The sequence below is a fragment of the Vicia villosa genome, linkage group LG2 (genome assembly GCF_029867415.1).
Source record: "Vicia villosa cultivar HV-30 ecotype Madison, WI linkage group LG2, Vvil1.0, whole genome shotgun sequence".
Classification (NCBI taxonomy): Eukaryota; Viridiplantae; Streptophyta; class Magnoliopsida; order Fabales; family Fabaceae; genus Vicia; species Vicia villosa.
In genome coordinates, this window is record NC_081181.1 from 220673714 (window position 1) to 220745802 (window position 72089).

The following is a 72089-nucleotide window of genomic DNA, read 5'->3' on the forward strand; positions in this document are numbered from 1 at the left end:
ACATACCTCAGATTACTTGCACACGATCACCCTCATCATTGGTATAAGTTTCTACACCTCGCAGAGTACTGGTACAATACCTCCTTTCACACGGACATCCAAATGACTCCTTTCAAAGCGCTTTATGGTCGAGACCCACCGTCCATTCCAGACTATGTCAATGGTACCACCAGAGAAGCTGCCTTAGACCTTTCTCTACAACAAAGAGATCACATTATTTCATAGTTAAAAGCCAACTTAAAGAAAAGTAGAGTTCAGACGGAAAAGCAAGCTAACACTGCTCGAGTAGATTTTATCTTTAATGTTAGTGACATGGTTTTATTGAAGCTCCAACCGTATCGCCAGACAATCGTGTCCAAACGCAGAAGCTTTCCCAACGCTTCTTTGGCCCTTACAAAGTGATAAAGCGTGTTGGTCAAGTCGCTTATATGTTGGATCTACCCTCGTCATCGCGTATACACCCGGTGGTTCACATCTCTATGCTGAGACCTTACTATGGTGACGAAACTGTTACAAAGTTCAGGCCCCCATCTTTCCCATTTTCAATCCTTTATCACGAGGATCCAGATATGCCGCAGTTATTGCATGAAGAGGAGGCATCAGAGTCGTTAAGAGAGAAGAAGCAAAAAAGAAAAGTACAAGGTTGATAGTGGAACAGAGAAGATGAGCGTTATGAATAAAAATAAAAGAGAGGAAATTTTTTAGGGTACTTTGCAAGAGGCAAGTTTAACTCCAAGTGCAAATGAAAAATAAAACCTAATTACTTCTCCACTTGTACTTCAGGGTATCCAACATAACTTTTCGGTGTCCCAAGAAAAAGAGGACACGCGTCCTAGTTTGATCACATCTCAACCGCCCACGCGTCCCACCAGCTGTATCCCAATACCGATTGTTCAAATTTCCACTCCACCCCACGTGACTACCTTAAAACGCGGTATTCCCACTGCTCAAGACAAATTTTCTTCAACCTTATCCCCTAATCTCCAATCTCAACCACAGGTCCAGATTCCCTTATCTCTTCCCCATGTCCCACCTACTTACCCTCATCCGATCCAAATGCCAGCTGCCACACATCCCCTCCCTTCTCCAACGGCTACATCTCCTTTGGATCATCATTCTGGACCTTCTCACATTGGGCCCATCGTTATTTATTACAAACTGAACCTTGAGGACAAGGTTTATCATGGGCCCGGGATTATTATTAGGCCCAATTGAAAGAAAAAGAAATTTGTTTGGCTTAAGGACTTTATAATATAATAGAGGTGTAATTAGTAATGCTGTTTTATTATGCTGTCTTCCTTCAAGAGGCCCACAACCCATATCTAAGTAAATCCTAGCAGTATTTATACCTATTGTAATTGCTGATAGAGTTAATGAAGAAAAGTTGTTTTTATTATTTGTATCCTTTTATGCATTCTAGATTTAAGTTTAGTTAATGTAATCTATCATGTAATTTTATAAAAAGATACATAATTCTAAATAAGTTAAAATAATGAAATTTTGATATTCTATATATAACTTTCTTCGTAGACCTTAATAAAGTCTTTGCAGCATATTTTCATTCGATGAAGATTTTCAAATCTATCATGAAAACTAGGGAAATTAATTGCTCATACTATGCCAGGATGGTACCAAATGATTATCTCTTTTTGTCGTTAGGAGATTAGATTAGATCCCATAGATCATATTAGGGGTGTTCATGGTTCATGAATTGCACTGAACCAAATCATATTTATGGTTCGGTTCAGTTTATAATAACCACTTCAATAACAATTCAATTAACTACTAAAATGGTTCCAATTCAATTTAAAACTAGCTCAGAACCAATTTATATTTATAAACTAGTTTATAATCAATTTTACATTATAAACCAATTTTATATTTTAAACTCTTTTACAACCTATTTTTTAATTTCATAAAAGACTTAAAATTTGTAATATTAAAAAAAAAAATTTTTGAAATTTTTTTATATTCGAAAAAAAATATTGGCTTATTTTCAGTAATAAAAAATTTCAGATTATTTTTTTAATTTTCAGAAAAAAAATTATTTTCATAAAAGAAATCTATTTTTTTAATTTTTGGAAAAATATATTTGTATTCTCTCAATTAAACTCATGGGCTAATTAAAAGATGACACTTGGCATTAATGATAATGAACAAATAAAATGAATACAAAGAGAATGAGAAAAATGGAAATAAGATCAATTCTATTAATTAAAAAACCTATGGCCACTTAGAATTAGTAACGTGGTATTTAAATATTTAAATTAAATACTAATATAGTAACAAAAGGGATAGAAAACAAGGAAATGAAAGAAGAGTTATAGGAAACATGAAAATGTAATGCAGTAGAAAACGTGAAACAAGAAAATAAGCACTTTTTTGAAAAACGCTTTTCTTACTTCTCTCGTGCAATAATAACCAAAATTCATCGCTTATTCTCTCTGCGCAATCAACAACAATAATACTCGCTCTGCTCTTTTACTCTACTCGAAATTCAATTCGACTCGATTTTATGAATGACTCAGTTGCAATTTTGAAAATGATTCATGTTCCACGTCTCGAGACATTAATATTCGACATTAATATTCGTTAGGAATCCATTGGATGAATGAAAAATTGTGCAAGAATGTTTTTTTTGTTGTAAATAATAACTTTTCATAGACTTCAAGAAAGTCTCTGCAGCATATTTTCATTCAATGAAGATTGTCGAATGATTGACAACTTATGCTTGTAAACATGTCCAGTAACAAGCTTTTGTTTTTATTCTCAAAAGATATTTTTGATGACATGATTCTAGGATTGAAATGTTGGAAAGTACTAATTAGTAAATGGGGGTTTGATAGAGTTAATGGTTGTTGACTTAATATATAGAGAGGATGTATATTTTGTTTGGCATTGTGTTTCTTTATTGTTTTTTTTTTTTTGCAATATCATTTTATGTATGAGTATATACTAAAAGTATTTATGACTGAATTCCTTATACTAAATTTTAAAAATGTGAATATATAATTTAAATCTTAACTTCGATAGATTTTTTTTTTTTAATTATGGTTGATTCAGTACTGATATTATTCCATTGATTTTGATTTTAAAAATGACAAGTTATAATTAATTTTGATCTAGGTTTAATTTTGAAACTTTTTCATTGATTTAGATTTTAGATACTGAATTCTCTAATAAATTCTTATTTATGGTTTGTTTTTTCTACTAAAGTTGATTTAGGATTGATTTCATGTAATTTAAATTTTTAAAATGGTATAATATAATAAATTTTGATATTGGATTGATTTTTTCAAGTAAGATTTTGGATTGATCTTTTTTATTCTTAAAATAAAATTTTAAAATTTATATTACTTCTAAAATTAAAACTTAGGGTTAAATATATTTTTGGTCCCTACAAAATTATCAATTTTGAGTCATATTTTAGTTCCTACAAAATTAATTATATACAGTTTTAATTCTCGAAGAAGAACAAAAACGTCATGCAAAACCAAATTTATAAGGACTAAAACATGATTTTTTTTATAGCAATTAAAAGTCAAAACTTGAGATATTTATAAGGACACAAACATATTTAACCCTAAAATTTACTACTTTCTACACTATGTTTACTCTTTAAATTGTTTCAAAAAACTCTTTTTAACATTAAAAATTTTATATTGAATATTTTCTTGAATACAATTTTATAAAAAAGAAATATTCTAAACTTTCACTAAACCAACCAACTAAACAAAAGAAATACATATATAAGTAGAGATATGCAACACATACACCAAAATTATACACCAAATGTTTTACACCGTATTTATTCAATTTCAATTCTACTATGGCACAAATTCATATGCACCTAAAAACAATTAAAAAAGAAAAAATTAAACTGTATTGGTATAACTATACGGTGTAGATGTAAAATTGGGTGTAAGTATATCATTTCACATATAAGTACTAGAGCAAGGTCATAGCTGTTACTGTTGCAAGCCGCGTGCTTCATCTTGATGGAAGGAACTTGCCCATAGAATTACACAAACAAACTTGCAGAAACCAAAATATGATTCTGGTTTGATCCTTATAAATGTTTTTCATAAATCTAATACACTCTAACATTTCAATAAACTCCAACTAGAACTAGTAAATATTAAATAATTTATAAAAGAATTCTAATTCATAATCCCATCTACAATTTTCACACAAATTTGTATCATCGTCTTCATCATCCAATAATGACCATCGACCTTCTTTCACTCTCCAACCATTACACATGTTCTTAGAGTTACATATCGGAGTTTGATTGCGCACCAACATACCATTATTTTTCCATAAAGAATTTGTTAAATTTTGTACATTCCTCCTTGAACTCATTATACACTTCGACATTCTCAAACAACACATATACTCAAGTCCCAGTTTTCTTGATTCGCGATCCTCAGAACATAATAAAATCATTCCATACACATATATCGCCTCCTTATGACTTTTTTGAGCTGCAATCTTTACGCTCTTAAGACCATCAATATTTCCATTCGGATAATTAAAGTATTTAAGTAATCCCTCTCTATACAAGCTCTCAATATTTTCACTTTCCACACAATTAATGTTTAAAAAATAACAATATATTTTCGTTAGGAATCCATTGAATGAATGGTAAACTATCCAAAAATATATTTTGTAACACGTACCTTTCTTCTGCAACTTCGAGAAAGTCTTTGCAACACACTTTTATTTTGTGAAGATCAATGAAAGATTGAGAGCCTAGTTTTATAATTACGTCACGTAATAAATCTCTTGGAAGTGATTGTATGGTTGAAGAAGATGAGACATATTCACTCTTATTACTTTTCTTCTCTAATTTTATTTCTGATGATGACATGATTCAAGGATTGCAAAATTGAAAAGAAAAACTAGTTAAAAAATATAATTCAAATTCAAAATACTTTGATAGAGTTATGGGTTGATGGCTTAATATATAGCGACTAAATGTTTTGGTTGACAATGTATTTTTGAATTTTTAAAAAGTAAAGGAAAATATTTAATATTTATTTATAGTATTTAGAGCTGATTCATTAACTTTAATATAAAAACGATAAATATAATTGAAATTCTTATTTAGGAATGATTTTTCCATTTAAGGTTGATATATGACCGATATGATTCTCTAAATTTTCAATTAAATTATAATTTTTTTATTTTTTATATAAGGTTCAATTCTATTAATAACAAAATTTACAATGGTATTTTATAATTAATTGTTAGCTACTGTTGGTTTTCCTATCAAGGTTGATTTAATACCAATTCTTTTAATTGGGACGTTATAAGGTTGGTTTTTTAAAAAATAGAATGTAATCATTTATATACAAAATTTGTTGAATTTTTTAATTATTTTGTAAATAAATTATTTCTCCCACTAACTAGCTAAAAGAATCCACTAACTATATAAACTATATTTTTAAATAATTTTTATTAATTCATTTCACGTAAATTTGTATACTCATTTTAATTTATTTTACCCACATTTATTTGTTTATATTAATTTTCTTAAAAAGAAAATTCTAGTTTTTCTTTTCAAAAACCATAACTTTCTACTAACCTATCATGTATTCCCACTATGAATATTTTTAATCAAACTCGTATTTTTTTCTTTAAATCCATACTTTTATATTTTTTATGGATTCATTTTAGGTAAAAAAATTTATTTCATTTAATAATTTCTCATGTTTTTTTTTAATTTATTCTTATATATACAAGTTGTTAAATTTTAGAGTCAAAACTTGAAATAATTTAATAATTTTTATATTATTTAATTACTATTTTTTTAATTATTTGTTTGAAAGTGATAGCAACATCAATAATATAAAAAAAAATAATTTCAATTTTAGGTTTCATAAAATGGATTGGGTGGATTATGCTTTGTGTGGAAATTGTTGATTATTATGTGGGTGTGAATAGAAAGATGGTGGGTCCAATTATTCCTGGTCAGGGTTTGCGGAAAGGTGCTCCTTTGTCCCCATATTTGTTTATTTTGTGCTCTGAAGGACTTTCAGCTCTTATTAAACAAGAAGAAGCGCGAGGGGATATTCATAGTGTAAAAATTTGTAAGAACGCTCCCATTATCTCTCATTTACTCATTACGATGAAGAGTATTCTTTCCACCTATAAAGAACCCTCTGGTCAAGCTATCAATTTTCAGAAGTCCGAATTCTATTGTAGTAGAAATGTTGATTCTGTTCTTAAAAATCTTTTGGCTGGCACTTTAGGATTTCAACAGGTATTGGGTATCGGGAAATACCTTGGAGTCCCCTCTATGATAGGAAGAAACTGGAAAACTACTTTCAAGTTTATCAAAGACAAAATTTGGAAGAAGATAAATTCTTGATGTAGTCGAAGTCTCTCGCAAGCGGGTAGGGAAACACTCATAAAATTTGTTCTCCAATCTATTCCAACATATATTATGAGTATTTTCTTACTTCCTTCCTCCCTGAATGATGAAATTGAAAAAATGTTGAATTCGTTCTGGAGGGTCATAAAAGAGATAGTTCAAAAGGTATTCATTGGTTATCGTGGGACAAACTGTCTATGCCTAAGAATGTCGGTGGTATGGGGTTCAAAAATCTAAGTGCTTTCAATTATGTCATGTTAAGTAAACAAGCTTGGAGTCTTATGACTAAGCGTAACAATCTGGTTTTGCGCCTTTACAAGGCTAGATATTTTCCTAATTGCGATTTTCTAAAATCAGAGATTGGACATAATCCGAGTTATGTTTGGCGTAGTATTTGGAGTGCTAAATTTCTGGGGAGAGGAGGTTACAAGTAGAGTATTGGTACAGGCGAGTGTATCCTGGTTTGGGATCAAAACTAGTTACATGATAGCTCTATGGTTACTTATCTATGGCCGGATAATCCGATAGTGGCAAATCTCAAAGTTTCGGATCTTATTAGCCCGAACGGTAAATAATGGAATTTGAATTTGATTTATCCGTTAGTAGGTGGTGGAGTGACAGAGAAAATTGTCAACACTCCGTTATTCAAAGCGGTTCACGAGGATAAAATAGTTTGGAATCTTGAGAAGAACGATATTTTTTTTGTGCGTAGTGCCTATCATTACTGTAATAACTAAGCCATTGACACCTATCATCTTCGTATTAATGAAAATTGAGATTTAATTTGGAAGATGAAGATCCCTCCAAGAGTCAAGAACTTTCTTTGGCGTTTATGTAGGAATTGTGTGCCTACTAGAACGCGTCTCATTCACAAAGGTGTCGAGTATCCTGAGAGTTGTTTGATATGTGGGAACGATTATGAGAATAATAATCATTTATATTTTCAGTGTCCTAAGAGTATCGTCCGTTGGGAAAAAGTAGGGATCTAGCTCACTATTCAGCAGTTGGTCAATAACGGAGGAGACTGTGTTTCTATGTTTTCTTTTCTGCAGGTCTCTAATCATGAAAATTAGACGGTCTTTTCAACTATTATGTGGAGTATTTGGAAAAGTAGAAACGATGCTCTTTGAAATCAAATCGAGGATCCTCCAGATAATATCTGCTCGCGAGGTTTTCATCTATTATCAGGTTGGAGAGACGCTCAACAGATCAGAAACATAGCTTCTCCCATAGAGTAACCGACAACTGATACTAAGTGGTGTAAGCCACCCTATGGTCGGCTAAAATGCAACATTGATGCATCTTTTTCTAATAACACGGTTGGTATAGGTGCCTGTATCAGAAACGATGAAGGTATGTTTATTGCAGCACAGACAAAATGGTTTTCACCTATTATTGATGTTGATACCGACGAAGCTCTAGGTCTCTTTGCTTCTATTAGATGGGTATTGGATCCGGGGCTATGATAATGTAGATTTCGAGTCGGATTTTAAAACTGTAGTGGATAGTGTGACTATCCCTAAGCCAAACGACTCAGATTTCGGCGCCATTATTCAAGTATATTATGAGCTTCTGACTAACTCTGCTAGGAACTTTCATGTTAAGTTCATTAGAAGACAAGTTAATGAGGTTGCTCATGCTTTGGCTAAGGAGGCTCCATCTCTTTATAATTTTCATATTTTTAACGATGTACATACATGTATTCACAATTTTATTATTAATGATATGGTTTAGTTTCTTACTGTAGAAAAAGAGAGACCGTTATCTATGTAAAGAAATAAATACTAGGGGTGTGTTTGTTTCATGGTTTAAAATTAATGGAAATTAGTATAGCTTGGCAGATGGGTTTAAAGGATGTCGAAATTAATGTAGATTCCACAATGATGGTGAATGCTAACAAATCTGAGAAGCTTACCTTGCTGAGTGGGTGTTTGTTAGTTAAGAAGATTAGGCGCGTGTTGGACAAAATTGAAATATTGATATTGTCTGTTGTTTCCGAAAAGCAAACCGGTGTGCATATGCGTTAGTAAGTTGATGGTGCAGTCTTGATATGGAAATTATTGTCTTCAACGATTGTGTTAGAGAGATTCATGATAGTGATATAAGAGGTATTGCTACTCCTAGATTAATGGTTGTGTAATCTTTTCTTTTGTGGGTGTATGCACTTTCTGTTATATAAAAATTATATTAATGGAATCATGATAACTATATTCCTAAGAATATATTTTTAAACCTAGGATTTCTTCACAATTTTACAATTGATAATCAGGGTTTGTTCATGAGACTTTTTGAATCTCTTTATTTTAATTTCACATTCTTACAACTAATAAGTATAAATTAGCAGGTTTGTTCGTAAGGCTTCTTAAATCTCTCTCAATTTTAATTTCACATTTTTACAATTAATGGTTTGTTCATAAGTCTTCTTGAATCTCTAAAAAAAAATTATATCTCTTTCATTTTCATATAAATTTAATAGTAAACAACACAAAAACAAAACAAGCCCGAAATGGATTTTTACTATTTACTAATTATTGACTTTTTGTGCAGATAAGAGAACTTGAAGAATTACAAAATATATTTTATTTAGTAAGAAATATTATTCATCTTATATTGTATTACATTTCTATAAATAATATAGAAAATAAAATGAATACAAAATAAAAATATTTAAAATAAAAAAGAGTGTCAATTCATTATTATTGTCTCATATCTTTATCTTTTATATTTTTATATTCTTCTATTCTTAATTTTATTATTGCTTGTTAATTTGTAATTATATTTATTGTGTAGGTACAGATTTTGAAGCATTGCATGGTGGAAAATATATTTTTAAAATATTAGATACCAACAGAGAGTAGATTAAAATATTCATATTATTTATTATTTTTTCTTTTTTTATTATCTAATACTGTTCTATTTTAACTTCAATCATTAATAAATATTGGGTCATTACACAATATTTTATAAAAGGGTGATGTTCCAATTTGTGTGTTTGTTTGATTAAATATTCATATTATTTATTATTTCTTCTCTTTTTATTACTTAATACTGTTCTATTTTAGTTTCAGTCACTAATAAATATTGAGTCATTGCACAATATTTTTATAAAAGAGTGATATTCCAATTCGTGTGTTTGTTTGATTTAAATATTCATATTATTTATTATTTTTCCTTTTTTTATTACCTAATACTGTTCTATTTTAATTTCAATCATTAATAAATATTAGGTCATTACACAATATTTTTAAAAAAGAGTCATATTTCAATTTGTGTGTTTGGTTTGAGTCAGAGATAAGATCTAATTTATGCAATGATGTTAAAAAATAAATTATTTTTTCATAAGATTGTAACTATTGAAATTTTGTTAAAATTTTTAATGAAAGATCAATTCAATAAAAAATTAATATAGATATATTTTATACTTTACAAAATCAATATTCATCAGTAATAATTCAATAAAACATTAGATTTCATATATAGTAAAAATATTGATGATAAAAAATTTCCTAGTTCTGCTAGGGTTTGGTCTCTTCTTCTCCTACTGAGAAGTCTTGTTCTTTTTTCTTTTCCTGGTTTTTGGTCCGATTTTGTTGGGTTTTGCTTGAATGGAAGGTCCTAATGTCGAAAATTTATCGTTACAAGAGGAGGATGAGGAAGGAGGATTTTGTTTTGATGTGGAGGATGGTGACGAAGAAGTTTGTGATTTACGGCTATGCCTCGTAGGGAGATTTCTATGTGACAAACCGATCCATGTTATGTCAATGAAAAAAAGAGTGGCGGATTTGTGGCGTCCGGTTAAGGGGGTCACAATCAAGAAAGCTTCTGAAGGTTTGTTTTTGTTTCAATTCTCTCACAAGTTAGATATGGAAGCAGCGATCAAAGGCGGACCGTGGACTTTCGGTAGTCACTTACTTATCATAGAGAGAGTCCAAATTGGAGTGCAACTGGAGAATATTCCCTTGTTTCATGTAGATTTTTGGGTTCAGATTCACAATCTACCGGCAGGCCTGATGTTGGAGAAGGTGGGTAGAACTATTGCAAATTTCATAGGCGAATTTGTGGAATACGACAAGAATAATAATTCGAGTTTTTGGAGACAGTATATGCGATTAAGAGTAAAAGTTGATGTCCGTCAGCCTCTGAAGAAGAATACTAGAGTTGAAAATAAAGGCGGTGAGTGGTGCACAGTTGTTTTCAAGTATGAGAATTTGGGGCTCTTTTGCTTTGTCTGCGGTATTTTGGGCCACTCAGAACAAAAATGTGAAGTTCGTTTTGCTATGGATGAGGATACCGGATTTAGGGGATGGTCTAATGATCTCAGGGTGGAAAATAAGAGATTTGTTAATGGAGGTAGTTCAAAATGGTTAAAGGAAGAGGTTGAAGGCAGTAGAATGGCGAGTCAAAATTTGGGTGCTAAAGGGGCGCGTGCATCTCACGCTAGTGAAGGAGCAAGTGAACAATTTTCTCCCCATGAGGAGGGCCCACTCGATCAGTCCATCATTAATGTCCCAGCACCTGGTCATCATAACAGCACACACACTTTAATGAAAAATCAAACTACCCCATCATTGCTCATGACTACCCATAAATTACCTGCTGGAAGCAATAATCACCCCTTGATTGCTGAAGGATTTTTCGGTGACAGTATAACACCCCAATCATCAGCATTTAATATGCTGTCCCCCACTTTTTCCAACCCCCTTTTTGACCTTCCCACGTGGCCAACACAACCAACCCCTCTCCCCACTCACCAAACAGCCGGACCCCACCTTTTGAAACAACCAATGAAAAATGACCAGCCTACCCCCATGCACAATAACCTTCACGTAAACACAAGCTGTACTACCAACCCACCCCCCACTCACCAAACAGCCGGACCCCACCTTATGAAACAACCAATGAAAAATGACCAGCCTACCCCCATGCATAACAACCTTCACGTGAACACGAGCTTTACTACCAGTTCGCAAAAATCTATTTTTTCAAGCAGTATCCAAACTCATAAAACTCCCAGTTTAAATCCCAAACTGCACAAATTCAAGCCTAAACAAAATACCCCGAAGCCATCCAGCAGTGTCCCTAACAACCCTGTTAGAACACACGCTATTCTTCCCGCACTATCCCCTCACCCAGCTGTTAATGATGATCAAGTGAATGAAGGACAACTCGAACGTAAACGGCGTCGGGAACAAGGCTCAGGGTCTGAAAGTGTGACTGCAGAACCATCTCAACATTTTTTATCGGCAGGTCCTGGCAGCCAGGACTGCCGGGACCAATGAAAATTCTGAGTTGGAATTGTCGGGGATTGAGCAACCCGCGTGCAATTCCGAACTTGAAACAACTCGCTCAAAAACACCACCCAGATGTCGTATTTCTTTCTGAAACATTGTCGAAAAAACAGAAGCTCGATAGTGTCCGAGTCTCGCTAAAGTTTGATGCTTGTTTATCCGTTGACGTTGTCGGGAGAAGTGGCGGTTTGGCGGTGTTGTGGAAAGACTCTGTCAAGTGCAACATAGTTAATTTCTCAAAAAATTTTGTTAATTTGGTAATTCAAGATGAAGCTAAAGATGAATGGAGACTCACTTGTTATTACGGTTTTCCGGAACGGCACAGAAGGCGGGAGGCGTGGGATTTGCTTAGAGAGCTTCGTGACATGTCGACAGCTCCCTGGTGCATTATCGGTGACTTTAACGATCTTCTTTCGCAACAAGACAAGGCTGGCCTCCATCCTCATCCTAACTGGCTGTGTGCCGGCTTTCGGGAAGCGGTTTCTGATTGCAACCTATTAGATATTCCTATGGAAGGCCACCCATTTACTTGGATAAAAAGCCGAGGTACAGCGCATGTTATTGAAGAAAGATTAGACCGTGTTTTGGTTACGCAAGAATGGTTAGATATATTCCCTGCAACTAAGCTTAGCAACTTACTAGCTTCACACTCCGACCATAGTCCTATCCTGCTACAGTGTGAACCGTCTCAAATATACCATCATAAAACTTATTCCTTCAAGTTTGAAAATGCATGGTTAAAGGAAGAGGAGTTGCCTGAGACTGTTAAAAAAGGGTGGAACACCGAGGAAGATGTTAATGTCCTCCAACGCCTTAACAATTGTGCGGCGGAACTGTCTAGATGGAATAAAGTGAAGTATCGACAGCAACATAGTAACTTGTCTTTCTATATGGCAACTATGGAAGCTGCACGTTTGTCGCACGATGAAAATGCAGCAACAAGGTTTATCGAAGCTCAGCGGGAATATAATACAATCCTTAACAGGGAGGAAATCTTTTGGAAGCAACGCGCCAAGATGCATTGGTTGCGACATGGTGACTCGAACTCGAAATTTTTCCATAAATCGGCATCAGCTCGTAACAAATTTAAGAAGATTGATTCCCTGGTAGATGATACAGGGGTGGAGGTTAAGGGTCAGGTTCAGTTGTGTGGTGTTGCGCAATCTTACTTCGAACAATTATTTGCAACAAAACAAGGGGATTATAATCCGGTTCTAAATTGCATCAAACCGGTTATTTCACAAGAGGATAACAGGAAGCTGCTGGCCCATATTAGCAAGGAGGAACTCTATGTCGCTCTCCTTCAAATGTACCCAGATAAGTCTCCGGGCCCTGACGGCTTTAATCCGGCTTTTTATCAGCATTTTTGGGAACTTTGTGGTGATGACATTTTTATGGCAGCATCTGAGTGGTTGGAGAGGGGTTTCTTTCCCTCTGAGCTTAATGATACCAATATATGTCTGATTCCTAAGGTTGCTAAGCCGAGAGATATGAAGGATCTCCGACCCATCTCTCTTTGTAATGTTGTTTATAAGATAATAGCCAAAGTGTTAGCGAACCGGTTGAAGCTTGTTCTGAATAAATGTGTTTCGAAGGAACAGTCAGCGTTTATTGAAGGAAGGTCTATTCTTGATAATGCCATGGTGGCCACAGAAATTCTCCATGCGTTAAAGAGAAAGACCCGCGGTAACAATGCCCATCTAGCCTTGAAGATCGACATTAGTAAAGCCTACGATAGAGTTGATTGTTGTTTTCTACACGATATTCTTCTTTGTATGGGATTTGATGTGAACTGGGTTCACTGGATTATGATGTGTGTAACCTCGGTGCATTATTCTGTTCTTGTAAACTCCGATAGAGTTGGACCGATTATTCCAGGAAGAGGACTGAGACAAGGAGACCCTCTATCGCCTTATCTATTCATTCTTGTGTCTGAAGGACTCTCGGCTCTTATTAAAAGTGCTGTCTCTCGAGGGGACATCCATGGTACTCAAATCTGCAGGGGGGCACCCAGTGTGTCCCACTTGCTTTTTGCTGATGATTGTTTTCTATTTTGCAGGGCCAATATTGTGGAGGCAACAAATCTTATGGAGATTCTCAATACTTATGCTGCGGCAACAGGACAGGAAATTAATCTGTCAAAGTCTGAGGTGTTTTTTAGTCGTAATATTAGTGCTCCGGCTCAAGAAGATTTAGCCCAATTGATGGGGGTGAGACGGGTTTTGGGTACTGGGAAGTATTTGGGTTTACCTTCCATGATTGGTAGAAGCAAGAAGGCGGTGTTCTCTTTTGTGAAGGATAAAATTTGGAAACGAATTAATTCATGGAGCGGTAGATTCTTATCTAAAGCTGGTAAAGAGGTCATGATTAAATCGGTTCTCCAATCGATACCGGCCTACATCATGAGCATTTATTTGATTCCGGATGGAGTGGTGAATGATATTGAAAAGATGCTTAATTCGTTCTGGTGGGGTGGTAGTGGTAATAATAAAGGTATAAGGTGGTTGGCATGGGATCGCATGACGTCTCCGAAAAGTGAAGGTGGTTTAGGTTTTAGAGACTTTAAATCCTTTAATATGGCTATGGTAGCAAAGCAAGGTTGGAGTATTCTTTCAAAGCCAAACTCTCTAGTAGCAAGAATTTTCAAAGCAAGGTACTTTCCTCGTTCTTCCTACCTTGATTCTTCGGTTGGTAATAATCCGAGTTTTGTTTGGCGTAGTCTGTGGAAGGCCAAGAATGTTCTTAAGCAGGGCAGTAGATGGAGTATCGGAGATGGTAGTAATATTAAGGTTATGTATGACCCGTGGCTTCGAGAGAAAGGTAATTGCTTCATTCATGGTCCGCAAGTCCAAAGCGGTTACGATCTATTTGTTAAAGACCTCTTGCTTCCCAATATAAAGCAATGGGATGTGGGTAAAGTTAAGCAAATCTTTGATAATGACGTGGCTGCCAGCATTCTCCGAGTTCCCCTTATAGATGATGTGAGGGAGGATAGGTTGATTTGGCAAGAGGAACAAAGTGGTGAGTATAGTGTGAAATCGGGTTATAAGCTTTGGAAAGGGGTTCAAAAGAGTAACCAGTCTTATAGTGTAGAGGGTAATTGGAAAAGTATTTGGAGTATTTATGCCCCACCTAGAGCTAAACACCTTTTATGGAGGATTTGTAGGGGGTGCCTCCCGACGCGTTCTCAACTTCATCATCGTTATGTCCAATGCCCGGTGGTATGTCCCTGGTGTGACTTAGAGGTTGAGGACGAGTGGCATGTTTTTTTCGGATGCGTCTCCATCATTCGCAGTTGGCGGGCAGCAGGTTTGTCATCTATTATCGACCCTCGATTGCATTCTTTTCATGATGCTAAGTCCCTTATTTTTGATGTCTGTAGTCACGAGGATCGTAGAGATGCGGGTCGCTTTGCAGTCTTGCTTGACACCCTCTGGAGAAGTAGGAATAATGTGGTTTGGGAAGATATCCGGGATGATGCGTTGAAAATCGGGTTACAAGCTTATCATAATTGGTATGACTGGTTTATAGCTAGAGAGGATATTTTACCGGTTGGAGTCAATAATCATTACATCCGTTGGCTTCCTCCTTCGGGTAATCATCTGAAATGTAATGTTGATGCAGGTTTCAATAAGGTGTGTGGAACAACAAACAGAGGGTGGTGTTTTAGGGACCACTTGGGTGGTTTTATTTCAGCCGGTGTATCTTGGGATGTGGGCCTTCTTTCGGTCATTGAAGCTGAAGCTACCGCCTTAAAGGAAGCAATTCAGAACGCGGTTTCTCTTCAGTTATCCCACGTCATTTTTGAAAGCGATTGTCAATATGTTACTAGTGCTATCCATAAGTCTCATGTTGGTAATTCGGAATTTATTGTTATTATTAAAACTATTCAGAATTTGTTATCTATGTTTCCGAACTTTGAGGTAAAGTTCATTAAGCGCCAAGCGAATTCCGTTGCCCATACGTTAGCTAAGGCGGCGAATTCTTGGTCTAGGCGTAGTCTCTTCAGTAATGTACCTCCTTGTATTGAATTTTGCTTGAGTAATGATATCAGTTAAGTTTGTGTTTGTCAAAAAAAAAAATATATTGATGATAATATTTTTTATTAAATCTGAATAATATGATCAGTATTAAATCAACCCTATTTGGAAAAATCAAACTCATATAAGATTTAGTTATGGGCATACCATTTTTAAAACCAAAATTAATACAATGAATCTTAAATCAACCTTGATAAAAAACCAACAGTAGATAAAAATTAATTATAAAATACCAATTTTACACTCGTAAGTAATGGAATTGATCCTAAATTAACCATAGCTAATAATTTATTATAACTTACCAATTTTAAATTTCCATTAATTATAAAATACCATTTTTACTATAACTTACCAATTTTAAATTGGAAATTGATTGAATCACATCGGTCATAAATCAACCTTAGTTGGAAAAATTAATTCTAGATAAGAATACAAATTATAATTACTATTTAAATCGAAACTAATAATTTCAGCCTTAAATAGTATAAGTATTCATTAAAGATTTATGTTTTATTTCTTAAAAACTCTATCAAACAAAATATTTAATCCCTATATATTAAGCCATCAACCCAATAACTCAATCAATGTCTTTGTTTTCTAATTAGTTTTTCTTTTCAATATTGCAATCTCTAAATTATGTCATCAACAATAAGATTGGAGAACAGTGAACATGTGTCATCTTCTTCAACCATGCAATCACTTCCGAGAGAATTGTTACTTGACTTGATTGCAATTATAGGCTCTCAATCTTTCATTGATCTTCACAAAATGAAAGTGTGTTGCAAAGATTTTCTCGAAGTAGCACAAGAAAGTTATGTGTTACAAAAAATATCTTTGGAAAACTTTCCATTCATCGAATGGACTCGGACACCAAACGAAAATGCATTGTTATTTTTTAAACAATGTGTGGAAAGTGAAAATAGTGAGAGTTTGTATAGAGATGGATTGCTTAAGTATTTTAATTATCCGGATGGAAATATTGTTGGTCTTCTGAGTCTAAAGATTGCAGCTCAGACGGGTCATAAGGAAGCGATGTATGTGTATGGAATGATTTTGTTGTGTTCTGAGGATCAAGAATCAAGAAAACAAGGAGTTGAGTATATGCGTTCTTTGAGGAAGTCAAAGTGTATAATGAGTTTAAGGATGAAGGTACAATCTTTAACAAATTCTTTATGGAAAAATAATGGAATGTTGGTGCGCAATCAAACTCCCATATGCAATTCTAAGAGAACGTGCTATGGATGGAGAGTGAAGGAAGGTCGATGGTCCTTACTCGATGATGAAGACGATGATATTAAATTGTGTGAAAATTGTAGATGGGATTACGAGTTAATTAGAGTTCTTTTATAACTTATTTAATGTTCACTAGTTTTTAGTTTGTTGAAATTTAGAGAATATTATATTTTCAAAAACATTTTTTGGGTATACTTTTAAATAATAAAAAAGATAGTGTGCTCAAATAAAAAAAATTATAATTATTATTTATCGATTTTTTGTATTTTTAATAGTGTTGAAATATGTAATATTTTGAATTGTGTTCATGTAAAATATATTTTTTTTACTTTTTTTATTCAAAGCAATATTTAGTATTGAGTGTGAAAACTTTGGTGAAAATAATTTTTTTAAACATTATCATAAATCAAAATCACATTTCAAATATCATTAAAAATTAATGTACTCTTTCAATTGAAATTTTAAATAAATTTATGAATCAACTACCTACCTATCAATGAAACATGCCACGAAAAACTCTATATTATATCCTTTAACTCAAATTTTATTTACATTAGAAAATATCCTTTTTCGTAATTTACTAAATAAAATAGTACTAACCAATCAAATGTTTTCATTTATCCAAGTGGCACCTAATATTTTCCAAAAGTTTTTTTTTATTCTTTCTTCTCTCTTTTCCTCATCTTCCCTATTCCCAAACCAATACGATATGAAACCTTAATCTAATTTTTGCTCTGTCACCTTCTCTTTCTCTCCTTTTCCTTTCTTTCAATTCTGAGTCTCTCTAACTAAAATTTATTGTAGGAATCTTTACTTTTTCCAAAAATCTTTCTTCATAATCTCAAAACCTTGAATTGAAAACTCAAAATCCCAATAATATTCAAGATTTCTCTCTCTTTCACTTCTCTCTCTTTCTCGTCTACCCGTTCTCTCTTTGTTGTCTTACACCACGCCATCCCTCTTTCAGTGGTCAGCGATGGTCGAAAATATGCACGATGGTTGATTTTTGTTCATTTCTTCTTTTCCTTTCTATTTGTTTTATGAATTTGGTTTGATATATGTTGTTGTTTGTTAATGAGTTGTATTCTTAAATGTGTCTCATAGTTGCCCAATATTTTGGATCTGTGAGTTTTGAAAAGTGAAATTCGACATATATATTTGTCAAATTTGAGATTTAGTTGGGGTATTCATGTTAAAAGATGAAATTGTTGCCGCCTTTGATTTTTCTTTCACAAAATTCGTTTTGTTTTTCTTTTCATCACTGTAGTGATGATAACTTATTTGTTTGAAGAATTTGTTTGATAATATTAATCGCTTTGAATTGCAGGAAATTGGTGAAAAAGGAATTCTCCAACACCATTCATGGAGTGATGTGGTTTTACTTCTTGGGCTTTTAGGTGTAATATGTGGCAGCTTAGTTTAATGTATAATTTATTGGCGCTGTTATATTGCTGTTTAAGTTCTGCCTTCATTCTGTGACAGAATGTATAATTTTGCATCTTATTATCCTTAATATTTCTTGTGCTAACACACGCTCTCAGTATGAAAATTTTATTTTTATCGTTGATAAAACTAATATAAATTTTATATCTATTAAATTATAAATCATATAATTTTTTAAATTAATATTGATAGAGAAAATGTTAAGTATTTTTATTAAATTACTAGAAAGTTTTACAAAGTCTAACTCTAAATTACATTTGATTGGGTAGGTTACTTTTTGGTGTTTTTTTTTACAAAATTTAATGGAAGTGATTATTAATTTTATTTTGATTAAACACATTAGTAAAAGCCAAACATTTGAAAAACGAGACTTATACCAACGGACTATCGAAAATCCGTAAGTAAATGACAGCCAGTAAAACATAAATGAAAAAATTTCATATTTTACAATTAGTAAAACTATTAATAATAATAACATTCTATTTTAAAAATCTGAGTGAATGGAATTAGTACTAAATCAAACTTACATGGGAAAATCAACCTTATACCAGATTTAGTTTTAGCATGCCATTTATAACAACCAAATTAAAAGAATTGGTCTTAAATCAACATTGATGGAAAACCAAACATAGATAACAATTATTAATAAAATACCATTTGTAGTTAATGGAATCCATCCTAAATCAACCATATATACTAATTTATTACTTTCTCTATTTTTTTTATTATAAGTCATTTTAGACTTTTCACGTAGATTAAGAAAAATAACAATTGTTGTATAAAAATGAGAAATTATAATGATTTTTACAAAATTATCCTTCATTAATCACTACAAAAAATCACGTCTGTAGCGACGTGGAATCCATGTCACAACATGGAAAATAACGTCAGAATCCAAAATTAGCGACATGAACACATACGTCGCCTGGGAGTGCGTGGGAACTTTATTGTGTTGTGTTTATCACGTCACAATTTTGTGACATGGAAAGCACGTCGCTAACTCTGCACAATTACCAAACCTTCATCTGCAACTGGGTCAGACAAAGTCTGCAAAAAGCAGAATGGCACAGCATACGAAGAAAAGTTGTGGCGTGTTTTCCATGTCACTGATTTGTGACATGTAAAACACGTCGCTAATTTTGAAATTATTTTTGAAAGTTGCGACGTGTTATACATGTCACTAGGGGTGGCAAAACGGGCCGTGGCCCGCGGGGCCGGCCCGCCACCCGCCAAAAAATGGCGGGTTGGGTTGGGATTTTAAGCCCGCCGCTCGCCAAAACTCGCCCCGCAAAAACCCGCCGCCCGCCATACCCGCCCCGCCAAAGCTCGCCGCCCGCCAAAACCCGCCTCTCCTCCAAAACTCACTCTTTTTTAGTTAATTCTAGAAATTTTAATTCTTGATGGTTTATTTTATAGATTTATTTATAAATATATGTAATATTTTTTTTAAGTAAATTTGTTAAAAAGTTGCTTTTGTAAAAAATTGTTTTAAAAAATAAGTGAAAAGTTTAATTAAAAGGTAAAAAAGGCTATTAATCTATTAAAAAATATAAATAAAAATAGGCGGGTAAACCCGCCGCCTGCCAACCCGCCATCTTGGCGGGGCGGGCATGACTTTTATGCCCATTTTACTTGGCGGGCATGCCCGCCCCGCTCGTTTTTTGGCGGGCATAAGACAGGGCGGGCGGCGGGCGGGGCGGCCCGTTTTGCCACCCCTACATGTCACAAATCAGAGACATGGAAAACACGCCACAAATATTAAAATGTTTTTAAAAAAAAATCTGATTTTTATTATTATAAAAAAAGTTTTATTATTAATATTGTTTGTTGGAAATTATTAAATATTAATAAAAATATTTATTTAGTTAAATTAATAATAATAATAATAATAATAATAATAATAATAATAATAAACTAAATACAAAAATATATTAAACTACTAAAGTAAATTATATTTATAATATAATATCGAAAATACTACCATATAATAAATAAAATTTTGTTATCTCACACAATTTTAATTTAAAATAAAAATATAATTCATCCTAAAAAATCATCACCGGGATCGCGATAATTATCAAGGTTGAAATCATCATCACTCTCTTGCTCAGTGTCAGTTGCTCCCACGTTTCCTCTAGACGGTTGACTACCACTTTGTTGAGACTGCATAAATAACCGCATTTGTTGTTGCATCTCTGCTTGCATCTTCGCCATTGCCTCTATTTGTTGTTGTTGCATCTCTGCTTGCATCTTCGCCATTGCCTCTATTTGCCATTGTTGCCCCTCCACTTGTGCTTTTAGCGCCGCCTCACGTTCATCCATTTGGGCCTTTAGCTCCGCCTCACGTTGCGCTAACTCACGTCTCGCCTCAGTTAGAGCCAACTGTCTTATTGTTTCCATTACTTGCGGTGTCAATTGTGTTGGATGTGACGATCCTTCCCCATCTCTAACTCTTTGAAATAAATTTCGATCACCACTTCTCAAGCTTCCCGCCAAATTTCCCGCACCAAAAAAACATCCATTAGGCCCTTTTCCGTCAACGACTTCACTCCAAATATAAAAATCAACATCTGGATGAAGCGGCTCTCCTTCTTTAGGAGTATATTTGGGATTAGCGACCAAAAAATCCACAAGCTTTGTTTGATAATCCTCCTACACATAAAATAGAATAAAAATTATGTATATATAACTTAAATTAAATTATATTAAATAATAAATTGAAAATTAGTTGCCACGTGATTTACATGACACAACATCAGAGTTGCCACATGAAAATCACGCCGGAACTTTTTTGTTTGCCACGTGAAAAAAACATCACAAAATTGCCATTAAATATAAAAAAAAATAATATAAATTGAATAACTTACCAAAGCTTTTCGAGTACGCTCGTCAACCAAATCACCCGATTTTTTTGTCCTAGTTTCTTTAACCAACTCGATCATGAGTGGTTGTCTCCCCAACCTTTTAGCCTAAAAAATAAAATTAACTTTAATTAAAAAACAAATAATTAATCAAAACATAACTTTAAAAAGTGACAATAATTACCATGCGTCGTGAATGTTCGTAAGTGCTTATACTTCCAACTGCATTAAGGTGACCTCCTTTTTCAGATGCCCTCATTTTTTTAGCATTTTCAGATTTAGCTTTAAATTCCTTTGAATTCCAATATGCAATAAGTTTCTCAAGAACTTCTTGGCCCAACCACCCAGGACGACTACCATCACGTTCCCAACGCTTTCTAACATTTCGCAACGTGTCAGAAAGTCTTTTTGATGTTCTGCTGAAATAATTTTTTTTAACAAGTTTCTCGCTCATTGGATCCCACGTACACTTTTCCTGAATACATTAAAATAAACGGTTAGAAAACTATAGTAAAAAAAATTTAAAAAACAATGACTCGAAAAAATATATTAATTATACCTTAAAACAATTAAACCAAGCATTTTTATTTGGAACATCTCCAAAAGTCGTCCAAGCTTCTTTATACATTTGCTGAATCACATAGTACACACACCTGGCAGCAGTCCGACTCGGCCCAAACCTAAACAACAATTATGTTAATTAGCATGCATTAAATATAAATTTATATTAAAAAAAGGAAATGTAAACTTAATAAAAATTTAATATAGATACTTACGAATTTCCAGCGGGCCAAATATAATATCTATCGTCAATGATATGAATCTCACTCGGATCATCCTCCCCCTGAACACCATCACCATCAGACTGAACATCATCTTCATCCTGCACAGTATCATCCTCATCCGGCTCCACATGATCATCCTCCCGTGCAGGTATATGAGTGGGATGCGGGGTGTGGGATCCCCCAGTCTGTTGGAAGCGTGGGGGCCCCTGTGTCTGCTGGAAGGATAAGGGCACCTGTGTGGGATATGGAGTGTGGGATCCTCCAGTCTGCTGGAATCCTGGGGGCACCTGTGTATTAGGTTGAAAGCTAGCAGATCCTCCAGTCTGCTGGAATCCTGGGGGAACCTGTGTGTTAGGTGGAAAACTATATTCTCCAGTCTGGTGGTATGATGAAAAACTATGTCCTGCAGTCTGCTGAAACGGATAACTAAAGTCCACAGGTGGACGAATAAAAGATGGTGACCCAGACATAGGCCTCCCCTGAGAGGAGAGTAATGACGTAAGAGGTTGGGTACTGGCCATGGACATGTAATGTAACTGACTCTGTGGGGGGGGGGACACTGCTGTCTGAGGAGACTGGCATAATACTGCCCTTGGGCGTCGGGTCTTCTGACCCTTACCCTTCTCAGATCGGGATGACATTTTACCTATTTATTGAGAATACACAGTTAATAAAATATATACATTCACACAAATATATTCAAACATGTTTCTCACATACATTCATTAACACATTGAATAGATGGTTCATTAAGTAAAATTACAAAAAACACATTCTCTTATAAATACATTTAATATTCTAAATCTACAGGCTCTTCATACATATCATTATCATCATTTGATGTGATACTATCCTCAGACCCAACGCCTTCGTGCTCTTCATTCACATTATCTTCAACCAACAATACAGAAGCATCAACTTCATACCCCTCATTTGTTATATCAGACAAATTGGTAATTTGCTCAACTGCAATGACATCATTAATTGGTCCAACTTCATCAACTTGGTAAGCAAGATCTTCCACTAGATCGTCAGTTTCAATATGGCCTATTGGTTTTGTTTTTATAACAACACACAACCCTCGCTTACGTGGCACAAATGAAGGATAAGGAACATAATAAACTTTCCTAACAAGATGTGACATTATGAAAGGGTCGTACTCTTTGTACCTTCGCTCCATTTGAATCTCAATAGTACCATATGTCTTGTCTATTTTTGTGCCTCTAGTTGGATCATACCATTCGCAGTAAAACAAGACAACTTTATTCTCCGAGTCCAAGTAATTGTATACCAACTCGTAGATATGCTTAACAAAGCCATGGAAATCATCTTCACCCCCATATGTATTCGATCAAAGTGCTTCCAAGCCTCGCCATCAGATGGATGTCGCATAGTGCCTGGACTTGTTTTGTTTGTATGATGCCATGTCATCTGACTTGCACTGTGCATTGAAGCAAACATTCTTTTTAACCTTGGTATGATCGGAAGATAAAACATGGACTTCACTGCGACACGTGTTTGCTTACGGTCAACAACTTTACTTTGAATTTGATATCTTGGACTCTCACGAAACTTACATTCCTCCAACAATCCATCATTAGTACCAAACTCATTGTCATAAAACAACATGCAACCATTAGTGCAACAATCAATTTTTCTTACATTTAAACCCAACTTCGACACCAACTTCTTTGCATCTTTAAATGTTGTAGGTAAGTTGTCTTTCATAGGAGTTGAATCCAACATCATTTTTGCGAAGAATTCCAAACACTGATCTGGAACACACATCGATAGTTTTGTCTTAGCAGCCAATAATCTCACACACATCGATAGTTTTGAATCTGACGACCCCTCAAACAATGGTATATTCATCTCATTCAACAACTGATAAAATCTCTGCGCTTCCTCATTTGGCAACTCTTCTCCATCAAAATCTTCAGGTTGATCATAGGCCACGTTCACGCCAAAAGCATCCTCAACCATCTCACCAATCATATTAAAGTTTTCCTCATATTCCATAGTCGGTCTACTGCTTGAAGCACGAGTATTACTAGTCTCTGGCACGTTCATCGGCAAATTTTCACCGTTCGACGTCCACACCCAATAATTTTTCATAAAACCCCTTCTATGCAAATGACGTGTTACTTCTTCTGGATCACTAATTATACGCCTACATTCACATTTAAGACAAGGACACCTAACTCCCCCTTCACTTCGACAACATTCCTGAACAAATGCCCACTTGATAAACCCATCAACTCCTTCTACGAAATTTGGTTTAAGTGCACGTCTTCCTGGTTCCAATCTATCGTACATCCAACTACGATAGTACAAATAATATTCCATACTGCATATTTGTACAATCATTACACTAATTAATCTATAACATTTATGTAAACTATATATATATAACTTTTTTATCTAACATATTCTCACATAGTATATAACATATTCTCACATATATACATATATATATATATATATATATATATATATATATATATATATATATATATATATATATATATATATATATATATATATATTATTCTCATATAATCTATAACATATAACAAGAATATTCTCACATAATATATAAACTTTATTCATTTAAAATATACAAAATCTATAACATATAACAAGAATATTCTCACATAATATATAAACTTTATTCTTTTAAAAAAAATAGAATATGTATAAATAAAATGTAAAAAAATATATATAATATAAAATGTCTTTATACCCTAATATAATAAAACTATATAAAGTATAAAATGTCTTTAACATAATAACATACTATATATATATATATATATATATATATATATATATATATATATATATATATATATATATATATATATATATATATATATATATATATTAAATTTTCTTTTTACCTTTTTAACATATACACATATATAATAAATTTTACTTTTACCATTTTAAAAAACATTCTATTTCCCAATATATATTAATATAATATTATATTCTTTTTACCAATAATATTTTTTTTAACGATTTTTTAACATAATAATAACATACTATAAACATATTAAAATTTCTTTTTACCATTTTAAAATATATTATATTTTCCAATACATATTAAATCTCTATTTTTCATTAAATAATATATATTAAACTTTAAAAAAAAATTGTATACTATAAATGTTGTCTATATAATTTACATATATAGATTAAGTTTAATTAGATATCATAACTTATATTTATAATTCATGTTTAATAATATATAAAAATGACATATATAAATTATATTCTTTTTTACTAAATTATATTTCGATTAAAAATATATATATATATATATATATATATATATATATATATATATATATATATATTACCATAAACTAAACAAATTATCTCTATTAACCAAAATCTATTTTAATAAAAAACATAATATGTTTTATTAAAAAACATAAATATTTCTATTTACCATAAATTACTACATAACCGATAAAAACACATACAATTTATCTATTATCACAAATATTACATACCACATTAATATATCACAAAATTTCCAGAAAAAACATACAACTAATCACAAATATAATATTAGAGAAAAAATATAATATTCAATCATCTAATTAATATATCAAAATATTAGAGAAAAAAATATAATATTTACCTATAAACTCAAATATAACACAAAAATATACTTCAAAATATTATATTTAAAATTATTAAAATACCTCAATCTTCTAATCTCCTCCAATCTTCAAGTCCAATTCTTATAATATATATCTCCTCCAATCTTCAAAATCTTGAATAAAAAAATTAAAATAAGTTAGAATTTTAATCAATACAAATTATAAATAAACAAAATATAAAATATAAATAAATTAAATAAATTACCTTCAACAATGAGAAGGGGAAGAAAATGAGAGAAGAGAGCAATGGAGAAAATGAGAGAAGAGAGAAATGGAGAAAATGAGGAAGAGAGGAAGAAATGAGGAAGAGAGGAAGAATGAGAAGAGAGGAGGAGGAGAAGGGGCGTGCAGAATTTTATGCGTTCTGGAGTAGGAAACTAGCGACGTGAAAAAAGAGCCTGAACCCATTGGCGTGCATGCCACGTCGCAAGTTGCCAACGGTCCAGTTGGCAGTGTCGTTAATTTCACGTCGGAACATAGTGACTGGGCAACCACGTCGCTAATTTCAACGGTAACAAACTTTTCAAATTTGAATCTGTGTTCACCTGCCAAAGCCTGCACAGGTCAATTCAGTGTCAGCATTAATTTTTTCCGACGTGCAACTCACGTCACAAATTAAAATTTCAAAATTTTTGTTTCCCCCCATTTGACTTTACAGATTTCAAAGTTTAGAATTTTTGTTTTATCATTTGCGACGTGAACTCCATTTCACAAGTGTTTTTAAATAATATTTTTTTCTGACCCCCCATGTGAATACGTAATTATTAATATTATTGATTAAAATAATGTAGCGACGTGTTCTTCATGTTAGAACAGTCACTTTCTTCCCACGTGAATAACACGTCACAAATTTATGACGCTAGGGAACCAATTTCTTGTAGTGAATGACATGTGGAAGATAAATTTATATAATTGAAAGGAGAGAGAATAATAAATATTTAAGGATATAATAGGAAAAATAACATTAACTATTCATTGGAATTGTAAAACGATTTATATTTAAATACAATTTTTTTTCTAAAACGACTTATAATAAAAAACGGAGGAAGTATAACTTAACAATTTCAAAACTGAAATTAAGAAAATCATGTCATCAAAAATCAGTCCTAGTTGGAAAAATCCTTCTTAGATAAGAATATTAATTGTATTACTGATTTTAAATTGAAATTATTGTATTCAGCCTTAAATACTATAAATAAAAAGAAATACATTCGTCAAACAAAACTTTTAGTCCCTGTATATTAAGCCATCAACCCATAACTCTATCAAAAAAATTGTTTTTAAATAGTTTTTCTTTTCAATACTGCAATTCTTGAATTATGTCATCATCTGAAACAAGATTAGAGAAGAAAAGGAATAAGATTGAACATGTCTCATCATCTTCAACCATACAATCACTTCCAAAAGATTTATTACGTGATGTGATTATAAATATAGGCTCTCAATCTTTTATTGATCTTTACAAAATAAAAGTGTGTTGCAAAGACTTTCTCGAAGTTGCACAAAAAGGTACGTGTTACAAAAAAATATCTTTGGAGAGTTATTCATTCAATGGATTTCTAGTGAAAATGCATTGTTATTTTTAAAACGTTGTGTGGAAAGTGAAAATATTGAGAGCTTGTATAGAGAGGGGCTACTTTTAAAAAAAAAAAAATAAGCAATTGATATAAGATATCGCACTAGGGGTGCAACCCTTACAACAAAGAAACACCTAAGATATGAAACAATCCATAGGTGATTTGAACCACTCATAAAAGCTAGAAAAATTCAAAGGATTACAACTAGCTAACCAACTCCAAGATAAATACAAAACTTTGGAGAACACCACATCGAAACTATAAGGCACCTTATCAAAAATCATATCATTTCTCATATACCATAAGCTCCATGTAGTCGCGATCCAAATGGCATTAATCTTCAATCTAGAGTTCACACTTTTCACCTTTGATTGGATACTCTCAAAATCCATTAAGTCATTAATGGTGAAAGGCAATTTCATCCCCGTCCACACGTCTTAAAGAAAGCGACCTAATACGCGACTCGTCCCGATAATTTTCTTTGTGCCAATATTTTCTAATTCGAAAAACAACAATTTTGCATAACGAATCTTTTTTTAAAGTTTATAATAACAAAATATCACTGTTTTAATTAGTATATTTTGAACAAATAATTAAATATATTTTTACATAATGTTAGGTATTGTTAGGTGTTGCCACTGAACAAATAAATAAATATTTAGATATTATAACTAATTTTAAATGTCAAATATGAGTTGTTAAAATTTTTCTTGAAATATGATGCTAAAATTAGTTTCCTATACATAGAAAAAAGAAAATTGGATGCTTACGTTTGTTAATATTACGTTAGATTTAGAAAAATGAATTAGTAGTATGTGTTTGGAAAAAAATTGATAATGAAATAAATTTACTATTATACATTTTATGTAATTGTAATCTAATGTATATTTCAAAATTTAAAAAAATAATTATCCTAGTCATTTCACTCAATAACTTTTCTCTTATCTATGGTGGAGTTTAATATTAATACATTTAAAAAAAAAAAACAATATTATAAATTCAAATGCATTAAGTTTAAAATATTCAACAAATCAATATACAAATTTTAGTTTAGATTCCTATTAATATATTGTTTTTAATAAATTGATCTTATAATGTACATGCTTCAATTTATGATACGATATTGTAATAAAAAGCAACTGTTTCAAAACCGCAAATTTAACTTCAAACTTCACATTTAATTATTGTTTATTTTGAAGGTTAAATTACTTATAATATGTTGACAACATACAATTTTATATGTCTGGAGTTAGTAGTTCATATGTAACTTTTCAATTAGTTTGAACCAAAATAAGGTTTCTATGCTTAAGGTTTCGTTCTCTAAATTTTATCAAACATATGTTTAAATGTTTGATCAAGGTTGCTTGGGTGGAAAATTCTTAGGTGGACACAGTGGCGGATCTTGCGTAAAATTTTAGAGGGGGCTGTAAGTGCTAACTTAAATATTATAATTAAAATTATAAGACATACTATTCTGACTTTTAAATATTTAAAAAAAAAATTCAAAATGCATTAATAATTTTTGGTAAATTTTTAGATATTTTAGGTTAGGTTTGAATCGATAAAATGTGATGGAATGGAGCGGAATGGAATGTCATAATATTATGTTCTATTGTTTGATTTGGTAAAAAGATGATGAAATAGAGCGGAACATGATGAAATACATTCCATCCTATTCCATCAAACCCTTTAATTTTCATTCCATCCAATTTTGAGATGTATGCAATGAAATGAACTAGTAATTTATTTCATTCATTTTCCGTCAAATTACAAAAAAATACACAAACAATGGAATGAAATCTATGTTTCATTCTGCTCCACTCCATTTCATAGTGTTTCATTCTACTCTGCTCCGTTCTATTCCATCATGTTTCATTTCACTCCGCTCCGTTCTATTTCATCAATCCAAACATAATCTTTAATTAAAATTAATTTAAAATTTAATTTATTTTAAAATAAATTATTATTAAAAAAACATGACATTTCATAAATGGTTGATGAATAAATACATAACTAAACTTTATGAGTATCAAAGTGATCATCTAATTTTTTGAATCTATTGATCCTCCTGTGTAGTTGTTTCTTTTGGGCTTAGGCCCTCCCTTTTACCAAAAAAAAAAAAATTTTTTTTTTGAATCTATATTTCCTGTTCCATCTTTGTTGCAATATGTTTCAATATTACAGTGAAACGACTATACAATACACCCATTTAAATAATAATGCTTTTCTTTCAAAACAAAAATTAAATTTAAGAAAAAATTGTTTTCATTCTTTTTGACTCATCACCACCTCTTTAAGTATATTAAAAAATTAATAGAAAATGTGAGGGGTGCCACTTAGGGGTGGCAAAACGGGCCGCCCGACCCGCCCGCCGCCCGTCCCGCCTTATGCCCGCCAAAAGACGAGCAGGGCGGGCATGCCCGCCAAGTAAAATGGGCATCAAAATCATGCCCGCCCCGCCAAGATGGCGGGTTGGCGGGCGGCGGGCTTACCCGCCTATTTTTATTTATATTTTTTAATAGATTAATATGTTTTTTTTACCTTTTAATTAAACTTTTCACTTATTTTTTAAAAAAAATTTTTATAAAAGTAATTTTTTAACAAATTTACTCTAAAAAATATTACATACATTTATAAATAAATGTATAAAATAAACCATCAAGAATTGCAATTACTAGAATTAACTAAAAAAAGAGTGAGTTTTGGAGGAGGAGCGGGTTTTGGCGAGCGGCGGGCTTTGGCGGGGCGAGTATGGCGGGCGGCGGGTTTTGGCGGGGCGGGCTTTGGCGAGCGGCGAGCCTAAAATCCCAACCCAACCCGCCAATTTTTGGCGGGTGCGCGAGCGGCCCGGCGGGCCTCGGCCCGTTTTGCCACCCCTAGTGCCACTGCACCTTCCGGCTCTTCTTAAGATCCGCCACTGGGTGGACACGCACCTAAGAATTTGTTTTACACACAACCAATCACATAATTTTAATTAATTAAAAAATTAATTAATTATTTTCTCTCTCCTTCATAATCTCAACCATCCCATGAATTCAATTAAAAACAAAATTAAAATAAAAATAAATTAAAAATTACTCGCTTCTTATTGGTTGTGCCTAAGAATATAGATTTATGACCGTGTCCATGCAAGAATTGCTCTGCTTGGGTTCTGAACCCATATCCTATTTTGTTCCTTTTTTTGTTTTTGTTTTTGAAGGTAATGGTATCTATGTGAAAGAAGATAGTTGATTTGTAGATAAAAAATGATTGATTCAGTGCTGAAATTTTTCTATTGATATTGATTTTAAAATTGACAAGTTATAATTAATTTTGATCTAGGTTTAATTTTGAAACTTTTTCATTGATTTAGATTTTAAATACGGATTTCTCTAATAAATTCCTATTTATGGTATGTTTTTCTTACTAAAGTTGATTTAGGATTATTCACGTAATTTAAATTTTTAACATGTTATAATATAATAAATTCTGAGGATTGATTTTTTCAAGTAAGATTTTGGATTGATTTTTTTATCTTGAAATAAAATTTTAAAATCTATATTATTTTCTAATATTAAAATTTAGGGTTAAATATATTTTTGATCCCTACAAAATTATCAATTTTGAGTCATATTTAGTTCCTACAAAATTAGTTATACACAGTTTTAATTTTTGTAGAAGTACACAAACGTCATGCAAAACCAATTTTATAAAGACTAAAACATATTTTTTTGATAAAAATTAAAATTGAGATATTTATTAGGACAAAAACATATTTAACCCTAAAATTTACTACTCTCAACACTGTGTTTTCTCTTTAAATTGTTTCATAAAACTCTTATGAAATTTATTGATATAATTATTGTCCTATTTTTTTTATGAAAGTTTGAGTATTTTTTAGTAATTGAAATATATATATATATATATATATATATATATATATATATATATATATATATATATATATATATATATATATATACACCGAACATATTAGAGATAAATAGAAAGAAAAGTGTGAAAGTGATAGTTGGAGAGAAGAAATTGAAGAAGAGGATTCAAATTTGTCTTCACCATGGACAAGGTAATAGTAGTTACTGTAGCAAGCCGCATGCTTCTTCTTGATAAAAGGAACTTGCCGATAAAGTTACTCGAACAAACTTGCATAAACTAAATAAATGTAATACATAATCTCATAAATGTAATACATTCTAACATTTCAAGAAACTCCAACTAAAACTAGTGAATATTAAATAATTTATAAAAGAATTCTAATTCATAATATCCCATCTACAATTTTCACACAATTCTATATCATCGTCTTCATCATCTAATAATGATCATTGACCTTCTTTCACTCTCCAACCATGGCACATGCTCTCAGAGTTGCATATCGGAGTTTGATTGCGCACCAACATACCATTATTTTTCCATAAAGAATTTGTTAAATTTTATACATTCTAACTTGAACTCATAATACACTTCGACATTCTCAAACAACACATATACTCAAGTCCTAGTTTTCTTGATTCGCGATCCTCAGAACAAAAAAAAATCATTTCATACACATATATCGCTTCCTTATGAAATTTTTGATCAACTGCAACCTTTATATAAGCTCTAAAAATCATCAATATTTCCATTCGGATAATTAAAATATTTAAGCAGGCTCGACCTTGTACCTGTGCAACTAGTGGCACAACACAGGGCCCCAAATATCTAGGGGGCACTACAACGGTTAAAGGCTACTAAAGCGCTTTTTTTGGGATACTAAAGCGCTTAAAAGCGCTGTTAAAGCCAGCGCTGCCGTAGGTAACGACAGCGCTTTTGAAAGCGCTCTCGTAGCCCCTCCTATAGCAGCGCTTTTATCCATAAAAGCGCTCTAGTATCCCCCCTATAGCAGCGCTTTTTCCAAAAAGCGCTCTTGTACCCCCCCCTATAGCAGCGCTTTTTCAAGAAGCGCTTTCGTAGGTTGTGCATTTTTTTATTTTTTATGTTTTTTTTTTTAATTTTAGGCAGCGCTTTTAGTTAGAAAGCGCTTTCGTTTTAAAAAAAAAATACATTTAATATGAAACATTTTATGAATTAATATTGCATATATTTATTATCAAAATACAAATAAAACATCACTAATTTTATAAGCAAGTGCTTATAATTATCCACTATAATATCCACTTAGCTACAAAATAAGCACACTATCATTTGTTTGTGTGTATTTCATATATTACTATAAAATGTATTAAACTATAGTCCCAATTTTGACCATGGAGGATATAACTGGTTGTACAGTGCCATCAATCAAATTTCAATTTACTTGACTAATTAACTAGTGTCGTAAGTTTTCGACACACTTATTTGCAGCATTTGTTGAACCATGTCTCAATGTTAAGGATGCTTTCCCATTCAGATTGTGGCCTGCAAAAATATAAAATAAGATTTAAAATCATCATAATGATTCTATGTAGGAATGAGAGATTTATTATGGACTTGTGTACCTTTTGAGTGCATGAACATCATTTTGAAACATGATGATTTTGACCTCTGCTCCTTTCTCTTTTAAAGCTCGAGCGTACTAAACATTCAAACAGCGAAAGTTATATTGTCATACAATATCAACGAAGAAAACCATGAGTCTGAGTGAATTATTCCTATCGCTATAAGTACTTACTTGCAGTCCATCAAAGATTGGAACGCGACGATCTTGTGCACCTAAAAGGAACAGTGTTGGTGCCTTTACCTGCAGAATTCATGAAAAGACATAATGCCAGAAATCAACTCCATGAAATAAGATACATCGTAATCATAATCATTAGCACCAATCAGGGTAATTCAATCATTAAGAGAGCTTGTAATAACATGGCAATTCAATCTAAAAAATGTTTGGCTCAAAGGCAAGACCTTTGAAACATGCGAGATAGGAGATTTGCTATAGAAGAGAGACAAATCTTCTGCTGAAAGTGTTTCCTGTAACCGATTTCTTGCAATGGTTCCACAGGCCTCTACATAGAACCAATCAGGGATATCGGTTGTACCAACCATCAGTGCAAAGTTGAAAATTGGATTAATTGCTGCAGCTGCAACAAACTTCTTTGGTGCCTGTAACAATTAGAAATCCAAACAATACGTTATGATCAAAAAAAGCCACCACACATCAACAAATTAAAAGTTCATAAGAGTTATTGCAAGAAGATAAGAGTTAATAAAATATGAATAGAAGTTATATAGATATGTCAAAAAGAGATAAGTCATATCAATTATTTCAGAATTTTAAAGTCAACTAAAGAATTGTTTTCAACTAAAGACAAGTCTTTTAATTCCAACTAAAGACAAGTTCATAAGAGTTGTGCATAAAGCTGATTTTTAAAGGTGGATGAAATGTTGTGAATCAATAAAGCATGGTATATATCTATTTCTTTGATTAAAGTAAAGTCTGCTAACTAATATAATTAATGGTTATGATTAGTGACACACAATTTCTAGCAAAATATATGGCTATGAACTTGAGTCAGTTCTCTAAACGTAATATACACTTATTTCTTTCATAATAGCCAACATGATATCAAACTATTGAAAAGACTTTAAAAATTACATGTATAGTACTTTGTCAGACATGTTAATATTTTTTTTGTGTGAATGATCTATCACAAGGAAACAATTTGAAACACTTGAATCTAAGTAAAAAAACAAACCAAGAGCAATTTAAAACCACTTGCACATCATACTTGTCAAGCATACAAACAGAGTATTAATTTCAATACCTTCTTACCAATCATTGAAATCCAGTATATATGCAACTAGCTTGATCACATAATCTATGGCAGAGAGAACATCATGACATCCTACACAGGAAAAACTAAAATAAAGATACAAATAGAAAATCCAGTATATATGCAACTAGATTATAAAGCAGATGTTCGCTTAGATAGTATTACCGACGTTTTTTCCGGATGTAGAAAACAATAAATACTAACCTGAGATCCAACTTTCCCTGGAAGAGACTGTAGTGCTTCCTCGCCAAATCCTAATGAACCTTTGAGAGATATAATAAGGTGTAAGATACCTTAAATAAATAGACATTTAATCTTCCATACTTTTGCACCCTTTTACTTTTCTAAGCTAGTGATTCTGAAGAACCTGAATAAACCGCTAACTGCATTTCAAGCTAATTAAGCCAACAAAGCTTATTTTTCCATAAACAAATGGTAGCCTTAAGTTCATTATGTAAGAGTTAAATCAACAATCTCTAACTGTACTAGAAGCATGAATAACCTGTAATTTACAATCAACAAGCTATATCCAACCGAATAACTGGTTGCATTCTATGAGAAGAAAATCGTTAATCAATTCTATAGGGATTCAGTTTCACATTGAAAACCCTAACTAAGCAAGTGCTTATAAAGATTAGTGTCGTGACTCACTTACCCTAACTTCAAAGCAACGAGAGTGACAAGGAGCGGTGCAAGCAAGTAACACTTTCACCTGGTTGCAATTGAGACACACTTGAACATGATTCACAAAGCAAAACCACAAGATGAAGGGAAGCTCTAACATACCGAGGAAAATGAATATTCATTATGATTATCGAATCGAGAAGAAAGAAAACAAAATCAACAGAGTCAGCAACAACAATTTCTCAAAGAGAGGAATCGATTTAGGGATTGAATCTCGTCATTCTTCACAGGAATCAACTTTAGGGTTTATTTTTGGGAACAGGGTTAAAATGGAGAAGAGTGTGGTGGAACGGTGGATACTCCATGGCTGGCGAGGGAGAAACGATGGCTAACGGTGGTGAATCGATGGCTGGTGGTGGTGAATCAATGATGGCTTAGGGTTACCGAAAAAGATGACGGCGAAGATGATTTCTGAATCAATGGCTTGTTTTGATTTTCGATAGTGGAGAAAACGTGTTTTGGTTTTTATTTTATTTTATTAATTATATATTATAAAACAATAGGTATAGGTAATTCTTTATAATATATTTAAGTGTTTTGAAATGGGGCTTTACCAGCGCTTTTTCAAAAGCGCTTTGAAATAGGGGGTCTTTACCAGCGCTTTTTTAAAAGCGCTTTGAAAAGGGAGGCCTTTACCAGCGCTTTTTCAAAAGCGCTTTCGTAAGGGGACTCTTTACCAGCGCTTTTTTTAAGCGCTTTCTAATATTCCCCTACAACAGCGCTTTTTTTCCTTGTTTTTTAGATTTGTTTTTAGCGAAACCTATAACAGCGCTTTTGCCTAAAAGCGCTTTCGTAGCTGTGCTGGCAAAACTCAAATTTGGCGTAGTGGGGCCTAAATTCAACTATAATAATATAGTATAGGATTTGGGATATATTTATTAGTATTGTAGTATGGTGATATAATAATATGTATAGCGGTTCATTGAATTTTTTCTTTCATATCTTTTAGTTTATTTAAACTAACTATTAAACATGTAAATTTGTTAAATAAATTTTAATAAAAGGATAAGAGCTATAAAATTGAGTTTGAGGGATTGCATTTGCTGTGTATTACGTGTGGAAAATTCGAGCACTATAAACAGGGGCGCTTAATGAAGAAGATTGCAGCAGAACCGGTGATAAATTTAGACATCCAGAGGTATAATGCTGATATGGCGTTATCCTTGAAAGATAATTCAAAGGATGGAAAGGATGACAAGAAAAGTGAAGATGGGCCGTGGTACGTGGTGCAGAAAAAAAGAAGAATAAAAAAGCCTATGGAGGTAAAGAAAAATCACCGACAGCGGAGGCGGGATCTTGGATGGCCAAGGTGGGGTCCAGGTTCCAGGCGTTAGGTGATGATGGGGGAGAAACAAGCAGAGTTGTTAAGGAAAGTTTTAATGGAGATGTATTGATTAAGGAAATATGTGATGGCAATAAAGAAATTGATATTAGTAATGATGAGGTAATCATGAGGGATGGCCAAGGTCGAGATGGGTTACGTATGATTGCAAATCGGGATTGGAGAACTCCAAATGCTCGTTCAATATCCTTTCTTGCACCTTCTTGATGTTGGGCAAATAATTTTCTCTTATCCCCTTGTGGCATTGAGATGCTTTTCACAAATGTTGATCATTCAGGATAAATGCCATCTGATAGATAATAACACATGTTGTATTCAGTGCCATTAATTGAATAATGGACCTTGGGAGCTCGCCCTTGCATAACATCGTTGAAGACATCAGATTGGTTCAACACATTGATATCGTTATTTGAACCAGCTACCCCAAAGAATGCATGCCAGATCCATAGGTCTTGTGAAGCGATTGCTTCAAGCATAACAGTTGGCTTACCATGATCACCTCGGACATACTGCCCTTTCAAAGCAACGGGACAATTTTTCCATTCCCAATGCATGCAATCAATGCTCCCCAACATACCTGGAAAGCCACGTGCCTCCCCCATTTGCAGCAGATATTCGACATCTTTAATAGTTGGCTTTCGCAGATACTGTGGCCCAAATACACTAATAACACCTCTGGTAAACTTATCAACACATTTTAGTGTTGCTGTTTCACCAATTCTCAAATAGTCATCTACACTATCAGCAGATGATCCATATGCCAGCATACGAATAACTGCAGTGCACTTTTGCAGTGGTGAAAGACTTGATCTACCAGTTGCATCAACCTTAAGCCGAAAATACTCATCATGTTCACCAAGAGCTTCAACGATACGAAGGAATACATGTTTATGCATTCGATATCTTCGACGAAATTGCTCATCTGTGTACACTGGTGCTTCTGAAAAATAATCATTGAATAAACGCTCATGTCCTTCTTCACGGTTCCTCTCTATATTTCTTCTTCGGCATCTAGGTCTGCTAGAACTTGCACCTTCTTTTTGGGCTTCACTTTCAAAGTAAAGTCTCACTAGTTCTTCATCCATACCATCATTCATATAATCCATGAACATTTTTGCAATGTGGGAAGGGTTGGAAGGATCCATGTGAAGAGAATTGTAATATTGAATTAAGAGGAAGATAAGTTGGAAAAGAGTGTGAAGCTTATTACTCATGTGAAGAGTATTTATAAGGCTACGAGCAACAGCTAGTTTGAATAACGGCTAGTTTGAATAATACTAACTTGGAATAACGGATACAAATTGAATAATAAAAATACATAGGAATCTAAAAATAACGGCTACAAATTGAATAATAAAAATACATAGGAATCTAAAAATAACTAGTTATATACTAAAAACTAATTAAGCCCATATTCTCTTCTAATCACGTCACATAATAACTCGTGAGCTTGCAATTGTCTTGAATCCATGTATGATGTATCTTTTGAAAGTATTTGTAAATCATTGATCTTCAATCTTACCATATCTCTCTCAGCCTTATGTTTCTCTGCATCGATTCTTTTCTTCTCTATCTAAACTTTTTCACTCTCAATACGTGCATAATCACGTGCAAATTGTGACATCAACTCATTTTTCTTTTGGAAGTTGTCTTGTAAAGTATTAAATTTGACATCAGATGTTGATCTTTCCACTAGCTTTTCTTTCTCCTTTCTTTTTGCTGCCTTTTGACCGATTGGTCTACGTAACGAAGAAGGTGATGGTGAATTTTCTTCGTTGCTTGTTGGTGTTGGGGGGTTAGAAGATGAAGAATATGCTCCAGAAGCCGAATTCTTTGTTCTTTTTGTAGAAGGTTCTGATGAACCTGCAAGCCATTTGAGTTCATCTTTCAATAATCTCCATGCACTCTCAAATGTAAAATTTTCACGCTCATCTTGGTAATAAATGTCATATGCAGTTGAAATGATGTTGCTCTCGGAGCTCCCGCTTTTTTTTTTAAATTCATTGCTTGCTTGTAGCACCCAACAAATTTATTAACAGAGGGGTTAATCTTTTTGTGCCATCGACCTTTTAATGTCAATGGTTTCCTCTCTTGAAAAATCTTGCCGCGATGTTTATTATAAGCTTCACCAATTTTCTTCCAAAAGTTGTCTCCTTTTTTATCAACCCCAACAATTGGATCCTTTGAAACATTGAGCCATGACTGAATGAGAAGCTCATCCTCCTTTGGTTGAAATCTTGTTTTCGGTATATTTACAACCGATGTGGTTCCAACATCTTCATCAAGGTTGATAGTTTTCAAACTATCTTGAATGCAAAATTGTGGTATTTCAGACTCTTGATCATTTGATTGCACACCACTAGTACCAATATCAACTTCACGAGGCATAATGGGATTAGTTGTTTGGGATGAAAATTGTTGATATTGATATGGAGAATGTGATGTATGATATGGAGAGTGGGATGTATGATATGAATAATTTCCAAATTGTGGATTATTTTGATGATTTGGAATAAGAGGAGGGATGCCACCATTTTGTATAAAATTGAACTAAGAATTATGGTGGTTGGGATTCATTAAAAAATGTTGAAATAAATTTTTTGTAATAAGTTTTGAAGTGTAATTTTAAAAAAATTTATTGAAATATATATAGAGAAAAAATTTACCGTTAAAAAATAGCGGTTATAAAAGAGCTGTTGTAAACAATGTGACTATCATATGTTTGAAAAAATAGCTGATATACATTAATTATTAATACTACATATATTTTATTATATTTATTGTTTTAAACTTATTGAAAAGATTGTTTTACTACAGTGCCAAGGAAAGCACCCCTTGCAAGCTTTTAGAGCACCCACATCGGTGGGTACTTCACCAAATTCAAGAAAATTGTGTCAGTAAGTTATGCTTTTGGACAGTTTATGCGTGGCTTTATTTTTTGAAAGTGGCCTTGCAGAGCACCGTGGTAATATGGCCACATCAGCAATATTGAAACAAAATATATAATAAAAAATTAATCTATAACAATAAATGTGATAGTTGCACCATATTTGTGCTATCTGCGAGAGCTTCTTATGGTGTAGTAGTGATGGCATTAGCACGAAATCCCCAATTGCTTGAGATTCTATTTGGGAGCCTAGGAAAGCTGGGGGCTTAAACTTGGTGGAGCTAATTAGTTGGAATAAGGCTGCTATGATAAAACTGTTGTGGAATCTTCAGGCCAAGGCTGGTAAGCGGTGGGTCCTCTGGATGCACTTTTACTATTTGAAAGGCCATGCTGTTACTGATTGGCGTATGCCTAGCAACTGCTCTTGGATCATGAAAAAGATGATGAGCTATAGAGGTGAGTTACAGAATAGTAGTTATTGGCACACTGCTATGCAAACGGGGAAATACAAAACTAAACTTATGTACCAAGAACTTAGAGGTGAGAAACCCCCTACCCCATGGTATAAGTTGCTCTTTAATAATTAATGCAGCGAGGCCTCGAGCCAAATTCAATATCTGGCTTTGGTGTTGTCACAGATGGCTGTTGTGCCTTCTGCAGGGAGGAGGAAACCCATGAGTATCTCTATTTTGTTTGTGTTGTTACTCGCAATATCTGGAAAAACATTCTCGGCTGGATTGAAATTTTCAGGGACCCCAAAGAATGGAATTTAGAAAAGGCTTGGTTGTGTATGGAAGCTTCAAAGAAAGGTCAGAGACGGCTCATTCTCAAGGCTGCTACTGCAGAAACGATATATGCTATATAGAAATTACGCAATATAATCTTCAAGAACCAAAGCATTGATGAGGATCTCCATAGAAAGATCAAAGCCAATGTTGTTATTAGATGTAGTGTGATCCCTAAGCTCTCTAACCATATTAATTTAGCGGAGCTTAGCATCATAGCCTAGTACCTGCTTTGTTTTTTGTTGTTCTCTTAGTTTGTTGGATTTTCTGGATTCTATGGAATCGGTGTAAGCTTCACTGTTTTTTGGGTTACCAATAAAGTTTATCTTTTATCCAAAAAAAAAAAATTAATATTGAATATTTTCTTAAATACAATTTTATGAAAAAGAAATATTCTAAATAAGTTAAAATAATGAAATCATGATATTCTTATATATAACTTTTTATTGAGTTAATTAAAAGTTACTTTAAGATTGTATCAATTTAAAATAAAGTTCAGAATGTTGTCTTTCAGGTTAGTCGTTGTTATTTCTTACACACCTCATCACAGAAACACTACAAGCTTGGAATGTGAACAAATGCATTGGGTTAATATATCAGTTCTGTGGGTTTTTTTGTCTTTTTAAAAGGATTATAGAGTTTTTTTTGTTAATTACATAGTGCATGTGAATAAATTAAGGAGGTTTTATTTTTCAGCAGTTAAACACCCCCACATAATAAACATCAAAGAATTGCAAGGGTTTACAAATACCAACATTCTTATATCAATATCTCTAAACTTTCACTAAACCATAGAGTTACTTGCAGAAACCAAAATTGTAATACATAACTTAATATGATTCTGGTTTGATCCTTATAAATGTTTTTCATAAATGTAATACACTCTAACATTTCAAGAAACTCCAACTAGAACTAGTAAATATTAAATAATTTATAAAAGAATTCTAATTCATAATCCCATCTACAATATTCACACAAATTTGTATCATCGTTTTCATCATCCAATAATGACCATCGACCTTCTTCCACTCTCCAACCATTACACATGTTCTTAGAGTTGCATATCGGAGTTTGATTGCGCACCAACATACTATTATTTTTCCATAAAGAATTTGTTAAATTTTGTACATTCCTCCTTGAACTCATTATACACTTCGACATTCTCAAACAACGCATATACTCAAGTCCCAGTTTTCTTGATTCGCGATCCTCAGAACATAATAAAATCATTCCATACACATATATCGCCTCCTTATGACTTTTTTGAGCTGCAATCTTTAAGCTCTCAAGACCATCAATATTTTTATTCGGATAATTAAAGTATTTAAGTAATCCCTCTCTATACAAGCTCTCAATATTTTCACTTTCCACACAATGTTTAAAAAATAACAATATATTTTCGTTAGGAATCCATTGAATGAATGGTAAACTATCCAAAGATATGTTTTGTAACACGTACCTTTTTTGTGCAACTTCGAGAAAGTCTTTGCAACACACTTTTATTTTGTGAAGATCAATGAAAGATTGAGAGCCTAATTTTATAATTACGTCACGTAATAAGTCTCTTGGAAATGATTGTATAGTTGAAGAAGATGAGACATATTCACACTTATTACTTTTTTTCTCTAATTTTATTTCTGATGATGACATGATTCAAGGATTGCAAAATTGAAAAGAAAAACTAGTTAAAAAATATAATTCAAATTCAAAATACTTTGATAGAGTTATGGGTTGATGGCTTAATATATAGCGACTAAATGTTTTGGTTGACAATGTATTTCTTGAGTTTTTAAAAAGTAAAGGAAAATATTTAATTTTTATTTATAGTATTTAGAGCTGATTCATTAACTTTAATATAAAAACGATAAATATAATTGAAATTCTTATCTAGGAATGATTTTTCCATTTAAGGTTGATATATGACCGATATGATTCTCTAAATTTCAATTAAATTATAATAAATTATTCATCTATATAAGGTTCAATTCCATTAATAACAAAATTTGCAATGGTATTTTATAAAGGAAAATTCTTTGCCCACCTCCCAACCTTCTAGGTCACTTCTGGTGAAAAACGACATATACCCCTGACTTCGGAAATGCATTTCCGAAATGCAAGAAAAAGGTGTTTTCGGATATGCATCTCCGAAAGCGCCTTTTTTTATAAAAAATTTGTCTTGTTTCGGAAATGCATTTCCGAAAACACCATTTCGGAAGTTTATTTCCGAAATATTGCGCGTTTTGCAGATTAAGCAAAACAGCCCCACTCCCCCATTCATTTACCCTAATTCAACATCAAACACAACCCCAAAGAAATTTTGTGCAAACACTTCCAAGGCTACATCAAAGGCTCCAATAAGCTTCCTATACTACATTCAAAAGCCCTCCAATCTCTTCAATCGGTAAGCATTTCGAGTTTTAGATCTATGATTAAAATTCATATTAGGGTGTTTACAAATAGCAAAAAATGTATTAGGTTAGGTTGGTACTGATATTTAGGTTGTTTAGAATGATTAAACATAGTTTTGAAGTTTGTTTTTGGGGTCTGCCATGGAAGTTGCAGAAAGCTTCCTCGCAGGGGTGTTTCGGAAGTTCATTTTCGAAAACACCTCAATTCCCAGTTTCGGAAATGAACTTCTGAATTGTATTAGAAGTGCAATTTTTTTTTAGTTTTTTCTGTTGTCTCGCATATTAATCGATTTCAATTGTTTTCAGGAATATGTCAGGCAACGAAGCACGCATCAGACAGGGTAGAGAGACCCAGACTGCGTCGGCTAGACGCGAGCGGACGGCGACGCCGCTGGCATCGACACAGGGACGGGGCAGGGCCGGGACGACGTGTGCAAGTTCCCGTGGAGATGGACGAGGGTACCTCTACATCTGGATCGAGGAGTCGTCTGGCTTGGGTATCTTCTTCCCACCAGCGAGAGGAGGAGGAGGAGGAGGAGGTGGCAGTGCCATTCCACGAGGCGGAGGAGGTACCGGATGTTGACCCTCCACTCGGGGAGGAGGATGAGCAGGAGGAGGGCTACCCGGGAGGGCCCAGTGACACTTCCGTGCTGCTTACCTACCGCGAGCACGTCGCTCGGCATATCTGGAAGGGAGAGGTATTTCTTATAATTTGCCCGACTACATTATTTAACCGTTTATAATTTAGACGTTTATTCAATATTTTTCTAACGGTCTATTTAACATACTTTTTTATTTGTTTTTTTGGTAACAGGAGATAGAGCCATTGAAAATGGTGAACCACGTCCGGAAGGTTTTCAGTCTGTTTAAACCGATTGCCGAGTGGTTTAACGACGCGGTGAGAGCTTCAGGGCTTAGTGGGATCTGCATGACGGGGTATTCCACCATCAGCCACGGCATGCAGGGGGCCTTTGTGGAGCGGTGGCACAAGGAGACGTCTTCTTTCCACTTACTGGTTGGGGAGATGACGATCACCTTGCATGATGTGCAGTGTCTTCTCCAACTGCCGATCAGGGGGGCGCTGTTGCACCACTCCCGGATCTAGAGGATCGAAGCCAATGAGTGGATGGAGCTCTATTTGAGTATGGAGCACGAAGTTGCTGACTATGAGTGCATCACGACCTGTGGGCCTCATATCCGATTCACCACACTGAGCACTTATTTCGAGCACCACCTGGTGGCGGCGGCCGAAGTCGAGGATGCGGGTGACGACCTATTTACACATTATCACCGTGGCTGCGCTCTCCGGTGCTGGTACATGCATGTGGTAGGCGCTGCGATCTTTGTGGACAAGAGTGCGAGGTACGTCGACGTGACCTACCTCCGCTACTTCATGGACTTGACCACCGTTCACCAGTGGAACTGGGGGGCAGCTACTCTGGCATACCTATACCAGAAGCTGAATGAGGCCTCCAACTGGAGGACGAGGCAGTTGACCAGATCCTGCACACTACTTACGGTACGTTTCATTTTAATTGTTTCGTATTTATTTATGTTTCGTATTTATTTTTAATACATTATCGTGTTTGTGTTTCAGAGCTGGATCATCTCTTACATCTCCCACATCCACGACTTCCACATTAATCTTGAGTACGATGATGCCATGTCCAGGGCCGCCAGATACGTTCTCCAGAGGGGGAACAATGCAGTGGGACCATACCGTGGGTACCTGGACCGCACGGTGCATGATGACGTCACTTGGAGGCCATTCAGCGACTAACTCATATTGTCCCCTTTGACGGCATATCTTTATATTCTGGCTGGTTGGCATGCGGGACCAGCACCATGGTTCGGTATCTCCCTGAGCGGTGCATGCGGCAGTTCGGATTTGTGCAGATGATACCCAGGTCACCTTTTGAGGCTGCTCCCGACACAGTGACCCGAGTGCAGCTCACTGCCATATTTGAGGATTGGGAGCATCATGTGGTACCGGAGGAGTATCGTCGCATTCGGGTCATCCAGGACTGGCATAGTGTGGAGGGATACGTCACATGGTTCTATCGGGTGTCACATCTTCTACTGACACCCGACGTTCTCGGCGCTCCTAGGCCAGCACACGAGGAGATCCTGGAGAACCAGTAGAATGAGGATGACCACGCCATTGATCTCCTGCCGATCTGCCAGCGAACAGAGATGCTTGGGCGGAACGCGTTGGATCGAGGTGTCGTCCATCAGGGCGGTCCAGAGGCAGTCGCCGTGATGGAGATGATCGTCACTGATGCGGGCCGTGCGGCGGCATACAGGCGGCAGAGGAGGTCCCAGGGAGAGAGGGTTAGGCATACCCAGTAGTGGTCGGGTTTATTTTTTTTTTTGTTTTCGGATTGTATCTTTCGCACACTATTATTATTTGGATTTGGATCGGCTTGTATATATTACTATTTTTATCATATTAGTATTTTCTGTTTATATGTCGCTTATTTTATTTGCCGTCTTCCTTTAATTAAAAATACGAGACTGTTTCCAAAAACATAAAAAAAAAACACAGTTTCTGCATAATTCGGAAGTTCATTTCCGAAACCCCCCAAAATCTGAAAAAAGGTGTTTTCGGAAGTGTATCTTTGAAAACACCCCCATTTGGTGTTTTCAGAGATGCACTTCCAAAGTCTGAAAAATTTAAAAAAAAATATACTTAGAAAATGCATTTCCGAAGCAGGGGTAAAGTGGGGTTTTCGCTGGGGGTGACCCCATAGGGAGGTGGGTAAAGAAATTTTCTTTTATAAATAATTGTTAGCTATTGTTGGTTTTCCTATTAAGGTTGATTTAATACCAATTCTTTTAATTTGGAAGTTATAAGGTTGGTTTTTTTTTAAATAGAATGTAATCATCTTATATACAAAATTTGTTGAATTTTGGAGACAAAACTTAACGTAATTTAGTCATTTTCATATTATTAAATAATTAACTTTTAATTATTTTGTAAATGAAATATTTTCAGTCTTTTGTACTACATTACATGATTATGGAACTCGCATTTTACATGATTATGAAACTCATTTATTTTTAATATTATGATGCTTATTTGATATTAAATTTCTTTGATTGGAATTAATTTTACTATGTTACAACGAGATTGAAAAAAAAGAAAGATTATTGATAAAAATATTATAGTAGAAATGATATAAAAGAAAAAATAATATAAAAAAGAATAATACTATATTTAAAAATATTTTAGTAGATAATAATTTAAATAAAAAATATATAATAAAAAATAAAACAAAATAAAAAAAACTCAAAAGAGAGTCACGACGGTATCAAATTGTCGCAATCAACAATTAAATAAAACCTCAAAAGAGAGTCACGACGGTATTGAACCGTCGCCATCAATAATTAAAAAAACACAAAAGGTAGTAACGACATTACCGTCACCATGAACAATTAAAAAAAACTCAAATGATAGTCACCACGGTTTCGAACAGTCGCTATAATATCTGATTACGTCAGTTCCAACGTGTCGTGAACTTGAGCGACAGTTGGTGTGGCAGTTTTCACAACCGTCTACGACGGTACATTAACCGTCGTGGATAGCAAATTGCGGCGATTTTAACCATTGTAATTTGCCCAAATAACTGTTGCAATATGTTAATTATTATTGTGTCTCTGTTTTTTTTTTTTAAATTTAAGATGTTAATATTTATTTTAATATAAAATTTTTAAAACAAATATTTTACTAATTTTTAATTAGAATTTAAGCTAGAATGTTATTAAAAAAATCTAACTTCAAATTATTTTATATAAAAAATATATTAGAAAAGGAATATTTTCCTAACAAAATTATCTAACACATTATGAGGGAATTTGTGAAGGGAAAAATTAGTGAGAAATAAAATTCTTCGAAAACTCCCTCACTAAATTTACTTCTACCAAATCTGTGAGGAAATTTGCGAGGGATTTTTCGTGGCGGAATAATTGCCTCACTAATTTTTTCACTAATTTTTACTAAGGCGCAATCAATTATATATACGGTTTTCCCTCACTAAATCCATCGTGGTTATTAGTGATGGATTTACTTCCCTCACTAATTTTTGTCTCAAAATAGCCCTTTTTTGTCATATTTGTTAGATGAATATAATAATCAACTTGTTTTCTTCTGAGTAGTCATTTGGTTAGATGAATATACAATCGACTAGTTTTTTAATAAAAATGTTTAATTAGTAAAATAAATTACAAGAATCAAAGTTATGCGATTTAGATTATTTATCACACATTTAATTATTTCCTTATGATATAAGTTTAGTTAGAATTTCTCTGATCCAAAAAAGTAATGCCTAATAGAATACTTTACGAGAATCAAAATTAGATAATTTGTAATCTCTTTTACACTGCTTAGAATATTAAAAATTAATTTAAAATAAATTATGCAATTTAAAAAAAAAATTTAGAATAAATTATGTAATTTTTTATAATAGTTTTATAATTTTTTTATTATGTCACCATGTTATCTAATATGTACCAAACACATGAAACCATAAAATGATATTATATTGTACCAAACCTTTTATAAAATCAATATTAATTTTATTATTATTATATCTTTTTTTTTAACTCTTTTTCTTATTTTTATCCTATATAATAGACACCAAACAGATCTTTTTTTCTTCTCTAAAATAAAATAGAGAAATTAACTTAATATATTAAATTCATTAATTATGTACTAATTTAAGATAATGTATAATAAATAAATTTTATAAACTAGGAAAACATTTCTTTTTTGAAAACAAACTGGGTTAAATTTCTAATCATTAAGAATTATATTGAAGCAATTGAAAATATGTCTTCCCAATGAAAAGGCATATCAATGAACCAATATGCATAAGTCATTTCATAAGTGTATAGTTAAACAACTATTTTTGTAGGTTAATGAACTTTTAAAAATTTGAAAATTTTCATTTTGCAAAAGGGGAGGGATATATTTACTCTAAGAATAAGTGTAAAAGACTTACTCCAAATCTTAATCATTGATTTTCATTAATCTAACGATTTTAATTGATCATTTAATTAAATTATTTTTGAAAATATTTTTCTATATAAAAAATTAATTAAAGTCGTTAGATTAATGATAATCAATAGTTAAGATTTAGAGTAAGTCTTCAACACTTACTCTTGGAGTAAATATATCCTTCCTCTTTATAAAATGGGTAACATATGTATAATATACTTTTGCGTTTGTTGGATAAACGCATTTCTTATTAATGTCAATAAATCTGAAGTAAGAGAATTGATATATTTTGTTGACTTACTACAATAATGAATCATGAATAAAGACAGGATATAATAATAGTGATTTTAATAATTTCCGATCTTGTTTCTTTTCTTAAAAGTTAAATTTAATACAACATCAAATTTCATATTTCACAATTAGTAAAAATATAAATTATGACATTCTATTGTTTTAAAATTAAAATGAACCAGTCTTTAGTTGATCCAGTGGTGATTAGCGTTGGATTTAGTAGGGAGGATTATGGTTCGATCTCCCACAATTACGATCGAGATGAGACTGAATTCATTTGATGACAGAACTTACCTCCGGACCAAACTATACCTTTGATGATAAGCCAAAATAAATTAGAATGTATGAAACCAACCTTAATCAAACCCTAATTTAAAAAATCAGCCTTATATGAAATTTAATAGAATTGATCTTAAATTAACCTTGATAGGAAAGCATGCCATTTTTAAAATTAAAATTAATAGAATTGATAATCAATGGAATCGATCCCGGCCTAAATTATCCCTAGATGATAAATCAACTCCAATTGGACAAATCAATCATAGATACTAATTTATTAATTGTATTTACCATTTTTAAATCCAAATTAATTAACTCAGCCAAATTAAAGATGTTATGTTGTTTTTAAAACTAAAAAAAGCGCCCCCAAACAAAACTGTTAACCCTATATATTTACCCATCAACCCGAAACTCTTTCAAAGCCTTTGTATTTTAGTCTTTTAGTCTGATTTCTTTTAAATATTGCAATACCTGATCATGTCATCGGAAATATTATTGCAGAAAGAAAAGTAATAAAAATGAACATGTGTCGTCTTGCTCAGCCTTACAATCACTTCCAAAAGATTTGTTATTTGATATGGTTGCAAGCGTAGGCTCTTATTCTTTCATTGATCTTCACAAAATGAAATTGTGTTGCAAGGATTTTCTTGAAGTTTCACAAGAAAATATGTGTTACAAAAATATTCTTGGACAATTTTTCACTCATTCCATGAATTTCTAACAAAGATGCATTGTGATTTTTTAAATGTTGCGCGGTAAGTGAAAATATTAAGAGCTTGTATAGAGAAAGATTGCTTGAATATTTTAAATATCCGACTGAAAATATTGGTGGTCTTGAGAGCTTAAAGATTGCAGCTCAAAAGCGCCACAAGGAAGCAATATATGTGTGGAATGATTTTGTTGTGTTTTGAAGGTCACGAATCAGGAAAATAGGGAGTTAAATATATGTGTTCTTTGAGAAAGTCTGTCTGTTGGATTCTTCTTCTTGAGTTTCTTCATTGTTGACATTGAAGTCTTTCCTACCTTTCATACTCATGTAGATGTGCTTGCACCTTGAGAGGATGTGATCCTATCATCTTTCTTGGAGGAGCCCCTCTTAGAGGAAGTGGTCTCAATGGCCTTGCTAACTTCTTTGGAGGAGCCTTTCGTAGAATTCTCAAATGATTTTCCCATATTGCCTATTTTTTTAAGATTTAGTTGGAAGAAAGAGGAATGTGACCTTGCTAGTAACAAAACTTCGCTTTTATAGAGGGTTTGGGATATGTCATACCCCAAAATTTACCCATCTCATTTCATCATCAAGGATTCAAGGCTCAAGGAATACTCTCCTATTCCAAGATCTACAAAAACTAAGGTTTGTATTTTATCAAAGGATTTTGAATCTCCAGGGCCTCGAATATATCTCAAGGTCTCTCATATGTCTCAAAGTATCTCCATGTCAATGATCAAACTTCAATCCCATTCAAATGCTCAGATGATCAATAATCGACTATGTTGACCTAAAAGTCAACTATAGTCAAAATACAGTCAAACTTCAAGATTTTTGGTCAACATCAAGTACGTGAGGTTATATCCATCATTTGATCAAAGGTTGATCATGATCCATTAATAAATACTCAGAAATGAACAAATGCAAAGGTTTAAATTAGGGTTTTTTATAGGAAAAGTCAACTCAACTTTGACTGGTCATAGCTTTCACATAGAGTATCAGAAATTGCCCAACAAAGCCTATTCTGAAGAAAATTGGATTATCTACAACTTTGTCTCTCACAAGCCAAGGCTAGAAATGCTTCATTTGAGAGATATGGTCCAATACATTACAGGTCCTCCAAAAAGTCAATAAAAAATACCTTTTGGGTCAAAGCTCATAACTTGAGTATGGAAACTCCAATTGAGATGAAACCAAAGGCATCATTTAGAGGACTCTTTAAGCTTTCCAAAAAGTCCTAGAACCCCTACATATCTTAAAAATTGAGGGAGATATGCCTTGTCAAATGTGGTCGAATTTTGGAGAAATGCATGAAGAAGATATTGACTAAAATTGGAAATTTACCAAATGGGCCCATAATTCTTGTATCCAAACGTGATCCTAGTCCTGTTAGAAGACTCCTGGGCCAATCCCATGCCATTTTATTATTTATTTTATTTAATTCATTTTTAAATTCAATTTAATTAAAATAAATATTTGGAAAAATCAAAGATTTGGTCTAAAAGTTTATTATGCGATCAAGATATCAAGATAATGAGATTGAATTTGTGATTAAGGGAGATTGGAAAGAAAAGAATAAGATTAAACCAAAATTGGCAAGTTTGGATGTTGATTTTCAATCAAGTGTTAATCTCCTTAAAACATGGAAATTGGATCCAAGTAATGACCTAAAAAAACTCATCCAATATATAGAGATGGAAGTCCTAATGCGCAGGAGGAGGCTGCTGCCTTCAAAAGGGAGGCATAAAGGCAAAACCGAATTCATAAAAAGTGGAAAAAAATCGAGTTTTGTTCTGGGTGTTGTAGGGCGATTCAGGTATAATAAGACATCACAATCAATTCCATGAAGCTTTTGGGACGTAATTGCATCGCCGCCGTCGATTAGAACGCTCCCTGATGTAAGAATCACGTTCAGGTTTGTGACTTATGTTCAAAACTTGATTTCACACCTATGCGCATTTTTAGTTGGATTTGATTGTTTATTTGTGATCGTGATGATGTTTCCAAGCTACTGGGACGGTTTAATTTGATTTACAAAGCAGGTTTGAAGATCCACCATGGCTAGGTTTCATGAGTTTGAAATTAGGGTTATTAGTTAGGGGCGATTTCATGTCAAATTGATGAGCCCATTGGATTCGTGAGATTGTTTACAATAAGTCTGGAATATTTTTACGCATTTTTTGGTGAAGGATTTGCAGGTGTGAGTGGGACAGTTTGTAGCAACGCGTAAAAACCGTTGCTAAAGGTCTCTAACTTCCAGCAGAACAACGTGGAGAAGATGAAGACATGCTGGGCGCGAATTGCATTCGTTTAAATTATCGCGACTTTTTGTTTTCATTTATATTGCGTTTCGTCTTAATGTCACTAAATGCGTACAGCGCAGTTGGCGTGGGGGAGTTTTGGTGTCAGTTCACTGAACAAACCTGTGTTCGATTCCTCTGTGCCCCTATATTTTTCATCAATTTTTCTGGAAAGTGTATGCGTGCAGATCCAGTGCACCATAAGCGCAAGAGACCACCATACGCCATCACATCTAAACCAAGGATCATGCCAATGTTCAGATCCGATGATCCAGGATCTACAAGCCTACCATGCTCACTCATCAACGCAACACGCGAGATTACCACCCAGGTTTATTTAATCCTTTTATTCTTATTATTAGTTATTTTATCTATAAATCTAGGATTAAATTTAATTAATATATTCTAATTAGGGTTAATATAAAATTAGGATTTAGATTAATATAATTAATATTTAGGATTATTTCCTGATTATTCGATCGTCTCGATTTAATTAATTTAATCAATTTTAAACCATTATAAAACCATAAAAAGATTCTAGAAAAGTGTTATCAATTAGGATTTGCCCAATCCCACTGGCCATTGGCCGAAGTATTAGGATTAGGGTTTTCTAACCAACTTAGGTTTTACCCAAACAATTTTAGAATTTTATTCGCTTCGATTAAAGTAATTGATCGCGGTGGGTAATAATCAATCCTTCAAATAATTAAATACAAATTAAAATAACATTTATTTTGCTAAATGGTTTTAACCAAAGCTATTGGTTACGATGATTAGCATTTCTCTTTTATCAAATTCGTTATTATTTGTAATTGAATATAACGATTATGAGGAGTAACGATAATTAAATTATTTAAAACACACACATTTGCTATTCGTGTTAATCGAATCTATCGATTATAGTGGTTAGCAATCCTCCCTTCAATCCGTTAGCCATGGTAATCAAACCTATTGATTATTGCAACTAATGGTAACAAATTAAAATCAGGGTTGTACGCCCAAACATTCAAAACACACTAAACCACGACACTACGGATTTTCATCTCTTCAATACTGCGATCTTCAAAACTACGATAAGGTAATTCAAAATACCTTCGAATTTCGCATTTCAAAAACTACGACAAGCTAACACAAAATACCTTCAAACCATATCAAATCAAATTCTAAGGCGTACAACCCTGTGCCCGAACTACGTTGACTCTGGTTCTCCCTAAGGAGATACGTAGGCACTTGGATAACCAAGGCGAGTCCCCTTCCCCATAAATCTCATTTTTTCCTGATTCATTTCCTTAGCTATTAAACCTTAATAATTTAGCCATAAAACCGTTACCTTAGATTCAAAGCCATAGGAAAGGATTGAGAGTGCCTAACACTTTCCCTCGACCTGATTATAATAATCTTACCCCAATCTCTTAACTGCGTAGGGTTTCCTATTCGCCCTGGTAGAATAGGTGGCGACTCTAAATTTTAATTTTTAGGGCAGGTTGCTACAGGATAAAATAAAATCAACTTCGGTTGTTGTGCACCAATGGACAGGGGAGTGAGATATATTCTTGTTCAAGCACTTCTCCCCAGCCTTGACTGCTTTGTTTCTCTCAAATGCTATGTTGACAGAACTAGACTTGACCATCTCGAAAACTGATAAGTTGTTCACAAATTTTCTAGCCAACTTTCAAACAATTTTCTTAATTTTTTTTAAAAAATTTATTACTGATGACAAATGGGACTAATAGACATGGTTTTGATTCATTTTTATCCAAATTTAATAAAATCCAAAACATTTCAATCTGTCGATTTGTTTATAAGATTATTGTGTTTATAACAATTCTCTTTTGTGATTTTAATATGTGTTCTTCAAAAACTTTTCCTATTTCCCTTCTCTTTTTGTTAGTGACAAAAGAGGGAGTAAGATAATAAGTATTTAAGCTCCTGAATATGACAGATTAACTCTTGCTTAAATTCTGAAAAAATTATTATATTGTTCTTTAATGGTCAATTTAATTAATCTGGATAGAACTTAGGTGGAGCTTACATGTGTTTGTCATCATAAAAAAGGGGGGATTGTTGGAATAAAATTGGTTTGTACCAAATCCCTAAGGTTTTGATTATAAAAAAGTAATTAAAGAATAAAGTGGGTATACTAATGTTTGTTCAATTGTGCAAGATCATACACTAAAATCTGTGATAAAAACTAAGTTCTAGCACTGAACATTTAACATTAAAGAGAAGATGAAAGAACCAGAACCTGAAGATCAGACTCTAAAGAGGCTAACCTCTAAATACCAGAGTCTGAAGAAAGTCAACTTCTTAAGATCGAAACTCTAAAGACCATAATCTAAAAAGGTTAACTTGTGAAGTTCACACACTGAAGAAAGTCAACCTCTAAAGACTCAGACTCTAAAGTCAGTCAAAGTTCTAGGATCAAGAAACTCTGATAGGCCACTTTCAGACTCAGAGAGAAATTTGTCTGCTTCTGATCATGTGAAGATCCAAGTCCTAAGACAATAGAGATGGAATGAATAATTCCTTTTGTAGTATAAGTTTTTCAAATTACTTTTACAAGTGATTAACCATTTGAAGAAACATTCAGACGTCTCTGGTCAAGCTTATCCAAGACTTTCTTGTGCAAGTTCTTCAATGACTCTTTTGTGTCTCTCTATATAAGGAGTATAAGACTTGAATAACAATAGTGGATCGTTGACAATTAAAGAGATGTTACTCTATCTAAACAAAAGCAAAATTTTAACTTAGAATTTCTTAACACTTGCATATTCTAGAAATTCTTAAGCCTTAAGAGTATTTTGTGTTGTATTCTGTTTACACCTCAGATTGTATATCAAGTGTAGTACTCAAATAATCTTTCTTTCTAAGTGAAATTGTAGAAGTATCTTGCTTGTGTGCTTGAGCATCTTAAATCTCTTGCTTATGTGCTTGAGCATTTAAAGTCTCTTACTTATGTGTTTGAGCATAGGAAGTCTCTTGCTTATGTGCTTGAGTAAATTATAATCAGAAGTAATAATAGTGAGAATCCCTTGGAAGTACTCTTGATTTATAGGAGGAACCTGGATAACTGCTTGTTTCTTTCTTTCTCTTACTCTCTACTCTAATATTGTTTAATCTGCTGCAAACTACTTATCCAAAATGAGATTTTACATCTTGTGGTCAGAATATGATAAAAGAGTTTGAAAAAGAAAGAAAAATTTAACACAATTCAACCACCTACTTGTGTTTTTCTGACCTTTAAATAACTTCTTACCAATGAGAGGTACTCCCATGTATATGAAGGGAAGAGGTCCTTCACTGAAGAATGTCAATCCTCTTTAGCCTACACATCAATTGTTCTAAAATAAACCCTACAATATTTTCCAAGTTGATTTGAAAAATTTAGCTCCATACCCAGCCACTCCAGGGGCCTTCATATCACTTATCCCTTTTAAAGCTATCTAAATCTCTTGTTTAGTCACAATTTCCACCAACAACTTCCTTTGCTCATATCCAAATCATCTGTGCAGTGCTTTCCATATGTCTCACATCAACTTTATTATCATCCCACGCTAGCCAAATTATCCCATTGTCGTGCTTAGAGTAGTTCTCTAATCTTATTCTTGACTCAAGTTTCAATTATCACTCCAATATCTGGCTTAAGAATAAGGAGGTGTGAGCTAACCTCTCTTGTTTTACCTATTTTATTGAGCCCCCTTACATTTTGTGCTATAATCATTGACCGTTATCTTGCAACCTTAAAGGATCATTCAAAATTCTTAGAGGCTTAAAACCGTTTTGGCACTATACATGTATAGGTGTCTTCTCTACCATAATTACATCCCATTTTCTCTTTCAGTTTTGTTCACCATTGTCCAGTCTTCTTCATTCTTCTTTTTTGTTGTAGTTTGGTTATACTTGTGCTCTCTTGTTGCTTTTCTATTTGAGTTGGTTTTGGTATCCAGTCCTTGTTCACTTGCTTTTGTGGATTTTCCGTGCATTTGTGTCCTAGTTTTTGACATGTCTCGCAGAATAGAGATTTCCATTCATATTCCACTGGTTTCTTCATGCGCTTCCCTTTATTATCCTTGAATGAGATATCCTTAACTAGGTTTTGGGTTATGTCTACTTCTACCAAACTTCTTGCATATGAAACCTGTAATTTTGTTTGTTGTATTAAAAATAATAATAATATCAATTACCCATAATTTGTTCGTCGTATTGATAATAATAATAATAATATTATAAAAAAGTAATAATAATAACAATAATAATAATAACAATAATAATAATAATAACAATAATAACAATAATAACAATAATAATAATAAAGTTAGAAACATGTTAGAACGACCTAATAAGTTAAAAATATAATAATTGTTTCTAATTTATGTAGTCTATTAGCAAAAAAAAATATTAACAAAAAAAATTGTACGGTGTTAGGAATCTCATTTTAAAGATAACACTTTATAAATATAAAAATAATAAGAAGAAGAACAAACTCTACCAGTTGTCAAGTAAAAACAAATTCCAAGTTTCAACAAAAACAGTCGCACGATTAAATGCCTCACATTTGAGGATTGTGTTCAAATAAAAAAATTTCAAAAATTTAATACTCCATAACATTTCAAAGAATTAAAACTAGTGAATTTTAAGTAATTTATAAAAGAGCTTTAACTTATGATCCCATATGCAATTTTCACACAATTTAATATCATCATCTTCATCATCCATTAATGACAACCGACCTTCTTTCACTCTCCATCCATTTCACGTGCTTTTCATGTTGCATATAGGAGTGTTATTGCGCAACAACACTCCATTATATTATGAAAACTCAATGAACATGGTGAAAGGAGAGGATTCTCATTAGAATAGTAAGTGTTACAATGTAAGTATATATACAAGTAAAGCTGTGCTACATCATAAGCCATCTATGGTAGCATGTATAGTATAGAACACTCATGTGTGTAACTAAAATATAACTAACTCCTAACTAACTTCATGCATAGTATTTGATATCCCCCCACAAGATGAAGGTTGATAAATGTTTATCATCTTCAACTTGGATATAAGAGTGTTGAAAGGTTCAGGGAGAAGTGGTTTAGTGAACAAATCAACAGTTGATCATGTGACTTGACAGGGAGAATCTTGAGGACACCTTGGCTCTGCTTTTCTCTGACAATATGGCAGTCAATCTCCAAGTGTTTCGTACGTTCGTGGAAAACGAGATTAGAAGCAATATGAATTGCACTTTGGTTATCACAATAGATAACCGGTGTCTTGAGACATTGAACATGGAGATCCCGCAGGAGAAACAATAGCCATTGAAGTTCACATGTGGCGGCGGCTAGGGCACGGTACTCAACTTTAGATGAAGATCTGGACACTGTTAGCTGCTTTTTGGAACTCCATGAAATCAATGAACGACCAAGGAAGAAACACTGCCCAGAAATGGATCTACGAGTATCTAAACAACCTGCCCAATCAGCATCGGAGTAGCCATGCAATTGTAATACGGAGTCACGAGGAAGCAGTATACCACGGGCAGGGCAAGATTTGAGATATCGTAAGACACGACAAGCAGCTTTAAAGTGTGTTACCGTAGGATTGGATAAGTATTGACTCAGCTGTTGTGTGCAAAAGGTGATGTCAGGCCTGGTAGCATTAAGATATAAGAGTCTCCTTATGAGTCTTCTATAGGAAGGAATGTCGTGGTACGCTTCACTCGAATCATGGTGCAACTTGATAGTAGGATCAGCAGGAGTGGATATAGGTTTTGAATCAAGGAAGCCAGAGTCCTCTATTAAATCCAAGCAATACTTTCGTTGGTAAAGAAGAATGCCAGCTCGAGAATGAGCAACTTCGATACCTAAAAAGTATTTTAGTTTGCCAAGATCTTTGATCTGGAAAGTTGAGTGTAAAGCCATTTTGATGGAGTGTAATTCTGCATGATCATTGCCAGTGACAATGACATCATCTACATACACTAACAAAATGATGATGCGAGTATCAATGGATTTAATGAAAAGAGAGTGATCAAAGGTAGCCTGAGTGTAATGTTGTACAAGTAGAAAAGCTGTGATTCGCTCATACCACCTACGGCTGGCTTGCTTGAGGCCATATAGGGATTTCACTAGCTTACAAACTTGATTAGGTTTTTCAGTGTGAACTCCAGGAGGAATAACCATGTAGACATCTTCTTCAATCTCTCCATGCAAAAACGCGTTGTTGACATCGAGCTGATGGATGTACCAGTTTTTGCAAGACGCAAGAGCAAGAACAGTACGAATAGTGGTGATCTTGGCAACGGGTGAGTACGTATCAAAGTAATCAAGGCCCTCGATTTGATTGTAGCCCTTCGCAACTAAACGCGCATTGTATCTCTCGATAGAACCATCTGCAAGGTACTTTATTTTAAACACCCAACGACAGCCAATGGGCTTTATACCAGGTGGAATATCAACAATCTTCCATGTCCCATTCTTCTCAAGAGCTGAAAGCTCAATTTGCATGGCTTGTTTCCAGCAATCATATTTAGAAGCTTCACTATAAGTCTTAGGTTCAGAGTTAGAGACCAAAGATAAAGCATATTTGGAGTGAGCAGAAGAGAGATGTTCATGTGAAATATAATGGGACAAGAGATACGAAATACCTGGGGATGATTGCTTTGAATTGTAGAGAGAATTGCAGATATAATCTTGTAGATAAGGAGGATGTTGTCTCATTCTAGAAGATGATCGAGTGGAAGATGTAGGGTTAGCTGATGAGTTTGAAGCTGAAGGTGGAGGTATGGTAAGCTGAGTATCAGGTGATGAATAAGAAGGGTGAGGTGGAGTTATATTAGAAGAGTTAGGGTGATGTGGAGTTATATTAGAAGGTTTAATGGGAGACTTGGACGGGAAGTAAGACCAAGGGGTGGAATCATGAGGATCAGTAGTAGAACTAAGGTAGGGTAGGATATACTCATGAAAGGTGACATTTCGTGACACAAAGATCTCAGATGTGTGAAAATCAAGGAGAACATAACCCTTCATGCAAATTTTATAACCTAAGAATATTGATTTGCGGGCTCGAGGATCAAGTTTGGTTCTCTGGGATTGGAGAGTTGAAGCATAACAAAGTGAGCCAAACACCTTAAAGGTATCTAGGGTAGGAATAGTATCGTGTAAAACTTGGTAAGGAGACTGGTTTTGAAGAATAGGTGTAGGAACACGATTGATGATGAATGTAGCATATTGAATGGCATATGACCAGTAGGGTTTGGGGAGTTTGGATTGAAATAGAAGTGCTCTCCCTACATTTAAAAGGTGTTGATGTTTCCTCTCTACACAACCATTTTGTTGTGGGTTCTCAACACAAGACCTATGGTGAATGATACCTTTAGAGGCATATAATTGGTTTAGGAGAAACTCAGGACCATTATCGGACCTGACAGTTTTAGGAGTGACATGGAGTTGAGTAATGATCATATTGATAAAGTTTTGTACATGTTGAGAAACTTCAGATTTAGACTTAAGTAAAACTATCCATACAAAACGGGAATGATCATCTAAAATGGTTAAGAAATATTTGTGATTATGAATTAAGGGAATGGACAAAGGGCCCCAAATATCAAAATGTATAAGTTCAAACTTGTGAGAAGCTAAATAATGACTAGGGTAATATGGCAATTTTCTTTGTCTAGCTAAGTGGCAAATATCACAAGTAGCATGAATATCAAAATCAGAAAAGGAATACAGTTTTAACATTTGAGTTAATCTCTTAGGAGACACATGACCAAGTCTGAAATGCCAAAGGGCATTTTTAGGTAGTACAACATTTTGATTAGGATTATGTGAATGACAAGAGTTGGCTTCAGATGATATATGAGCTTGGAGAGATTCAGGGACATCTTTAGAATGAGCATCCTCTAACTGCAAGATATACAAGCCATTCTCCTTTTTACCCAAACCAATCATCCTCGAGGTATTCAGCTCCTGCAAGAGACATTGATCAACAAAGAAAACAGCTGAACATGTCAATGCATGGCAAAGCTTAGAAATAGAGATGAGGTTGAGATTGAATTCAGGTGCAAAAAGGACATGATTAAGATAAAGGATGGAGGTAAACCTGACATTACCAGCATATTGGACAGTGGTACTATTACCATTAGGCAATGTAATCTTAACAGGTGCAATTTTACAATAAGAATGAAAAAATTGCAAAGAGGAAAAAACATGGTCATTTGCCCCTGAATCCAAAATCCAGGAGTGATGAGTTTTAAGCATATGCTGAGTGGTATTGCAAACAATACCTGAGGAATGATCACAAGGTATCATGCTAGTGGACACTTGATTGGTAGTAACACTAGCAACAGGTGCAGGGGAATTGGCTTGTTGCAATAGAGTAATCAACTGGTCATACTGAGCCTGTGTGATTGGTGTATTATTCTGAGGCTCAGGATTTTCAACATGAGATTCAGTGGCTGAGGCATCCACTTGACTAGCATTAACAGAGGATTTGTTCTTGTTGAAATTGGGATGACCATGCTTTTGGTAGCAAAAATCAACAGTGTGGCCAGTTCTATTGCAAAAGGTGCAAATGCGAGGAGAAGGTTTTTGAGAACCTTTATGTTTGAAGTCAGATTTCTGAGCAGCATTCACAAGAATGGAAGGATCATCAGTGGGAGTAGTCGTATGATGGTGACTCTCTTCTTGCACAACAAGAGAATAGATTCGATTAATGGACGGCAGTGGATCCATGATTAATACTTGAGTTCTTACAGCAGAAAATTTATCATCGAGCCCTGTGAGAAACTGTATAGCTTGTTCCTCAAGGCGATGATCCTGAGATTTTTGCACTGCATGGCATCTGCATCTATGAGCACAAACACAAATAGGTAGAGGTCTATGGGAATTAAGCTCTTCCCATAAGCCCTTAATCTCAAGAAAGTACTCCATAACAGACCTAGAATTCTGACGTAGATTATTGATCTTGGAACGCAAAGTTAAGATGCGAATGCGATCGGCTTTAGAGAATCGTTCATGAAGATCGTGCCAAGCATCAATAGCATTTTCATGAAATAAAATGGTAGAAGCAATTTGATCACTCACCGAATTGATGATCCAAGAAAGAATTAGATGGTTGCATCGTTGCCACTATGTGAAATTGAGATGAACTTCATCAAGAAGATCCATCGAACCATCAAGAAACTTAAGCTTGTTCTTGGCGCCAAGAGCACGTTGCATGGAGCGACTCCATGTGAGGTAGTTTGAGCCATCAAGCTTCTGTGTAACGACAACAGTGTTAGGGCCTTCACTTGGATGAATGTAGAAGACAGAATCAAGATCAAGTTGGGAGTTAGGTGCGGTACACGGAGGCATGGTTGGATCGATGAGATTCACACGAGAGTGTGAATGAAATATGAAGAAACAATGAGAAAAAGAAGATCAAGAACGATATGCAGATGAAAACCAGCTGCGAAAAAAAATCATGAATGGGGAAAAGCTCAACAATGAAGAAGATGAATAAGAAATCTGAAAAATATTCATTGATAATGGCTTGATACCATATTATGAAAACTCAATGAACATGGTGAAAGGAGAGGATTCTCATTAGAATAGTAAGTGTTACAATGTAAGTATATATACAAGTAAAGCTGTGCTACATCATAAGCCATCTATGGTAGCATGTATAGTATAGAATACTCATGTGTGTAACTGAAATATAACTAACTCCTAACTAACTTCATGCATAGTATTTGATACATTACTTTTTCATAAAGAATTCCTAAAATATTGTACTTTTTTCCTTGTACTCGTTATACATTTAGATTTCCTCAATGAACACAAATATTCAACTCTTTGTTTTCCTGAATCATGATTCTCTAAACACATCAAAATCATATCGTACTCATATGTCGCTTCTTTATGACACTTTTAAGCTGCAAACTTTAAGTTCTCAAAACCACCTACATTTCCATTTGGATAGCTAAAGTACTCACGTAATAAAACTACCTATATTTCCATTTGGATATCTAAAGTACTCACGTAATCCTTCTATATACTGACTCTCTACATTTTCACTTCTCAGACAATGTTTCAAAAAGATCAATAAATTTTTTAGTTCTTTGAGTAATATTTTGCTACATTTAATTACGCCTTAAAACCAACAAACATACCTATTTTTTTTCTTATCTATTTTGCACAATGAATCTTTTTTAAAGTTTATAATAACAAAATATCACTCTTTTAATTAGTATATTTTTAACCGATAATTATTATTATTTTTACATATATTGGGTGTTGTCACACTCACAACCGTACTGAATAAATAAATAAATAAATAAATAAATAGATGATATAACTAATTTTAAATATCAAATATGAGTTGTTAAATTTTTTCTTGAAATATGATGCTAAAATTAATTTCATGTGCGTAGAAAAAAGAAAATTGGATGCTTAAGTCTGTTAATATTACGTTAAATTTATAAAATTGAATTACTAGTATGTGTTTGGAAAAAAATTGACAATAAAATAAATTCACCATGCATTTTATGTAATTGTGATCTAATATATATTTCAAAATTTAAAAACACAATTATCCTAGTTGTTTAAAACAATAACTTTTCTCTTATCTATGGTGGAGTTTATCAAACATATTTTTAAATGTGTGATCAAGATTGCTTGGGTTCTGAACCCAAACCCCATTTTGTTCCCTTTTTAAGGAAGGTAATGGTATTTACGTGGAAGAAGATAGTTGATTTGTAGATAAGATTTCTTTTGGGTAAATTCAAAGGTGGGATCAAAGTTATTGGGGGGTTTACGTGATTGGTGTATGAAAAAGGTTGAATATTATATATATATATATATATATATATATATATATATATATATATATATATATATATATATATATATATATATATATATATATATATATATAAACATATATAACAGATTATAGAACTTTTTCATTCAATTTTCAGTATTGTGATGAATAAAAAACTAGAAAAAAATCTTATAATAAAATATAAGTCAATATATAAAAGTATTCGACACTAATATAAATAAATAATAACTATAATTTTTTAATTGTGCGTTCAAACATTTGAGGATTGTGTTCAAATAATTATTATTTTTTGATAATTTAATACTCACTAACATTTCAAGAATTAAAACTAGTGAATTTTAAGTAATTTATAAAAGAACTCTAACTCATGATCCCACCTGCAATTTTCACACAATTTAATATCATCATCTTCATCATTCATTAATGACCACCGACCTTCCTTAACTCTCCATCCATTGCACGTGTTTTTTGTGTTGCATATAGGAGTGCTATTGCGCAGCAACACTCCATTACTTTTCCATAAAGAATCCGTAAAATATTGCACATTCTTCCTTGTACGTATTATACATTTAGATTTTCTCAATAAACGCAAATACTCAACTGTTTTCTAGAATCATGATTCTCAGAACACATCAAAATCATACCGTATACATACATCGCTTCTTTATGACACTTTTGAGCTGCAAACTTTAAGCTCTCAAGACCATCTATATTTCCATTGGGATAGCTAAAGTACTCACGCAATCCTTCTCTATACAAACTCTCTACATTTTCACTTTCCACACAACGTTTCAAAAAGATTTATGCATTTTCATTAGGAATCCATTGGATGAATGGAAAATTGTCCAAAGAAATATTTTGCAAAACATAACTTTCTTCACTGAGTTCAAGAAAGTCTTTGCAACATATTTTCATTCGATGAAGATCGACGAATGATTGAGAACCTATGCTTGCAAACATGTCAAGTAAAAAGTCTCTAGGAAGTGATTGAATGACGGAGGAAGAAAAAGATGGTACATGTTCACTCATTTTGTTTTTATTCTCAAAAGATATTTTAGATCACATGATTCTAGAATTGAAATGCTGAAAAGAACTAATTAGTAAACGATTGGTTTTAGATCACATGATTTTATCTCATTTCAAATATTTTATAAATAAAATGTACATAAAAAAAATAAGTCTTGAATAAATTAAATAACATTTAAATATTAAAAACAAAACTTTTCAAAAAAAAAAGATTAATAGGTAGTCAGCAATTGAAAAGAAAATATGTATAAATAGAAATCGTTGTTTTACTAAACAAAAAAAATCACAACTTTATCGATAAAGAAATTTTTTTTAAAATAGAAATAGTACATTTACATGAAATAAAAACAAAAAGTGAATAATAATAATGTGACAAAAATAATGAAAATTTAAACCTATAAATACAACAAATCAAAAGTTTAAGAGAATTTCAAATTTTCTATATATTATTTTTAAAATATTGTATGCAACAATTTTCCCCATTTAAATAGTTTGGAGACACACCATCTATACTAAGAAAATTGAAAATGTTAACATCACCTTTAACAGTAACATATGCATCAACTAATATCTCAAGTAATTGGTTTTAGAATTTAAGCATAATGTCAAATTTGTAATTTACTTTAAAAACCTATATAATATAATTGTTTTTTTTTTTAAGTTGTAGAAGAGTGTGATTATTATAGGTGAATACTCAAGTAGGGAATATTATAGGCGAATGAATAATATTTTAAAAAAGTGAAATATTGTATAGCTGAAACTTTGTCAATTTATTGTCCAAGAACATATGCATTCATATGTAAGGAGTAAGTGGTACCATATATTTTTTGGATAAAATATTGGCACCACTAATCAATCTATGGAAAAAGATATTATCTTATTACAATTAATATAGCTTCTCCTAGTAAAAAGAGTCCATGGATTCTATATTTAACAATCAGAAAAGTTAAATGTAAGTCAAATATGCAAGTATGACAAGCTCTTGAATGGAATGTCTAGAAATAAGGAACCCTTCAACTCACGGAGCTCATTCTTCAAAGTCAAATTAATTCAAGGCTTCGCAGGTTTTGAAATTATAGTCTGACTTTACGAAATTCAAATTAACTGTTAGTTTTCAGGCCCAGGCTCATCCATAAATGGTCCAGTTGTCTAGCTTTTGTAGACCTCTATGTAAAAGTAGAGTTATTCAGTAAGGAAGTTGAGCATGAAATGAAAAATAAAGCCACGTGCGACTATTTCCTAGCATATGGTTTATCAACACTCTTCACCCCTAGTGAAGAAATAAAGCTAATGATCATAAAGTTCACCTGCAGTGAAGCAATGGATTCATCTGCCTTACTTCTATCAGACAGAAGCATCATTGAGTTGAGCCTCTAAACTCTCTATATTCTGAGGGAAACAAACACTGAATTGAAGCCAAGGTGCAACAATATACAAAATTCATAGTAGAGATTAAACATATGGCATATCACCTTCTTTTCAGAAAAGATAAAGAATTTGATGAAAGGTTACACAGTCATCCTAAAAGAGAAACAAAAAAAATACACACATACCGTTTGAAGAGAAACAAAAAAATACACACATACCTTTTGATGTTTAGCAGAGAGCTCAGTTAGTGCAGCTTGTCTTTTTTCATCGGAAGCTTGAAGTAATCCTTGTAACTTCCAGCATCTAAGTTGTCAAATTTTATGATACCCAACTATTAATGTTATAAAATTAGTGGCTGCTACAGTCTATATTGACTACAACCTAAATACAAAGTTGTGGTTGGGCAAAGGCAGCAAAAATAAGTTGGGTAAAACGACATGTTTACCAAATATTATTTAATAAAATGTGAAGCATCAATTATTTAGTTTACAGCTATAAATAGTGTATGAGTCAACTTAAAGATGCAAACATCCACAAGATACAAGAACATAAGTTATAATCTATTACCAGTAAGACTGAATCACTACACATAATATACATAATATCCCTACACTTAGACTGAACTGACAGTGTCATGTAACTGTACCACAAGTTTTACGAATAGTTGCTAGCTGATGAATGTGAGAAACAAATAACATTTCAAACCCTTCCTTGGGTGCTGCCACAATCTGTAAAAGGAACAAACCAGAAAAATATATGACAATGTCTGTAATGTAAATCATTTTAATAACAAAAAAAAGGAACATCTATGCAATAGGGACATTGTATAAACAATTATACAAACACCTTGTGGGCAACCAATGTCAAAAACAGTTTGATCTTAATTACCACAAACACCTTGTGTGCTGAATGATTATAATATGCGGTTTGTTCAAGCAACTTTACAACTTCTCATAAAGCATTATGTGACTCTTGAAGCTCAGAATACTTTTTCTTCAGCTGCACACAAAAAATCAAAACAGAACATGCATTTTGAAAGTGACCCACCCAAAAAATCCTTTCAAAGCAAAAAAAGAAGCTACACAAACAGAATGACATTTTCATATAGAAAATCAAACATGAATATAAATAGAATACCTATTATCAGCGTTGCACATGAAGCTTTTTAAATTTGTGCTGTCAATAGTTATACCACACATGAATGCCATGGCATGCCTGTATATGTTCCAAACTACACACAATTGAACTTTAGTGAACCAACATATGAATGCCATACATGTATCTGTTCCAAACTGCACACAATGGTTCTGATAACAATTAATAAGGGAACATTGGAGAATTTGGAATTTTCTCAATTTGGATAAAATTTAAAATGAGATTTTTTATTAAATTCAATTTTCATGTCAGAATATAAAATGTCAGTCAGCTTGTCATCCTTGATTGGTATATCAGCTGGATCAGTAAAGCTTATAGAAGTAACATAACCAAAAATCTCCAGGGGAGCATCTGACCATATAAAATTTGCAGCTGTAGAAAACTTCATCAAAGTTGTATTTCCATCTTCATACCTGTAGGCGTAAAATAAAATAAAACAGTATCAAAAACCACCATATAATTAAGCAGTTAAACTAAGGACATTCTCATTGTCCAACTATTAGTTATTTCTCAAAGAACCTTAACAATGAGCATAAAAAGAGGATCTCATAAAATAATTAACGCAAATCAAAGATCTCAAAAAAGCAGCATGCAAATGGATTGCAAATAGTACAATGTTAATGTTAATGCTTGAAAGACTGCAAATTGGTCCTGAACAACACAAATGTTAATGTTAGTCTTTAATAAAATTTCGCAATCCAACAATTCAAATTTATCAAGGAAACTATTACCAAATAATCATATGAAAGATATCAAAACCCTTTTGAAAGCAATGCTATAATTTCTTCATGATCAATCAACTTGCAGTATCAATCATCTCAGAAAGTAGGTATGATCCTTAAGAATAAAACCATATTATGACGAAAATGAGCATATTATGACGATATTAGTTTAAATTAGAAAATTAAGGAAATAACTGAAGAACAGTTCAACATAGTATCAATCATCTCAGAAAGCAGGTATGATCCTTAAGAATAAATTCCGTTTTAGAATTCCTAATTTTTCTCAGTCACAGCTATGAAACGCTAAACTCTCAGCTTGGTCGTCTTTGAGTTTGTATCCAAGCTGAAACAACAGATAGTAACTAATAAAAGTGAAGAGTTTAAAACCATTATACATAAAGACATTAAAACCTTTATACATAAAGACCTTCCAAAAAATCACCACATCATTCCAAAAACGAAAGACTTTAAATTTAACAACAGAGAGAATGAATTTGATTAAAATTTTGCAATTGATAGCATAACCTATTGACAAATTCGCCGTCGGATTTGTCACCACTCATTATATTCTCAAACCAACTTTACCTGAAGAAGACAAAGAACAAATCCTTCTCCCCTTTCCTTAAATCGCACTACATAAACCAAATCATCAATGTCAACGGGAAATTTAAAAGCATGAGAACACAACTACAGATTATAACAACATCACAATTAATCGATAATGATACCTTGTCTTAGAAATCTTCGACAAAGTACGTCATTGAACCCGATGAAAGATTTACTTCCATGATGCTTTGGATTTAATTCCCCTAAATCATTGAACAAATAACACTTGCAAGAAGCACTCTCACGAAAGAGGTCACAAAGTAAAGCATCTGAATCAAAAAACAAAAACAAAACTCAAAATCATAACACAATTTCTAGTGAATATGCATTTATAATAAGAGATCGAATCAGCGATGAACCTTGAGATTCTTTCAAATCTTCTCTGAGCCGTAGAATCTCTTGCTTCCTTTCCTTAGCCTGAGACACAAAATAACAAAGATCTTATGTAAAGCGATTTGAATTTCATTAGATAAGAAATGAGCGTAGGATTGAACCATTCGTTTCCAACAGAGAAGAGTTTATGATTGAGAGGTAGAATCATATGCTTCCTTTATGATTGAAGAGTTCCTTGTGGTTTGACAGATTTGAATCAGAGAGAGACGACAACTAACGATGTTGAATGGCGATGCAGGTAGAATAAGAGATCTAGCGAATTATGGTTGATGACAACATTGGGAGAGAGACAGAGGAAGGATGAAGGTGGAGGAAATTGAAGGATAGAAAAACACTTAGAAAGGGGGGGATTGAATAAGTGTGACTTTAAATCTTGGACGATAAAAATAAATTGCACAATTATTTTTATCCTGGTTCGCTGTTAACGAAGCTACTCCAGTCCACCCCCGCAGAGATGATTTACCTCAACTGAGGATTTAATCCACTAATCGCACGGATTACAATGGTTTTCCACTTAGCCGCAACTAAGTCTTCCAGAGTCTTCTGATCACAACTTGATCACTCCAGGAACAACTGCTTAGTTCACTCCTAAGACTTTTCTAGAGTCTACTGATCAACACGATCACTCTAGGCTTAGTTCACTCCTAAGACTTTCTGCTCAGCCAACTGCCAAGACTTCCTGCTCAGCCAACTGCCAAGACTTCCTGCTCAGCCAACTGCCAAGACTTCCTGCTCAGCCAACTGCCAAGACTTCCTAGAGTATACTGATCACACTGATCACTCTAGTTCCTTACAACTTAATGTAATTCTAAGAGTTTACAAATGCTTCTTAAAAGCGATAATCACAACTGTGATATTTCTCTTACAGTTTAAGCTTAATCTCACTAAGATATTACAACAGCAATGTAGTGAGTTGATGAAGATGAAGATTCTGAGCTTTGATTGAACAGCGTTTCAGCAAGTTAATTTGAATTGTCTTTGTTCAGGATCGTTAACCTTGCTTCTCATCAGAACTTCATATTTATAGGCGTTGAGAAGATGACCGTTGAATGCATTTAATGCTTTGCGTGTTCCGTACAGCTTTGCATTTAATGTTATACGCTTTTGTCAACTACCTCGAGCCTTGTTCACGCTGTGTCTACTGACGTAGCCTTTAGTAGCTTTAACGTTCCTTTTGTCAGTCAGCGTAGTCTGCCACGTGTACTTCCTTCTGATCTGATGTTTGTGAATACGACGTTTGAATATCATCAGAGTCAAACAGCTTGGTGCACAGCATCTTCTGATCTTCTGACCTTGAAGTGCTTCTGAGCGTGATACCATCTTCTGATCTTCAGTGCTTCTGATCTCATGTTCTTCTGATGCTTCCATAGACCCATGTTCTGATTCTGCTTCGACCATCTTCTGATGTCTTGCCAGACCATGTTCTGATGTTGCATGCTGAACCATTTGAGACACAACTTCTGAGCGCTGAATTATGCGTACTCTTTATATATTTCCTGAAAGGGAAATTGCATTGGATTAGAGTACCATATTATCTTAAGCAAAATTCATATTATTGTTATCATCAAAACTAAGATAATTGATAAGAACAAATCTTGTTCTAACAATCTCCCCCTTTTTGATGATGACAAAAACATATATAAATGATATGAATTTGCGATCAGAAAGAGTAGACGGCAAAAGACAAATTACACAGCTATAGCATAAGCATATGAATATGTCTCCCCCTGAGATTAACAATCTCCCCCTGAAATAAATACTCGAAGAACTTTGATAAAAGACTTCCCTGATTATTTCGGTAGAGACGATCATATAAGCTTCTGTCTTCAGAGAATTCATAGCTTCTGACTTCTGCTTCCATTGGACAGCTTCAGAACTTGAATTTCTTTGATCTTCAGAACATTCACAGCTTCTGACTTCTGCTTCCATTCAGGACAGCTTCAGAACTTGAATTTCTTTGATCTTCAGAACATTCACAGCTTCTGACTTCTGCTTCCATTCAGGACAGCTTCAGAACTTGAATTACTGGATCTTTTAGAACATTCACATCTTCTGATTTTCTGCTTCCCTCGGATAGCTTCAGAACTTTGAATGTCTACCAACATCACTTCATGCTAGATTTGTATCAGAACATTGTTGAATGTACCAGAGCATCATCAGAGCATCTCTACATCCTGAAATGTTACAGAACAAAAACTAAACGACAAAAGTCAGCATGAACGAGTTAGAACATAAAATGTATATTCAAATACATGATATGTATCAGAGCCAAATGTATCAGAGCATTTAGGCTAAAAACGTGTATCAGAGCAAATAATGTATCAGAGCCATAACATTATATGTATCAGGGCAAATAGAATTTTGTCATAACAGGATAGACAATGATATTCAAATTCTATTATCAGTGCTTCTGATTCATTCTTCTTTCTTGCTTCTGATCTCTGAAGCTTGATAGCACTCAGCTTGCTTCAGTTTCCAAGAGCTTATTCCTTTTACAGAATAACGCTTCTTATGGTTTTGCTTCTAGTGTTTGCTTTGAAGATCCACTTCACTTTCTCTGTACCTGCAAAACACTTAAACCATATAGAACTTGCAGTTCTTGTTAGTGAATGTGTGGGAGCCTTTTCCAGCAACTGATAGATTTAATCAAATCATTTATCATTTATCTTTCTCCCCCTTTTTGTCATAACATCAAAAAGAATATTAAAAAAGATTCAGATGCATAAGACAGAACACATGGAGGAAGAAGATGATTTCATTAAGGTTCAACCAATGTGTACAGAAGTACAAGATGAAAAAAAATCAGATGCACAGAAACAAAACAGATGCAAAGAAAAGAAAGAAACAACATAGACTCAATCTAAGATGGCCCTAGTCTTGACAAGATCTTGGCCAGCATCTGTTTAACATCGTTGTTGTGTCCTTCTTGCCTCTCAATGAAAGCATCATACTTCTCATTGAGTGAGCTTTGCTCATCCTGTCTCCTCTGAATCGCTTCTAGAGTCCTTGCAAGACGAGAAGGTTCATCAGAAGAAGCTTCACAGCTTTCAACCACAGGAATGACAACATGATCTGCAGCTTCCATAGAAGTATCATTTGCTGGGATATCCTCAACAGGGTCTGATTTAGCAACATGATCTTCAGCATCTGCTTCTTGCATAGAAGTATCTCCATACTCTGCAGCAGGAATTTCAGAGTCTCCATTTTCTATTGCCTGAAGAATGGCAGCTAAATTCCTTAGAGCCGAAGGACCTTCAACTTCTGGTGGGTCAACAACTTCTGGAATGACCAAGCTAGGGTCTTTCACAGACGGGTTTTCCCTCAGAAAGTCAAATAAGGTCTTGAAGTCTCCAAGCAGAACAGGATACTCAGGAATCCATATAACCATGTCCCTGCATGGGTTTGCTTCCATTGCAGCAGCCAGTCTCAACTGTTCCATCTCATCCACAAAGGGCTTCTCCTCAGCAGCAACACAATTTCTGAGAGGATGGTAGTATATACCATTATCTTCCTCCAGAAGGTAACCAGGGTAACCAGGGGCAGCAGCCACTAGTCTTTTCTGAACACCCATTGCTTCTACTTGAAAATCCTTGCGAAATCTTCTCCAGAGATTTCTTGTAGAAACATCATCCAGACCATTTAGGAATGCATCCTTCAGAAGGTCTAGACTGCTAATCACCTCATGTCTGAAGAGTTCCAGGTATGTAGAGGGTTCAGGTTCAGGCGGATTGAAGGTGAATTTGTAGTCAGGATAGAGAAGGCAGTAGGGTTGGGATTTTCTGGTAGGTAATGGATGAGATATAGAAGGTGGAGGTGCGGTGGTTGAGGAGGAGGGGATATCTGAGAGAACGATTGATGAGGTTGGAGTGTCAGATGGGATGGATTGAGGAGAGGGTGGAGTATTTGTAAAGGGAATTGGTGAGGGGAAATTATCAGAAGGAGTTGGTGGAAGAATGCTCAACGGTGTGGGGTTTAGGATGGGAGAGGAGGAGGACGATGGAGAAGGATTTGGTAGAGTGAAGTTTACTTTTGGTTCAGATGGAGGTGATTGGAAAGATGGTTTAGGGACAGAAGGAGGTGGAGTAAAGACATTTCTGGAGATTTGTACAGAAGAAGAAGAAGATCTGGTTCTGCGAAAGGAATCTCTGATCCTTTTATCTCTTCTTTCTTTAGAGTCCACCTTGTCAGGATCATAGGTGACCCTCAACTTCTTGGCTTTCTCAGCCTCATCTTCTTGTGCCTTTCTTTTTAGCCTTGCCTGACGTTCCTTTTTATCCTTTTTCAGAATATCATCTTTGGATGGAAGTACTCTGCCACGGATCCATGCAGGATCAACGTCTGATTGCTTCCTCACACAATCTTCCAAGTAAAACTTGACAACTTGATCAAGTTCTTTATGATACAAAGATATGAATCCTTTAACAGCAATTCTTCTTGACAGAATGTCCGGAAAGCTTGTGCACATAACAGGTACATTCTTAATAACTTCCAGTCCAAACAGATCAACACCATTGAAGATGGGACCATGAGTTGCTTCAAGAAAAAGCGATGCATTTGAATTCCTGACGAAGTCCACCACTTTGCTTTCAATCAGAATGTCTGAAATCATTCTTCCGAAAGGAATGGTTGTTCTTGGAATATGAGGGTACTTCGCCCTTTCATCTTCTCTTGACTCAAAGATAGAGGTTTTCAGATTCTCAAATAGAATATGAGAGATGTTGATCTCTATCTTTTTGCCAATGCAGAAAAGAGTATACTTGTGAGTAGGACTGATGTAGGAGGAGCAGCGCATCCTTTTTCTATGGTGAAGAGAACCCAGAATAATCTCAGCCCATACTTTATAAAAAGGCTTTAAGTTGCCCGTAAAATGAGAGTCAGTTCCAACAACCGTAGAGATTTGTTTTTCAACTAGAGCCCAGTCAATTGTATGTGGTTGAAACTCAGACCAGCCTTCTTCATCATCAAGATTGTACAGCTTTCTGATGAGTTTCTCAGTGATAGTCACTTCATGCCCTAGCACGAATGAAATGATGGCAGTTGGGGTAACTGTTGCATGCACCCAAAACTCTTTTACAAGTTCAGGATAAATTGGACCAACCAATCTATCAAGATATTTAGACCATCCTTGCTCAAAGATTCTTGCATCACACTGAAAGCCATTTGCTTTAAGGTTGTTGACGTCCACAGCCGATTCACATAGAACTTCCAGTTCTTTCGTGGGTATTAAGCATGTTTTCAACGGAGCATCATTTTTGCTTAAACGGTTCTGTGTGGAAGTGATACTATCTTTAGAGATAGATGAA

The 72089-nt window shown here is 33.7% G+C and overlaps 1 protein-coding gene, 1 long non-coding RNA gene and 1 pseudogene across 5 annotated transcripts; 1 reads left to right on the top strand and 2 right to left on the bottom strand.

Moving 5' to 3' along the window:
• Nucleotides 1-16340: 16340 nt before the first annotated feature.
• LOC131651390 (F-box protein At2g35280-like) lies at nt 16341-17054 on the top strand. Its single transcript, XM_058921056.1, has one exon. It carries the CDS (start codon nt 16341-16343, stop codon nt 17052-17054), a length of 714 nt encoding a protein of 237 aa, XP_058777039.1.
• A 20391-nt stretch (nt 17055-37445) lies between these two features.
• LOC131648295 (glutathione S-transferase T3-like) lies at nt 37446-38434 on the bottom strand (annotated as a pseudogene).
• A 25931-nt stretch (nt 38435-64365) lies between these two features.
• On the bottom strand, nt 64366-67097 carry LOC131648296 (uncharacterized). 4 transcript variants are annotated; one of them, XR_009298090.1, is made up of 8 exons: nt 66888-67097; nt 66753-66810; nt 66516-66662; nt 66373-66419; nt 65422-65478; nt 65048-65202; nt 64799-64909; nt 64366-64638 (listed from the first exon to the last, which is right to left on the bottom strand). It is a non-coding gene; the product is annotated as an uncharacterized LOC131648296 (long non-coding RNA). The 4 variants fall into 4 exon arrangements; XR_009298089.1 differs by having other exon boundaries at nt 65048-65478; XR_009298088.1 differs by having other exon boundaries at nt 65422-66419.
• Between the last annotated feature and the right edge of the window lie 4992 nt (nt 67098-72089).

Excerpts from the sequence above, each read along its gene's own strand:
- LOC131651390 (XM_058921056.1), top strand. The coding sequence starts at position 16,341 with ATGTCATCAACAATAAGATTGGAGAACAGTGAACATGTGTCATCTTCT.